Consider the following 64,996-nt stretch of genomic DNA (forward strand, 5'->3'; position numbering starts at 1 on the left):
TACATATTTATATACATACAAATATACATATACATATAAATATATATACATATATATACTTATATACATAGACATATAAATGGACATGCATATATATATATAGACATATATATATAAATATATATATAGACATAAATATAAATATATATATATAGATACATAGATATAAATATATAGATACATAAATATACATATATATATAGATAGATAGATATAAATATAAATATATATATAGAAATAGACATATAAATATAAATATATATATATACATATATAAATATAAATATATAGATATATAAATATATATAGATATATGAATATAAAATATAATATATATATATATATATATATATATATATATATATATATATATATATATATATAGTGTATATATAGATGGATAGATAGATAGATAGATAGATAGATGATAAATATAAATATATACATATAGATATATAAATATAATATATATATAGATATAAATATAAATTATATATATATATATATAAATATATATATAAATATATTATATATATATATATATAGATATAGATATAGATATAGATATATATAGATATATAAATATAATATAATATATAGATAGATAGACATATAAATATAAATATATATATATAAATATAAGTATAAATATATAGATATATAAATATAAATATATATATAGATATATAAATATAAATATATATATATATATATATAATATATGAGAGAGAGAGAGAGAGAGAGAGAGATAAAATATAAATATATATATATATATAGATAGACATATAAATATAAATATATACATATATAAATATAGATATATATATATAGATATATATATATAAATAGATATATATAGATATACAAATATAAATATATAGATATATAGATATATAAATATAATATAGATATATATATATATATAGAAAATAGTAAAAAGTGAAAAACTACTGAAGGCTTGTTTTAAAAAGTTAAAAAATATATTTGAGTCATTATGTCAGAAGAATGTTGTAAAATTCTTTCATACAGTGACATAGTTTTTGAAGAAATTACCGGTTTTGCGTTAACTTTTCAAATTACTCAAAACATCGTGTTATGTCTTCGTTATGAAGTGTAAAGAAGAGTTCCAGGTAAGGGGAGGTAATTAGTGATTTCTTCCGGTGTAAGTGAGATAATCGCTTTATATTTCTTGTCCTATTTATTTAATGGGGTGAGTTTCTCTGTATAAGAATGTTAGAGTGGTTAAGTTTGAGCTTATATTTTTCAATGAAGAATGTTTCCTTGTTTAGTCTATTTTGTGTTGGTATTCCAATAGCACATTGATAAAATGGAAAGATTAAAAATTGTGGTAGTAGTTGCTTTGCGCATTTCTCAATATGCTCACTAAAGGGTATCATTCTGTATTCTAGGAATGCAATCTGTTGTCGATGCAGTATGCATCTACGTCTGAGTGATAGACCCGTGGACCCCACGTAGTTTTGGTGGCAGTCCGAGCATCTTATGACATAAATTATGTTTTCAGAAGCACAAGTAAAATTAGATTTGATCTTGAATTTTTGTCCCACTTTGAAGAGGAATTCTGATCCTTCTAGTAGGTTTGGACACGTTGCGCAGTTTGGTCTACCACATTTTTTTACTTTTGCATCCGTAATTTCAGAAAACAATTTTGCCTTTGTGAGAATCTTTTTTAGTGATTTAGGTTGTTTGTAGCTTTTAATGATTTTATGTATGTTTAGTATTTTCTTTAATTTGGGGTCCTTATGAAGTATTGGTAAATTCTGGGTGATGATGGTGAAGGCTTCTTTGTTTCTGGGGTTGTATGTGGATATGTAAGGCAGTATTTTCGGGGAAGGTGTGTTGTTGTGTTGAATTTTTCTCAAAGTTTCTATGTCGATTTCTGTTGCACGTCTGATCCCATCCTCTATGAGTTGAGCTGGGTAGTGTCTGTCAATTAGGGTGTTTTTGAGTTCTTGTAGTCTAAAGTTCCTGGTATTTTGTTCTGATACTATTGTGCATATCCTTCTTGCAAGGTTGAGAGGGATGTTTGTTTTAGTGTGTCTTCGGTGGCATGAATCAAAAAGTATGTATTGTTTAGCGTCTGTGGCTTTGTAAAAAATGTCTGTTTCTATTTTAAGGTTAATTTTTTAATTTAGTATATCTAAGAATGGAAGCTCCTTTTGGTTGTATTCCATTGTGAACTGTATATTTGGGTTGATGCTGTTCAATAGGTTTTTGAGTTTTAGGAGTTTATCTGTGTTTTCATTCCATAGTATAAAACAATCGTCCAGGAATCGTTTCCAATTCTCTTTTATGTATTGAGAGGGGGGGTTTCCAAAGGTCGATAAAGATTCCTGGTAAACAATTATTTCCAGGTAGCCCATTGTTAGGTTCGCAATGACTGGTGCTGCCCTTGTACCCATAGCAATTCCGGATTTTTGACGGTAAAATGTATTGTCAAACATGAAGTGGTTATTATGTAGGATGAATTCAACCGATTTAGTAATGAATTCTTTACTGATCCTTTTTGGTATTTCTTCCGGAAATTGGTCCAGCCAGAACTGTATTGCCTCTAGTCCATAATTATGAGGTATACTGGTATATAAATTAACTACATCAAATGAAACCATGATTGTTTCTTCCTTGACTTTTTTGGGAAGGTGGTTTAACATATCCAAGTCATCTCTGATATGACTATCGATATGTTTAAGGAAGGGTTTCAAGAGGATGTCCATAAATAGACTTAATCTGTGTGTTTCACAGGTTGGGCCAGCTACAATGGGTCGTAGTTTTAGGTCCCCCGGGTTAGGTGTGTGTATGTATGTCTTTGGTGATTTTTTAATGGTTTCATTTATAATTTGGCTTTTATGTATTTTTGGCAGACCATAGGCTTGCATTTAAAGTTTGTTAGAAAGTCAATCTCTTTGGTTGTTAGTTCCTTTTCATGGGTTTTAATTAGTGCAGATAGTTTTCATTATTTTTTGCGGAGTGTAGTTGGTGATTTTTTCATAATGTTGATTGTCATCAAGCAAGGAAATTACAAGATTTCTATAGTATGATGTATCCATTATTACAACTGCACTTCCTTTGTCTGCTTCCTTAATGGTTATATCTTCATCATTTTGAATTTCTATCAGTTCCTTCCATTGTGCAGTGTTAAAATTTGAGTTAACTGTCTGTTTATCTATAGTATGGTAGGGAAAGTTCTCAATGTGGCTGCAGAACTCGTCAAGATCTTTATTTCTTCCTCTGTGGGGGATGTGTTCACTTTTGTTCTTGACTAGTGATTCATCTTCAGTATTGAAACTGGTTGATGCTTCTGCTAGTCTTAATTTTCTGCAGAATTCTGTTATATTATCCTTGATTTCATTTAGGTTGGCTCTGCGTGGAGTTGGCGTAAATTTGAGCCCTTTTGAGATGATGTCAATTTTTATGTTAGAGAGAGGTTTGTTTGAAAGGTTGATTATCTTTGGTTTTTCCTTATTACTAGGTTCCAGCCTGTGTCCTGGTGTCTCTGGTCCCGGGCTAAACAATGTTGGGTGTAATTTTGTTTGTATGAGTTGTCTGTGAGGTTGTGCGATATTGGTTCGGGGGAAAGGTGGTATTGTTGCCCCCGATTGTTGTGTGTGTGTGGGAATCTATGGTTGTTTTCGTTTGTAGTGTGTGTAAAATTTCTGTATGTGATATAGTTTTGTTTCGAACTGCTTGTATGTGGGATGTTGCTTGACATAGTGTTTTTTTGCGTTTGCCTTGTGTTCAGTGGGGACCAGTAATTTTGGTTCATGGGGTAGTAGCGACTTGTGTGTGGTGTATTTCTTATTCTAGTGTTATTTTGTGCTGCTATGTGGTGGTTGGGTCTGGTATTAGGATGTTGTTGGTGTGTTCTGTTCTTGGTGTAATCTCTTTCATAGACGCGTTGTCTATCAGCTTGTTCCCTGTTAAGTCTTGCGTGGTTCGAAAGTCGCTACTACTCCATGAACCAAAATTACTGGTCCCCACCGAACACAAGACAAACGCAAAAAAACACTAAGTCAAGCAACACCCCACATACAAGCAATTCGAAACAAAACTATATCACATACAGAAATTTTACACACACCACAAACTAAAACAACCATAGATTTCCATAGATTCCCCATAGATTGCCAATTATATCAAATCCAAGAATTGACTGGATCTGAAAGCAACAATTTCGAAATATGGAATGTCATTCCCACATAATATATGAAACTTAATGAAAAATAATATAATCATTTTATCTCAGTATTTAAAAGACATCAAACATCCCCATGCTTACAGAGGACTTTAATTTGGGAAAGTTAATATCTACTCCCTCACTTACTCATAGTTTCACCGCATTCATCGAGATGATGTTTGGAGAATGTGTTCCAGCGTAGTTTCAAACCTATAGGCGGCCGTTGTCGGCATTAAAGTCTATAACTCTCTTTGACCTACCTCTTCATCAGAACAGTTGAGTATCGTGTTGCTGGGACACCGTTCACATATGCCTAGAATCGATTAGCAAGACCCTTTCTTATTCCGTCAATGACCGTATTGTAGCTTTGTTGCCGACGCAGAATTTTAGAGGGGGTAGTATAGCCCATTCTATGCTAAAAGACGAGTATTTCTGCAGATGACTTGTCACTTTCTGAAGACAAATGTAACAATTTAAATTACTGGGCCGAGAACGTTGACAGAATTATCGAGACGACGTACAAGAATCTCATTTTTGCCATAAAAGTCGGGTTCACCATATGACAGATCATCAGCGTAATCAAGAATACACAGGAAGAACTTAACAAAATTAAGAAGAAAACATCAAGGATATCGTTGAGAATCTAGAGTTAGCCGTTCGCAGATTGTATTTCAACGGAAAGAATAGAAGAGTATGTATAAGCGTAGATGACTGGTTAGAAGTAGAAGTAGAGAGTTGACTAAAGAAAGATAAAACGATTAATTTTTGGAGCTGAAAACAAACGATACAATCAAAGAATTTACTTATTAAATTTAGTAATTTTGAAATTACTAAATGGTATGGAGATCAGAAAACATTTCAAAAGTCAAAGAGAATTTCGAAGAGATCGAAAGCCTGATCATAGCTACATCAATAAACCAGGGTTAATACATATTAGAAAACATTAATAAAGAGGACAACAACTCTACATGTAGATTCTGTGATGAAAAGACAGACACTGTTGCAAATGTAATTTCAAAATATAAAATGCTTACTGCGAGGGTTTATAAGAACGGGAGACATGACAAAATAATATCAATCATGCATTAGTGTTTCTATAAAAAGAAAGTGTAAAAAGTTAGTATGACTATAATTCAGAAGACGTCGTAGAAATCAACCACATAAAAGTACGGATAATGAAAATTCAATCAATGTTGAAAAGAGATCATTCAAGCCCATATATTGTATTAAATAAAGAACTTGAGAATGTGTTACTTCACTGGTGTGAGGAAGTAGAAAAATTCCAAGATTGAAAATACAACCATCAAAAGATCTGAGATTGCCATCAAGTTTTCATTGGCGCAACTGTAGTCGGAGCTTTAGGATGAGTTAGTTGTACCTCTTAAGTCATCAATAGTAATGCTTACATAGTAAACCAATTAGATTATGTTTTCGCTTCCGTCTACTAAACAATTGCATTCTCGTTTATTAACGTTGCAACTTTGATTAATTAACATTGTGCACCAAATCTGCTTGAATCAAAATAGAATGAACCTATCTGTATAGAATGGCGTTATGAACATAGATGAATTTTTAAACAAGGTGTACTAAAAGAGAAAACAACTCACTATAATTTAATGCCTTTTACGTAAGTATTAAAGTATATATCCCATCATATATATAATTTTCGTTTTAGTTTCCATCAAGAGAAGAGGTTTAACATGAATAAATTGTGGACAGTGCAATTCCACTTAAAACTATACAAATTAGATTTTAGTTTGTATTTAGCAATTGTAAAATATACTGTTCTAAATTCGCTTTCTCTTGATGCTTTCTTCTAAACATGCGCCAAAAACAAACATCAATTTAAGTAATGCAAATTTGCTTTAATTCATTTCAGCTTGTCAATGCTTGCATTCAATTTAGAAAGGAAAACCAATTTCAGAATATTATAATCCTTCTCCTTCTGTGTAGGTGACAAGTTTGATAAATCGATAACATTGCGTTAAGTACGAATTCCTCAATCCCGTCAATTTATCTTCTAATTACAATATTTACTAATTCTTTTTTTTTTATCTAGCTGCTTTTCATTTCCATTTGTTTAATGTGTATTTTAAGCGACTACATCCATGCTAATCCTAAAAATACGAGAAAATTAATATAAATAAAGCTGTACACTTAAGTTCCATTAAAAAATCCTTATATTTTTATGATTGAAGAGGCAAGTGTAATTAAAATAGAGAAATCATCAGAAGAGATTTATTTCCAACGTTTCCGACAATAAAGTTTTTTTCAAGAAAACTTGTATAGCTGTCTTATTTCTTAGTCATTTATACGTGGTCATAGATATCAAATAGATATTTCGTTTACATCCATTTGCAGCAATATTTTATTGAATACGAAGCTTATATATATATATATATATATATATATACATACATATACATATATACATATATATATATATATATATATATATATATATATATATATTATATATATATATATATATATATATATATATATATAAACAAGAAAAGAAATAAGTTTTTCTACTCGAGTAGGAACAAAAGAAAAGAAAAAATGCAATTTAAGAAAATTTACTTCCTGGAAATTTATATACAATTACTTAACCGGTTTCACAACTGTATTTTTGCTTTTTGTTTTGTTTTTGTTTTTTGTTGTTTATTTTTTGTATTTTCGAAATTAATGAAATATGGGAAGATTTATCACAGATGTTTTGTGTAGCAGTTCTCCTCCTGAAGATTTATTAACAACGTAGTGTTTTTTAAAATTTTAAGCATTTTTATACTCTGTTTAGCTGCTCTGTTTAGCTGTCCAAAACAAGCTGTTTGCAAACCCGTTGATAAAGTCAGTACTTAATTTAGAAATCTGTTTACGCATTTATTTATTTCATTCTTTTTGTCAAAGATTATATTGAAGATTTCCAAACAACACGTTACAGTTTCCAATTTTGGTTAGATTCATGTCACATAGCTGTAAGATATGTTTCTTTAGCTTAAGTTGCGGTTTATATGATTTGAATTGACATATTTTCTTTATTGAATCCTAGTTTTATCAGATCAAAGAGTGAGAAGTCTAGGAATTACGGGCTGTTGTTCCTTGCCCATATATCTAAGTGTTATCTCAAGAGAATATGCCTATTATTAGCATCTCATATTTGTTGCGTATGAATAGTGAGTTCGGTTCTCAAAAACTCTAGCATGGGTTGTGATAGGACGAAATCTTTCGACATATTTGATCATCTAAACTTGGGGCTGTTTTCATGGTGGTTCCTTTCGGTTTTGTCTTCAGAGGTTGAATCGCTGCAATGTACAGGAAAAGCAGCATGGTGATTAGAGTAATTAGAATCTATCGGAACCATTCAGAGTCATGCGCTCAGTTCTTCAAATCTGCCATCTCTTCTCTCGATTTACGTGCTGGTTCTCTAACCACTACTGCAGGAATCTCGAGGCTTCAGGGGGCATCCCGCGTCAACAAGATTGGTGGGAAAATGTGTCACATACATAACGAAACGATGTCACTGAGCCCTCATCAACTTTTCAAGTTCCATTTGAAAATGAAAGTGAGGGTTGATCGGGTAGAGCTGTGGCCCTGTAAATTTGTTTAAAGGTGGGTGAACATGGCGAGAACGACCCGAGTAAGCGGGCCTTCTCAAGGCTAGCACTTGCAGGATGGAGAAAATGTATGGTAGAGGAGCGCCTCCAACTCGTACCCTTGAAGGTTATAGTGACGCAGTATATACAGAGTTTCTTGGTTATACATGGGTGGTATTACCCTTTATTGGAGAATTTTGTTAGAACTTTCTTGCTAATTAATATTACTTTTATTGCTCATACGTGCTTATAACGTTTCTTCAAACATCGATAATAATGGTATGAGTGATGATATATCAAATATCCAAAATCCATATTCTTGTTGCACTTCTAGTTCAAGGGTTGGTCAAAGTAGAAAGCTTATCTTATGCGCTTGAAGAATTCACCTGTTTTTTGTTTTTGTTTTTTTTTTGTTTTTTGTATTATTAGTCTCAGTTATGTCATATTAGGAAGTATGATTATGTTCTTAGTAAAACTGTTTAATAGTTGTTTGTAATCCTAAACATTTATCAGGACGTGCCAAATTTCAGAGACTAATATTTTATATTTTTATTTCGCTGAAATTGAGTCAGTCAAAGTTGACTACTTTCATGTGTAATGTTCAATACAAAATAGGAATCTACAACTTCCTAGTTTGTCAATTAAAACTTCCTGCTATGATCGTTTCGAATACTGGTCGTCTTCAGATATAGTTAAACATTTTATAGCTTGTTTTATCTAGTCTATGTAGAACATCACCGCCAAGTAGCGTTAAGTTAGTTATCTCTATATATATAAAACTGAGAATGTGTGTCTGTCTGTCTGTCTGTCTGTTTCCATAAAACTTGAGAACTACACAACCAATTTCATTCAAATTTTACACATGCCTTACTTAGGGTCCGGGGAGTGTCATCGGCAAAAAAATGCTCAACTTTTTGCCTAGGGCGAGCCCACAGCAATATCATATCTTCTCTACTACGATTCCCTAAAACTTGAGAACCACACAACCAATTTCATTAAAAGTTTACACATGCCTTACTTAGGGTCCATGTAGTTTCATGGGCAAAAAAAATGTTCAACTTCTTGCCTAGAGCGAGCCCATAGCAATATCATATCTTCTCCACTATTTCTGTATTACGTGATAAAAGTGAAACAAAAACATTTCTCTATTTTATGTCAGATACTTTCACTTTAACAATAAAAATAATAATAACAATTGAATTATATGTAGTAAGTAATAATTAAAATCAAACTAAAATACAATATAATCATAACATAACAAAAGTAAAAATAGCAATTGGTATAAAATTGCATCAATGATTTGAACTTGAATAAGTAGTTTCACATGAATGGGAATAAATTAAAAATAAAATTAGCGTGCAGAAATGGAATAGTCCAGATGGAGCTGTGCTTTTACATTAGATTATCTGCTAATTAGCAAGCATTAAGTATCTATATGAAGTTTGGCTGTGTTTAATATCTGTTTTCTCGAACAGCCGCTCCTGTTGGTTTATTTCTTATACATAAAGGACTAAAGCTTCAACTGCTTACTGCTTTCTGGCTCATCGTAAGGTTAGTTGTTATTATTATTACTGTTTAACTATTGTTATCACGTTTGTTGGTTCCTCGTAAAGGAAACAGTGTTGTGTTACATTTGTTAAATAATTGTAAACTGTAAGCCTCCCCCTTTGGGAGAAGGAGCTTTGGTTTTTGTTTAAAAATTGAATTGTGTCCCTGTTTGGGGAAATTGGCAATATTTTCACCGTTTACACGGAAGCATTTTTGTTAGAATGCCTTCGATAGAAGAAAGTCCAAAATGAATTTCGCTGCAGCCGTCGGTGGGTGCGAACTCATTGAAATTAAAATGGAAGAAATACGGATTGATCACCGACAAAGACGGTGGATCTAGGATAACACCAACAAACGAAATAAAAAATTAAATTAAAGAAAAGACTATTGTCTATAAAATATACAATGTAGAGAAAAAAAAGAGATTTGAACACCAGGAGGAAAGCACCATCGAAAAGTGTCTTGGTGCGACTATGAAAGATATCTAACTAGAGGCGGTAAATTCGCCACAATAGAAGCAAGGTTCGAGTCAACGGAGCGTGCAAGTACTCGACTTGAACCTTGCAAAGTGGAAATATTTTATTTTTACCTTTATATCTGGACGTAGGACGTCCCAAATAAAAATTTAAAATGTCCCCCAAGAAGTAGAGGTAGGCTGGATTGTAGCCACACTTCTATACAAGAGGGAGGACAAGATACAATGATCGAAATTGCAAGAGACGGGCCTACAATTCCAGTCTGTTATATATTTTGAGTATTGTTATCACTAGCGATATCAAGATATAACTTTGTATTTTGTATTTTATGTGTAGATGTATATATATAGATGTACATGTAATATGTACACATATATACATGCACTAGCACTATGACCCGGCAACGACGGGTCATTATGCTAGTAAATTATAAAATATGTATGAAGCGATCTTATAGTTATGTTCAGCTATAACTAAAGTGAAATTAAAACATATATTATCAATCATTGCTGTTGTACAAAGCTGATTGTATTGCCATTGCAGTTTATATAATGTATGTATGTATATATGCGTATGTATGTGTGCATGTGTGTGTGTGTTTGTGCGTGTGTGTGTGTGTGTGTGTGTGTGTGTGTGTGTGTGTGTGTGTGTGTGTGTGTGTGTGTGTGTGTGTGTGTGTGTGTGTGTGTGTGTGAGTGATTCCCCGATGAAATTTCAGACAGGATGGAGAAAGGAAACATGACTGAAAGAATAAATTTCACCCCACAGAAAATTCCTTACGAATTTAGCGGCACCATTTATCTACAAATATCCGAGACTGCGATGGGAATGATGGTTGATCATGCGTACACGAATTTAGTCATGGCGAAATTTATAAGTAATTCGGATCAGTGCTAAATTGCCTTCCAAAAACTGAACTCCAATAGTCAAAAGATGTAGTCATCCCAATGCGGAGACTGCACCTACCTTATACAAGACATCCTATAAATTCAAATCAGGACATATATTCACTGTACGAAATTACTTCACCTGTTCATAAATAAATTTTATTTGTGCTATTAAGTGAAATGGCTGTAACACTTATTATATAGGCCCAAGTCATCCCTTATAAAACTAGGTATATGATTCAGAATGGGTTTCAATAGATATACACTATCGTACAATTTGATTCTCTGTCTGAAGAATTTCTTACATGTTTATCCAATATGTACAACTTTAGATTCTTATTAGCTAATGAAACATGAGTAATGGGGAATAAATAATACCAGACTATTTTCTAACTTCCCATTTTGTTATATGAATCACCGGTCTGGGACATATATGCAAATAGTGCGAAGTTTATTGTCTAATGTGCTGGGGCGTAGCATATTTCGTTTCGAGGTGTTTCGCGTACATGATACTGATGAGCCACAATAATTGCGAAATATCGATATCTATCATTCTCGATTATTTCCTGGTGAGTTGTTCCGCCTGCTTTGGGACATTCAGTGTTCTTTAACACTAGGTATCATGTAGGGATCTCTCACAGGACACTATACCGCAGCAAAGGGGCGTGTAAACAAAACACATACACAATGCCGCACGATCGATGTTTACAATATTAGAGCTGCCTTTAATTCGTAAGATAAGAAAAATTCAGTCTCGTAAATGTCTTCATGTTTAAAAACATGGTGTCAGCAATACATATGCCCAGTTGATAGAATGAAGTGGCATGAGGAGAAATGGTTCCAATAACTATGATTCTATGTAGTAGCCAACTCACCTCAACAAAAACGTAACCAATTCTTCTGGCTATTCTAGCAGCGACAGTAACATAACAAACAGTAACTTGACAGTCGAAAGCGTGAGGTACAACAGGAAACCAACAATAACAACAACAATATCAGCAACAATAACAATTACAACTGCAGCAGTAACAACAACTCGAATACCAAAAGTATCAATACTGTTAGCAAAAGTAAGAACAACAGCAACAACGACAGCAGCAGCAAGAGTGATGGCAATAGCAGTATCAGCAGCAGACATAAAAGTAGCCAAAGTAACAATGACAACAACAGCAGCTAGGTGAACCTGCCCAAGGGAGCTACAGAGCCTCTTCCAAGAATACAAGGCCGCTAAGTTGGCGCGGACACTGCTCGATTTAAGAAAACTCAAGGAAAACGTGCAGCATAAACTGTGGAAACAAGAATACTAGCAGTTGCAACCATGGAGATGAACAATTTCAAGCAAATATTTGTCACAGAAGGGATATATTAACCTAGTAACTCACACTGTTCTTTAAATAATCCTTCCTTGCATGCAGTAACAGAGGCATATACACAAGAAAATATAACTCTGCCCTCTAACGATTATTCTTTTAACTGTACTTCTTGTGAAAAAAAGGACCGAGAAAAAGAAAGGTCTGAGAAATGGAACACCAAACAACGCTTAAACCACAGCATCGGAAATGCATCATCCCTACCACCACATCCACTAACAGCAGCAAAAAGAAAGCACATAAAACAACAAACACACAAACCCAACAACAACTTGAATGACATCACCAAGTACACAAAACCCACCCACAGAATCAACTTGCACAACTTCCAGCTTTGGCCAGTCAGAAGATAAAATAAATAATTTTTATCTTACATAGCACAAAATTGTGACAGACAGAGTAAAATGCGTAGTCTTTCAATAAAAGAATGGCAAAAATACTGAAGGACTGAAATTACTGAAGGCACAAATTACAACTCAACCATCAAGTTCCTCTAACCACGGATAGCAATTTTCTCCTTACATAGATACACGTTTCTCTAGAGAATATATGTACTATAGAATCTTTAATGGAAATTGATATCAACATCCTATATAGGGTGATCCCACACCACGAAGGACTTCTTGCCCTCAAACACTTCCTAGACCTTCGACCCAACCCCCAGACTGACATGTCCACACTTCTTCATCTGGCCGAACTTGTTCTCTCCCTCAACTGCTTCTCGTTCTCGGGGAGTTTTAACAACATTCACAGGAGTGGCCATGGGAGCGAGAATGGGCCCCAACAATGCGAACTTGTTCGCTGGCTACGTTAAGGCACAAATATTCTCATGATTCACTGGTCCCACTCCCGAACTATACAGCACTTCCATGGATCGTGCTTCTGCTCGCTCTCCCCTTACTCGACACCCCGTTTCCCGTTTCCCCCTCAGCTACCACCCGTCCACCCTGCCCTCCAACGCACCATTCTCCGAGTTTTCCGTTGACTGCAGTCCGATCCCTCCACCTATCACATCCTCCCCAACCTACCCCTTCCCTCCTTCAAATGATCCTACAATCTGAGTGACCTCCTGGACCTCAGTTTCTTCCCTATCCCCACCTCCCAACCTGGTTCGTTCCCCTGCCTCCGCCCACACTGTCGCTCATGCCTTTATCACTCCAACACCACCATCCTCATAGGCACACATCATCGTCCCTGTCATATCACCGACTCCTTTCCCTGCACTTCTAGCAACGTCTTTACTGCATCTCCCACTCTTTCTGCCCTTCTTTGTACATCGGTCAAACAGGATGGCTTGGCTGACCGGTTTGTGGAAAAACTCCGAGACATCAGACGCCCACTCCCACACACCCAACCCTACCCCCACATCTACATCCCTCACACACCCCACACGACATCCCACCCTACCACAGAACCACACCACATCACACCACCCCACTCCACATTCACAAGCACTGACCACTTTCCAGTACCCACACCATCACCTGCACACCCACACACCATCTTCCACGAGCCCATCATCCACAAACCCAAAACATTATAGACGGAAACACTTACACACGCAAACATCCACACTCGTGAAAGTCACTAGCTCCTATCCACATACACACACTTACACGTTCTCACATACACACACACGCAGGCGCACCTTCGTTTCCGAAGCCCCAACACTTTATTATCTCCCGTTCTTTCTTCCTCTCTTGTCAAACCATTTTTTCCAACCAGTCGCCGTGCTAGACCGTAAATCCATAAGCTTTTTATTCTTCGTGTTTATTTTCTCTTATTCCTTTCGGCTACAGAGTGGAGGATCGTAACGTAAAAGACCCTCACTTTCCCGAGCGTCAAATAAATACATCTGCTTTTTGTTCATACATCTGACTTCGTCATTTCTTTTTCTGTAAATTTCAATTACATATGTATATAGGCATCCATATATGTGTATATATATATACATACATATATAGATATATATGCACATATATATACAAATATACATATGCAAATATACATGTATATATAAACATATATATACATATATATATAGACATACATGTACATATATATATACATATACAAACATATACATACATATATATATATACATATATGAATATACATATATATACATGCATATATATATATATATATATACATTCATATATATACATATATATACATATATACATATATATATATACATACATGTACATATATATACATATATATACATATATATACATTTCCATACATATTTATATAGATACATATATATATGCAAACATATACATATGCATACATATATATGTAAATATATATATATGCATATATATATATATATATATATATACGTATATGTATATATATATGTATATATATATATATGTATATGTATATATATATATGTATATATATATATATATATATATGTATATATATATGTATACATATATATATATATATATATATATATCTATATATATATATATAATTTTAATCCAAACGGGAAAACAGAAAAAACAACACGTGGAACAATTACAGTATTATTATTAATAGGCGCTCAGGAAAGATATGTATATATATATGTATACATATATATATATATCTATCTATCTATCTATCTATATATATATATATATATATATATTATATATATATTATACATATACATATATACATATATATATATATATATATATATATATATATATATATATATATACATATATACATATATATATATATATACATATATACATATATATATATATACATATATACATATATATATATATATATATATATATATATATATATATATTATATATATATATATACATATATACATATATATATATAGATATATATATATATATATAAGTAAATAAATGATACAACGAGGCACCGATATTTACTGGAAAGTAGCAATCGTAATAAATACGACGCTGTTGTATAACTTCACTGCGTATATACTACCAAAGACGCGTGTGTGCAACAAGCATGAAAAAAATTGTCTTACCTCTAGGAAGAACATCCGAAAATGGAAAACCTAGAATCGGATAATGCAGGACCGGTTTCAGACTCTTCAAATACGTTTGACAACGTAGATTTGATTTGTCTTCATCAGCTGCATATACCTAGACAATATTTCAAATGTTGCCACATCTATGCCAGTACACTTGTCTGGACGCCAAAACGTTAACAGAACGATAACAGTGAAGAAGTTTCGATGAAAATAATAATACAATACGAAAGTATTACTTTCCAGTAAAAAATAGCCCGTAAGAGTAAAATTATACATATAAAAGTAAATAAATGGTACAACGAGGCACCGATATTTACTGGAAAATAGCAATCGTAATAAATACGACGCTATTGTATAGCTTCACTGCGTATATACTACCAAAGACGCGTGTGTGCTACAAACATGAAAAAAATTTGTCTTACCTCTAGGAAGAACATCTGAAAATGGAAAACCTAGAATCGGATAATGCAGGACCGGTTTCAGACTCTTCAAATACGTTTGACAACGTAGATTTGATTTGTCTTCATCAGCTGCATATACCTAGATATATATATCAATAATAACAAAGGGTAAAATTAATTAATTAAGAAGTAATCAATAATTTCACCAAGTAGAATTCGGCATGAAAAAGGACCATTTCACGGTAAACTTAAGTAATACTTAATAATTAGGGTTCAGCAAAGATTTGCTCTGCTACCGTTAAGTGGAGAGATATGTTCAATTATTCCAGTACCCCCGAATTTAATATTTCAATATTTAATTATTGAGGAATGCCATGCTGATGAGGAAAATGGTTGGTAAAGTATAATTCTATATTCTTTATACCGATCTAATTCCCAAAAGCGCGTCCATGGATGACCAGATATTGATTGATTTTCGTTACTTTCCTCTGCCTGTGTGGATTGTTTTCAAGTATTTTGATTTCTCTGGGAGTCCCTTTTTAAAGTAGAAGAAATAGCGAAGGTTTTGGATGTTATTTCTAAACTTCGGTATGCGGTAAAGCAAATCTTTGCTGAACCCTAATTATTAAGTATATATATATATATATATATATATATATATATATATATATATATATATATACATATAGACATACATATACATACATATACATACATATACATACATGTAGGGGCACTCCATCGGTTACGATGACGAGGGTCTCAGCAGAAACGATCAACGGAACAGCTTGCTCGCAACATTAACGTGCAAGTGGGTGAGCTCTCCACAGACACGTGTACCCTAAACGTAGCTCTCAGGGAGATTCAACATGACACAGAGTGTGACACGGCTAACCCTTTGAAATACAGGTACTAATCATTTTTGCCAGCTGAGTGAACTGGTGCAACGTGCTCAAGGACACAACGCGTCGCCTGGAATTGAACTCACGACCTTACGATCGCGGTCCGAATGCCCTAACCATTAAGTCACGCGTCTTCACTATATATATATATAGTGAAGACGCGTGGCTTAATGGTTAGGGCATTACATATATATATATATAGGCGAGAAAAAATTATAAAAAGGCAGAATGCTAAATTGAAGGTAAATTTTAATAAAAGTGGGAGTATGAAAAATTTAAAAAAAAATTTCTTTTAATATTAACTCTAACCGGTTTTCATGGCAATGCAAATTTTCAAGAATTGAAAGGTGAAAAGAATTTTTTTTTAATTGAGGAGGGGGAAAAAAGAAATTTACGAAAAAATAATAATAAACATACAAAAATTAAAAAATAGGTTTACCGATACATTGTAAAGTCTTTATGTATCTTGAGGTCAATGATAGTCTTTGGAAAAATTACCTTGGAGGATTAAGATCCATGTGATTAAACGTGGTGTTTAATTTAGGATGTTTGTTAAATGAATGTCAAAACAGGAAATGGGGTAGGAGTTATCCAGTTCCTGTGGGTAAGGGGAGACAACTCCGTGGATTTTATGCTCTTCAATTGAGATTATCAATTTTTTGTCAGATAGGATGTTAGAAAAAAGAAGTATGATCATCGTGGAGTTTGCATATTAAGATGCGTTTTGAATTTTTCAATAAAAAGATTCTCCTTGTTAATTCTTTCTTTTGTAGTGATTCCTAAATTAAACACCACGTTTAATCATAAGGATCTTAATCCTCCAAGGTAATTTTTCCAAGGACTATCATTGAACTCAAGATACATAAAGACTTTACAATGTATCGGTATACCTATTTTTTTAATTTTTATATATGTTTATTATTCTTTTTTTTGCAAAAAACAATGTAAATTTCTTTTTCCCCCTCCTCAATTTAAAAAAAAATTCTTTTCACCTTTCAATTCTTGAAAATTTGCATTGCGATGAAAACCGGTAAGAGTTAATATTAAAAAAAATTTTTTTTTTAATTTTCCATACACCCACTTTTATTAAAATTTACCATCAATTTAGCATCTGCCTTTTTATAATTTTTCCTCGCCTATCATTTCTCCACGTGCGGTCAACACAACTCCACCATTTAATAACTTACATATATATAAAATGTGACCTTGCGTGTACCGTTGGCGATTTTTTTCCTCTGTCTTCCCTTCTCTGGATCTTTCCTTCTCCTATGTTTCCGACGAAGAGCTCCGCTCGAAACGTTAAACCCTCCTTCTTTCCTTCTTTCCTGAGCGTACAATAATACTACATTTGTTCCACGTCCTCGCGTTGTTGTTTTTTTTGTGCTTTCTTGTTTGGATTAACTTTATATATATTATATATATATATATATATATATATATATATATATATATATATATATATATATATATATATAATTATATATACATATATATATATATAATATATATATATAATTATATATATATATATATATATTATATATATATATATACATATATATATATATAATTATATATACATATATATATAATATATATACATATATATACATATTGTATAGAGGGCATTATTACACCTAAATGCCACACGCTAGGAGGGACTCTTAAAGTCATAACTACCAAATATAAACAAATTGTACCGAATGCAATTCACAAAGCGAGTCATTTAAAAACAGAATTTAGCTCCATATCACCTGTGATTTCACAAATAACGCGTTATACGCGTCCCTTGCTCTTCAGTGAAGCGAATCCGGTACAATTTGTTTATATTTGGTAGTTATGACTTTAAGAGTCCCTCCTAGCGTGTGGCATTTATGTGTAATAATGCCCTCTATAAAATATAAATAAATATTTTCAAAGAAAAAAAATTAGTTTTTTCTCTTATGACGTTTTTCACGCTAACTACTTGATAATTTCTTATTAAGATTTTATCCTATTTTTTAAAATTGTTCCGAAAAAGCACGTTGTCTCCCGAAATGTAATTCAAAAGAGCCCGCCATTTACATAAATGTATGATGGGTAAACATTTCCATATACTACGATGACGGCGACGGTTCTCCACCTGGTATGATGTTTTTGTTTATTTATGATATGTTTTGGATTCGCTTCACTGAAGTGCAAGGGATGCGTATAACGCGTTAATTGCGAAATCACAGGTGATATGGAGCTAAATTCTGTTTTTAAATGACTCGCTTTGTGAATTGCATTCGGTACAATTTGTTTATATTTGGTAGTTATGACTTTAAGAGTCCCTCCTAGTGTGTGGCATAATGTGTGTAATAATGCCCTCTATACAATATAAATAAATATTTTCAAAAAAAAAATTTACAGTTTTTTTTCTTATGAGGTTTTTCACGCTAACTACTTGATAATTTCTTGTTAGGATTTCTTATTAAGATTTTATCCTATTTTTTAAAATTATACATACATACATACATATCAGTGGCGTGTAATCGAGACACGCTGGTCATGCACTGCTTGCCCGTTGATTTTTATATAACTCAAAAATGAATTTAAGAATGTAATGTAAATATAACCACATTGAAAAGTTGTCCAAATAATTGGAAACTGAGTTAAAATAGTTACATTGTTTCAAAGGAAACCCGGCCATTGATATTTGGCTGTTTCCATTTTGCTTACACTAAGCATGCTTAAAGAAAAATACATATAAAATCTTTTGTCACCCACCTCTCTTTCAATAGCTATCATTTCAATGCCTGTAAGATACTTTTTTATCTCGATAAAATAACTACGAGGGCATGCTTTCAGTAAAACGCATGGCTTCCCATAACTTTGTAATTGATGTCGCTAACACGACAAACTAAATGACTGAATGGGCTTGACTTTTTGACACGTAAAATTTCTGACCAAAGCATAACAATCCTTTAATTCTTAATTAGTCAGCTCAAAAGTTGCCGTGACTTTGGAATATCTATTTCACGCGGTCGTAAGTTTTGAAATTATTATCAGTAAACATCCTCTCAGTATTGAACAAAAAAAAATGCTGAAATCAGAAATATACCTGATTAATCCTTCGTTCATTTACTAAAATTATCTTTCCGTTTTGTTGAAACTGATTTACAATTCACGATCTCAGTAAAATGTGGTATACTGTGACAAAGTGAAATTAAAGTGCTCATTGGTTTTTTTGGGGTTTTTTACACAAATGAAAGTGTTTTCTTCTACAAGATGGAACTTGAAAATTACAAAAATATGAGAGCAGAAATAACAGCCAGATCTCCAACAAACTCTTTTTAACTTTATCACAGTATACTTCATTTTATTGTGGGACATTTCTCTGAGCGAAATCTTTGAAGAAATGTTCGTAGATTGATTACATATTTCTTTTATCATTTTATCGCAATTTTTTTTACGCCCAACAAATTTCTGTGAGATTTGGCTGTTATTTATAGCACGTGGATAGCCTGCATGAAGGCCGTAGGATCGGGAGGGTAGGGATATTTTCTTTTCTGTTTTTGAAAAATTGAAATTTTACAAACAATTTTTTTTTAGAATCGAATTCTCCGTAGCCGAAAAAAATTAAGTGGGGTGGGGGATGGGTTACGTCTCCGTCATGTGCGCCAACTATTTATTACGTGACCAGCCTCAGAAGTCATCGGACGCCACTGATACATATACATATATATATATATATGTGTGTGTGTGTGTGTAATTGAACATACCTAATTGAACATACCTATCTGAATCCAAGTGACATCAGACAAACTATATCCAATGCCAGTACCAACGATTTCAAAACATACGAATCAGATCTCGTATTCTTCCTCACCTACCCACGTGTGTTATTGAGCAAATAATAGTTTATTATCAGGGAGAGAATTATATTATCAATAATAATAAAGGGTAAAATTAATTAATTAATTAATTAATAATTAATAATTTTACGAAGTAGTTTCGGCATGTTAAAAGAACCATTATCGGTAAACTTAAACAATAATTTTTATATTTATGAGTATAATTATAATTAGGGTTCAGCAAAAAAATTTGCTTCACCACATACCGAAAATTTAGAAATAGCAGCCAAACAACTAGTTATTTCTCTACCGTAAGAAAATCTCCCAAATAACATATACGAGGGGCGTTCAATAAATAATGCTTCTGACCCACTTCCCATAGTAGTAGAGCAACGAAACTTGGCACAGTTATTAGTCTTTTTCTACGTAGGAATCACCCAGAGTTTCATCATATGTAATTAGTCTTTTGAAAAATTTTGACTCATCTTCTTGGCACATCTCCAAATTCACCCTCGAGCACTCGACGCGTTCTTGCTTCTGGAAAGGTGTGAGCAACCTGGGAATCCATCTGGCAGACACCTTTTGCATATGCAAATGGTCATGAATGATAGTTTCCACAGACCCGGTACTAATCTTGACCTCATGGGCTATTTGGCGAATAGTTATGCGTCGATCTTCCAAAATGGCAGCCTCAACTTGACGGACAGATGCCTCATCAATGGCAGAAGGTGGGCGACCAGATCTGGGAGCTGTTTCCACAGAGTTCCGACCATGTTTGAATTCAAGATGCCAGCATTTTACAAGGTCATATGATGGGGCATCATCACCATAAGTTACTTTCATTTCATCAAAAGTCTCCCGTGGTGTGCGTCCTTTCAAATATAAAAACCGGGTCGACACTCAACAGGCTCCATTTCACACTTGACTCAGTTCAAACACCTGTAAATCAGAAACCACAATTAGTTCAGAGATGTAATTTGCCACTTAATCTATAAAGATATAAATAATTGCACATGCAAAATTTCAGTTAGATCAAACAACTGCAAGTGGGTCAGGGCCATTACTTATTGAACGTCCCTCGTACTCAAAAACAATCCACGTAGGCAAAGAGAAAAACAACGAAATTTACCCGGCAATTTGATTAACTGTGGACGCGTTTCGGAGTTATATTGATATGAAAAATGCAGAGACCGCATTTCCATCCTATCATTCTCGCTCTTCAGTACAGTATTTCAAGATTTTAAACTTGAGAGCACTGAAAAAATTGAACATACCTATCTGAATCCAAACGACATCAGACAAACTATATCCAATGACCAGTACTAACGAGTTCAAAACATACGAATGATTATACGTATTGATAACACAATGTAAAACATTTTTTGTTTATTTGTATTTTGTAATGTTCATATATGCATTTTTACCACTAAATTCAAAGATCACATTCGTTTTGATGTAACATCGATAGTTATTTATTTATTCCTAATTTCATATTTGCTCATTATATTTGTAACTTTTCTCTACAGCACTTTGTTGGTTCTATCTATTCTAGTATTGTAAGGATAATTACACAACATTTAGTACTTTTTCATATATTGAAAGGTATTTAGGAAGTATAATATTAGAACAAAAAGAAACAATAAAACTCTGCACTGTAAATGCCTTCATAACTATTTTCTTAAGATGAGAAGTGCTTTGACGATCGAGATTTTCTGGAGTGTATACCTACCTTCATCTCTTCTGAATAGAGACCAATCTCCCATCATAGCAGTATCTCATCGTCCTTAGTATCTTCTTTCCATAGTTGCAATGTCCTGATGAAATTTCTCACCATGCTCCTCACTGACATCATCCAAGTTTTCGGGGGAAAATCTAGGTGAGAGTGCAAAAAATGAACCTTTAAGGACATACGAAAACACATTTTCTTAAAGTTTTCAATAAGCTTTGCTACCAGCTCTTTGTAATTAGGATCTTTGTGATTTCCTAGGAATCCACGAACTACATCACGAAATGCACACCAAGCTACTTTTTCAAATTTTGTCATCGCTCTTTCCAGTTTCTTCGACTTTAATATTGTATTTACTTGGTGCCCAACAAATATGCCACCCTTGATCTTAAACTCAGATAGCTTTGGAAACATAAGACAAATTTCTTGAAAAGCTTCTCCTCTAAAATCTAAGGCCATCACAATTTTTTTTACCAATCCAAGTTTGATATGAAGTGGGGGTAATAAGATTTTGTTGGAATCTACTAGAGGCTGTTTGAGAACATTTAACATTCCTGGCTGCAGCTCCACTCGTGGGGGGCCAATGTACTCTTTGTAATGATCATCATCAGCTCTGCTGTCCCGTAAGCAAAGGAAACAGAGGAAGACGAAGCGTCAGATTTAGGGTTTCGAGAGTGCCACCAGAAATAAAAACGGAATGGTTGATTGCAGCGGTACTGGTGTCTACAGAGGACAAACTCGAACTGGGACCAGTTGGTGAAACAAATACGTTGAACTGGCGGGGATTTGGGGTCGAAATGTGGCTTGTTACAACAAATTTATGGAGGGCTTCGCAAAGAACATAAAACTGGTGAAATGGTGTCGGCTACATGAAAGCCCACCTACCATAATGGACTATGAGAAACTAAAAAGAAAAATTCAATTGTAATTTTTGTGAAATTCATTTATGAAAAAGGAAAAACAAATTGTCGAAATGTAACTACTTCGACTTCGGAGGTCGAGTGGGCATTGCGCCTCATTTACATATTTTCACATTTTCATTCGTTTTCTTTAATTTTTTCGTCTTAATTCATCTTCTCTTTGATTTTAAGTTCCCCGAGTTTATGTTTGTCTTGTTTGTATTGTCCCATTCTGAGTATAGCCTCTTGTGGGTGATAAAAAATCAACTTTTAGAAATTGGTTTTCCTGTTGTCGGTACGTGTGATAGTTTCCTCTGTGTCTTCTTTTGTTGGTGAATTGCTGCAGTGAGTTGTTATTGTTATTTGTTTAAAAAGAACTGTTATTGCTTTTTTGGTAGCGGATTATTTAAATTCCCCCCTCTGGGGGAATTATTGTTGGGCTGTATTGTTGAATTATTGTTGAATTGTTGAACTATATATATATATCTATATATTATAGGAAAAAAAGCTACATCATAGAGTCGCCATTGAGTTCAATGATAATTCAATATTGGATATGCCTGTTTTTGTAACAGGTGAAGAAGAGAAAATATCAGCAGCGTCATCAAAAGAAAAGTTAAACTTTACAGAGGCAGCAGGAGAGAAGGAAAGAAAATCAATAGTGAAATGGAAAATTTGAAAAAGTTTATGTCAATGTTAAAAGGAAGAGGGGACGGAAATACAAGTGGCCCCTACAAAAGAAGCAGTAGAAGTAAACAAGAAAAGAATTATTTATAAAACCTACAACATGGAAAAAAAGAAAATCGATAAAATGAAAGAAAAATTAATGGAAAAATACCTAAAACCTATATGGGCAGATATTACCAATATGACAAGAGGAAACGGTTTGGAACAGTCGAAGTGAGATTCACCTCAGAGGAGGTGGTCAGGCGACATTCCTCTGAAACTCTGAGAACCGAGGAGGTGGTTATTCTTCCCATATATATGGGAAGAAGAATATCGAAAGTAAAAATCACTAATATTCCTCCTGAACTAGATGCTGCCTGCCTTGTGGCAGCCATAATAATGAACCCGGAGGAAGGAATCTCCATTCTCCAGGGATCAGTGGTGGAAGAAGGGAACTGGAAGGTACAATGCCTAAATATGATGATTCAGGCAGAGGTTCCCACGCTGGAAGAAATTCCAGAAATAATAAATTTCGGAGAAGAGAGACTGATTGTCTTGGTGGAAGGCAAAAGGCTAAGATGTTTCAACTGCGGGCGAAAGGGCCATATAAGATCCGAGTGCCAACCTAAAAACCAAAAGTGCAAGTAGAAAAGGAAGGAGAAAAAGCATCGACGGTGGAAGCGTCACGTACATCAGTAGAGACGACACCACTACCGCAAAACCAGTAAAAGAATGTAAAGAGGAAGAAAAAGAAGAGGGGTGGGCGACTGTGTCCAAAAAAGAGGAAAAAACACAGACCACCCCTACCAAACTGATTTTTTTTTAAATAAATAAGAACCCGAGAATACATATATGGCCATCAAGTCATCGAATAACAGACTTACCAAACGTTTAGCAGCTATTTCATCTGGCAAAAGGGTTGAACAAACAACGTCGAAAAACATTTTCATTTACAGGATCGACCAGAGGGATTACGTACGAATTAAGTTCGAATTCTACCACGACGTAGGCCCTCTCATGATGGATTTTCTCCATCCATTTATGACGGCCTACGTCAAAATACCCCCACAAACCCGAGAAAAGGAGAGAAAAAAGAACACCAGAACGAAGAAACCTCGAACCACTGATGCAGAGGTAAGTAATGTCGAGCATTCCTGTAGGTTGTTTAAATGTGCGTGGCCTGGTATCAAGCCAGTAGCAAGGTCGCTTCTTATTGACATCAGGTCACGTTATTTGGATGTTATGGTTGCTACAGAAACCCGATTAAGGGGGTCAAGAGATCTGCTCCCGCTGTTTGATGGCTACGAGAGATTTTTCTCTCCAGGCTGTCATTCTGGGGGAAGCGGAGTGTTGGTCCCGTTAAAAGAAACCGGCTTTCTGAGAAAAAGTTAATTTTTTCAGATCCAGAAGGTAGGCTGGTCGTCATGGACTTGACGTTCAGTCATGGTAAAGTTATCAGACTGGTTGCAATTTATGCACCCAAGTCAACCGGTCAAAGCGAATATTTTCGGAATCTGGAGACGCTTGTTGGTACTTCACATTCTTTAGTTGTGCTTGGAGACTATAACACAATCTGCGAGGCACGTGTAGATTGTGTTGGCTCGTGTACAGATAGAAAAGGTAATCCTTGCTTCCTGGAACTGCTAAGCCGCTTTGAGCTAGCAGATCCTTATAGGTTGGAATTTCAGAACGCTCCATTGTGGACATTGTCAAATAGCGACGGATCTTCCAGGTTATACCTAGATAGAGTGTTAATTAGAAAAGCAGATAGAATTATAGCTAGGTGTCCACAGTTTCACCGGTCAGCTACAGGGATCATGAAATGGTCACCTGTTAGCTCGACATAGATAAGCTATATAATAGAGGCTCCGGCTACTGGAAACTTAATACGTCTCTTTTGGCGATTAAAGAGTACAGAGACCGGATTAAGTTGTTGATTCAGAGGGCATTAACTGTTCCATTATTAATAATAAATGGTGGTATGCCCTCAAGCGAGCCATTAAATTTGAGTCTATTAGCTATAGCATAGGTTTTGTGGCTAGAGAGGCTAGGAGGGATTCAGCTTTAGTTAAGGATTTAGAGGAAGCCATGAAAACTGACACTGCGGCTCAGGTGAAGGCCAAGAGACTGATGTTAAACCGGTACCTCGAAGCCGAATACATGGGTTGCATTGTCAGGGCTAGCCTTCGTGCAGTGGGTTGTGAGAGAATCAAGGCGGAGGATGGGACAGAGTGGTGGAAGCCCAACGTGGTAATGATACCACAATCCGATCTTTGACGAACCAACAAGGTAAGTTGATAAACGAACTCGAGGAGATGTGTGAGGCTTTTCAGGAGTACTTCGGCCAGCTTTTCGGTGGAGGCGGTGGACCGGTTAGTAGGGGGGACCTAACGGACTTCCTCGCTGAGCTGCCGCGCCTATCGGGCGGGACGCGGAGTACTGGGAAGGGCTGATCACACCTGAGGAAGTAATTGAGGCTATGGCAGACTACGGCACGGGTAAGGCGCCAGGACTAGATGGTCTACCCTATGAGTTGTATAAGAGTATGCCAGATTTGTTCGGACAGATGCTGGGGAATGTCTACTCGAACTGGCAGCAGAACGAGTTTATTCCTAGATCTGTGCGCTGGGGAGTTATGACGCTTGTCAGAAAGGACCCGGACAAGGGGGATTCCGTAGATAATTTTTGGCCCATCACTCTGCTAAACCTAGATTTGAAGATTTTGGCCAAAGTGTTAGCGAAAAGATTGGCGTGTGTCGCGGATGGTCTGATCGGGAAGGCACAGACATGTGCCATTCCCGACAGAACCATCCGGGATAATCTCCATCTTATACGGTACACTTTAGAGGGGTTTAATAGTGATTCTGGCAAGTGTGGAGCACTGGTCCATTTAGACCAATCTAAGTCATTTGATAGGGTTGACCATAGCTACCTGGTGTCCCTTCTGGCGCAGTTCGGCCTGGGTCTTGGCTTCTTCCGGTGGATCATTCAGATTAATCACAACATCGACTCGGTAGTTCGTGTGAACGGCTTCTTATCGAGACCGTTCGACATCAAACGCTCGGTTCGTCAAGGGTGTCCGCTCTCCCCGCTTTTGTACGTGATGGAGCTTGAGCCATTACTGCGAAAATTGAGCGGCATCCCGAGACAGCCAGGTTGTGGAATATCGGTTTCAGCTTACGCGGGTGATATCACCATTATCGTAACCGAAATGGATCACCTACAGAGGGTAGGCAAGGCCATCAAGGTTTACGAGACGGTGGCAGTAGCAAAAGTTAATCGAGAAAAGTCAGTCGGCTTGCAGCTCGGCACCTGGAGAGACAAGTCGATGCATCCAGACGGCGTCGTGGGATGTTGGACGGAGGGTCCGATTAAATTGCTAGGAGTTTGGTTTGGACCAAACCTCCAAATACAGAACTGGGCCGAGGTATCGAGCAGGGTGACCCACATAGTCAAGACCTAGTCTTGGCGGTGGCTATCCCTGAAAGGGAGGACGGAGGTAGCCAATGTGTTTATCGCATCGGTCATCATCTACCGCCTAACCGTCGTTCCTTGCCCTGATTCGTGGTTGATGAAGCTGGAAAGACAGCTGTTCCAATTGTGGAAGGGCTCGAAACCGCTTGTGCGATGCTCTATTTGCTGCCAACAACTATTAAAGGGTGGGCTAGGGATGCCTTGGCTATTGATGCGCAGACATGCGTTGAGGTTGAGGCATCTATGGCTTTACCTGGATGGTGAATGTGTGTGGTCTCTGCTGGCGAAACGGATGTTTCCCCGGGTCACTAGTTTTGATGGACGAGAAACCTGGTTCTATCGAAGATCGAAATTGGGTACATGGTTTACGGAGTGTCGCAAGACTCTCCTGCTATTCTGTTGCTCGGGAAATGCCTGCGGTGGAGGTTCCACCGCATTCTTTTATAGAGGGCTTGTAGAGGCTGAATGTGACAATACCTTGGGGGAAACCCTAGGTCTCGACGATAATCAGCTAGCCAGTCTGTTCCGACGTACATTCGGGCCGAAGACCCTGGTCAACTTTCAGAAGTCTCTGGCATGGCAGTGTTACTGAGGAGCCTTACCTGTTCGGGTCAAGCTCACAAGGCATGGAGGTAGCGGCCCTTCGACCTGTCCAAGATGTGAGCGGGATAGGGAAACCGTCCCGCACGCTATTGTTCAGTGTTCGGAGGTGTCAGACGTGTGGGTTTATGCGGAACAACTGTTGTCAAGTGCTCGATGAGTACAGCTATCGACTGTAAAAATTGACTGGCCTGATTTCCTTTCGAAAGAAGGTAAGAATTGTTTTCTCATTGTAGTAGCAATTGCGAGAGAGGCGATTTGGAAGACGAGGCTGAAAGGATGAAAGTCAGGCACTTTCACCTTAAAAGGAAGATAGAGCTAGAGAGAAAATGCCTGACTGCGAAAATGTTTGAGAATCGATGGAAGAATGTAGCACGGATGTTGCGAGTGAATGTAACCACATGAATGCGATGCAGGACGTATCTCAAGTATCAGTGGCGAGGCGGGGCTCGTGGGATCCAAATTGAACCCGCCTCCCACTCCATCTATGTCTTCCGGTCTGTCCTATCACTCGATTTATTTATATTTTTGTGAAATTTTAATGTCATCTTTATGTAATATCCATTTGTCCATCTGACCTCCATCAGATTGTGTTGTCCCTCATCGACTTTTTGAAATTGGCCAGAATGTAATGAAGTAAGTTGTTTTTTTATATGTTGCTATCATTGTGTCTTGTGGTGAAGCATCCTGATGAGGGGAGTGTCTGTTTCATTAAAATATAAAATTTATATCATATTATTGGACACGTCTCCGAAATGGCCCGTCGATGGAACATTATCTTCGTGTATTAGTATGTCCTGTTAATGTTGTATAATTTCAAATTTTCCACTGGACTCCGTGTTGTAACTTGTGAATCTTTATTACCTTGTATCTTATCGTGTGAATTAATAATTATCATGTGAATTCAATAAGACTTATATTATGTTGATGTTTTATATTTTGCCTGTGTATTTATATATATGAGCATTTTTGAATAGTTTCAAATACCTACGACTTTTATCGACGTTTTTATATCTATTTTTATATCTATTTGTATATCTATTTATGTATTTATATATTTATAATGCCAACGTATTTTTAAATATTTTAAAATACTTTTAAATATTTGCGTATTTTTAAATATTAAATATTTATATGTTTATATACATGTATGTTTTAATACTGTATTATCTGGAACTTTATATTGATTTATTAATGTTCAATGAAAGTACACATGTATTGAATATTCTATTGGATGATAGGTCATGTTCTTCTAGTTTTCCGCTGGTATTGCCTCCATTGAAATTATATATATATATATATATATATATATATAATTTCAATGGAGGCAATACCAGCGGAAAACTAGAAGAACATGACCTATCATCCAATAGAATATTCAATACATGTGTACTTTCATTGAACATTAATAAATCAATATAAAGTTCCAGATAATACAGTATTAAAACATACATGTATATAAACATATAAATATTTAATATTTAAAAATACGCAAATATTTAAAAGTATTTTAAAATATTTAAAAATACGTTGGCATTATAAATATATAAATACATAAATAGATATACAAATAGATATAAAATTAGATATAAAAACGTCGATAAAAGTCGTAGGTATTTGAAACTATTCAAAATGCTCATATATATAAATACACAGGCAAAATATAAAACATCAACATAATATAAGTCTTATTGAATTCACATGATAATTATTAATTCACACGATAAGATACAAGGTAATAAAGATTCACAAGTTACAACACGGAGTCCAGTGGAAAATTTGAAATTATACAACATTAACAGGACATACTAATACACGAAGATAATGTTCCATCGACGGGCCATTTCGGAGACGTGTCCAATAATATGATATAAATTTTATATTTTAATGAAACAGACACTCCCCTCATCAGGATGCTTCACCACAAGACACAATGATAGTAACATAAAAAAACAACTTACTTCATTACATTCTGGCCAATTTCAAAAAGTCGATTTTTTTTATTTCGCACAAGGGGACAACATAGATGAGGGACAACACAATCTGATGGAGGTCAGATGGACGAATGGATATTACATAAAGATGACATTAAAATTTCACAAAAATATAAATAAATCGAGTGATAGGACAGACCGGAAGACATTATAGATGGAGTGGGAGGCGGGTTCAATTTGGATCCCACGAGCCCCGCCTCGCCACTGATACTTGAGATACGTCCTGCATCGCATTCATGTGGTTACATTCACTCGCAACATCCGTGCTACATTCTTCCATCGATTCTCAAACATTATATATATATATATATATATAATAGAGAGAGAGACAAACAGACAGACAAATTGGAAATGTGGGCGTACAATCATAGAATATTCTTAAGTATTGAACCTGGGAACGTAGAGAACAAGTAGTAGTCAAGCCTAGAAAAGTACAGGATAAAAACAAAAAGAAACTTAAAATATTGTGGCTGAAGTTAGTATTTTGAAACTAAAATAGTAATAAATGCCCTATTGTATTATTACTTTTACTTAAAAGTTTAAAGTAAAATACTCCAGAAGCTATTTATTTTCAATTTTAGAGAAAAGATTAATTGCCTTCAAGTCTACACATTAAAAATTTGATCTTACAAATTTATATATTTAAAAAATTACATAATAGCAATTTAAACAAAATTGACAATTATAACTCTTAAGTATATTTTTAAAAAGAAGAGCTGTTTCTACAATTTGCGCTCATTTTGTTCATCACCTTTCATTTTGTAAATATTTTTCTAACTGTAAGTAGAAAATATTTTTGTCATCTCAGAATACAAGACTTAAATTAAATCTTTTGTTTCTTAAAATATTTTACTGTTTTGAATTACATGTATTCTACATGAGTTTAATTTTATAACACAATATCTGTGGTTTAGAATTTTTGTATAATGTGTTTCGATACGAAAAAAAAATAATATAAGAAAGAAATATAATGCAATAAAAGAGAAACTTTTAAATAAAAGAATATTAACTAAAACGTTTTTGGAAATTGCAATAAAAAACAACAGACGCTGTTTCCTAAATAATTTAAGAAATTTATTTAGCAAATTATAACTTCAACGGCAATATGTTAAGTTTTTTTTTCTTTCTTCTCGTCTTGTACTTTTCTCGGCTTAATTACTGTTTGTTCTGTACTTTTCTAGGTTCAATACCTAAGAATATTCTCGGATTATACGCCTGCATTTTTCATTCTTGTCCACTTTTTTCTAGGCAACGCTTCTATTATTTCTGATTTTGGTGATCAGTGAATAAACTTCACTGAAAATAGATATATATATTTACGAAGTCTAGACAGATATCTTCAGCTAGCAGGGGAGTTGTGACGCTGTTCCAGAAAGACCCGAGCAAGGGGAATAGTATTAGTAATTATAGGCCCATAACTCTACTTAATTTAGAGTTTAAGATTTTGGCCAAGGTGTTAGCAAAACGGTTGACGGCTGTCGTGGAGAAACTTGTCGGAAAGGCACAGACATGTGCAATCCCAGGCAGGTCGATCCAGGATAATCTTCACCTTCTCCGCTACACTATAGACAGGGCCGGGAAATTAGCCGGCAAAGGAGGGGCATTGGTCCATTTAGACCAAAGTAAAGCGTTCCATAGGGTAGACCATCGGTACTTGGCGGCGGTCCTCGAGGCGGCTGGGCTGGGCCCTGGCTTTTGCGGGTGGATCTCAGCTATGTACAGCGGCATCAAATCCACAGTCCAGATAAACGATTACCTAACGGAGCCGTTTTCGATCAAGCGTTCAGTTCGTCAAGAGTGTTCCTTGTCCCCGCTCCTGTTTGTTATGGCTCTTGAGCCATTGCTGCGGAAGTTGGAGAAGTTGGGAGGCAACCCTAATGAAATTGGATACGGTAAGTCTGTCTCTGCCTATGCGGATGACGTCACCCTCATCGTGTCCAACGAAGCACAGCTACCTCATGTAGAAGGTGTTCTCCGAAGATACGACGCGGTGGCAGGGGAAAAAGTTAACAAGGACAAGTCCACCGGTTTGCGCCTCGGCACCTGGAGGAACAAGCCGATATCATCCAGTGTTGTTGGACACTGGACAGATGGTCCTGTTAAATTGCTCGGAGTTTGGTTTGGTTCAGACTCCCAGACGGAGAAGAATTGGAGCGAGGTAGCGAACAAGGTAGAAGCTATAGTACGGAAGTGGTCCAGAAGGCATCTTTCCTTGAAAGGGAGGGCGGAGGTGGTACAGATGTTTATAGCCTCTGTCATCACCTACCGCCTGACCGTCGTGCCTTGCCCCGATTCGTGGTTAAGCATGTTGGAACGACTCCTTTTCCGCTTTTTGTGGAACCGCCAGGAACCACTAAAGGGTGGGCTGGGGATGCCTTGGCTAATGATGCGCCGGCATGCGTTGAGGCAGAGACATCTCTGGTGTCACCTGGAGGGTAATAAGGTGGGGAATCCGCAAGCAGAGGAATTCTTCCCGCGACCGGCCTCTAGGGAGAGATTTAAACCCCGTTTCATTAAAAGACGTAACCTGACTTTATGGCAGAAGGAGTGCCGACAGGCACTCTGGTTGATCCACAAGGTGGGCAAGGCCGGCAGCGGGAATACCACCTCGGTGTTCTATAGATGGCTGGTAGAGGCAAAAAGTGACGACGTCCTAGGAGAGGCTCTGGGGTTCGATGAGAATCAACTCTCCAACTTGTTTAAGAAGACTTTCAGGCGGGGGTATTTGGACAATTACCAAAAATCCCTGACCTGGCAGTGCTATAGGAATGCATTACCTGTTCGCGATAATTATCCAGGCACGGAATGTCAATGTCACCGACGTGTCCAAGATGTGGGTTGGACGATGAAACCGTTCAACACGCTTTTGTACAATGTCGGGAGCTGTCAAGCTTGATAAGTTGAACACGTGTTGAACACGTGTTGTCGCATCTGGGACGAGTACAGCTGTCGGCTGGATCTATGATAAAGATGATACCGCTAACTGGACTCTGAAAGGAAGGTAAGGCTTGTTTTTACTGTACGGTGGCAGTACTGAAAGAGTGTGTGTGGAGAACCAGAATGGAAGGTTTAGTGACAGGGTCCTTTGTCTCTGGCCCCGGTTTGTTAAAATACTTCATATATCATCTGAAGAGCATGATGGGGTTGGAGAAGAGGAGCCTGCCACAGAAAGAGTACGTGAAACGTTGGAAGGATGTGATCAGAAAGGTGGGTGTTAGTAATCCAGCTTAATCATCGAAGAAAGGAAAAATTAGTTGCTGGGCCTTATAGGCTGCCGGGTTCAAAATTCGGAACCGGCACTTCCCCGCCTTTTCATTTTAACAGATGTTATAATTTCTAATGTTTTAAAAAAAAACGCACCAAAGTTCTCGTTATAAAAGCAAAAGTAAGCCAATGATTCGTTTAAAGGCAAAAGTAAGCCAAGTTTTCGTTTATGTTACATTATATCTAAATTTTTAAGTTTCATTCGAACTCTCATAACATTCTTTGTAATTGTTTGTCTTGTTATGTCCAATTCTATGTAAAATCGCATGATTGTAATAAAGATTTCATCTTCAGCTAGCAGGCCTCTGCTACTCTAGACTGATGATGGGCAAGACCCAGAAACATGCATGTCTCTAGATGCAGGCCTAGCTGTTGGGGGTGTTTGTCTCCCCTTCGTAAATATATAAGGACACAGGAAACGTGTCAAGGCCGACAGGAAGCGTTGGTGCTTCCTAGGGCTAAACAGCGGTGGTGTAATTCCCTTACAGCACTGTCACGTTAAGTTGACAGTATACAACCGCTTCTGTTATTATAATTATCATATTTACTTTTATAATTGAAAATATGATACTATCGTAAATATTTTTTAAATACAGCTTTTTGTTCAAACTTTGAAATTTTGTTTGCTCATAAAAATTAATAAAAAGGATTAATAGCAGGATATCTGTTGCAAATCTTTTAGCTTTGGGGTTTACTTGTTTCAGTCATCTGACTGTCACCATGCTGGAGCACCGCCTTGAAGGATTTAGTTCCAAAAAAATGACTACATTCAATTTGGTTGAGAACTGAATTAGTAATGAATCCTAGAATTGCCTGTGAGTAACTAAAAGTTGGCCATGAGTTGGTAGAATCGTTAGCACGCCGTGAACGACTTTGCCTTTTCATCATTTCGGGGTCGATAAATTAAGTATCAGTTGACTATTGGGGTCGATGTAATCGACAATCCCCTCCACCAAATTCCATGCCTTGTGCCTATAATAGAAAGGGCTATTATTATTATTATTATTATTATATTATTATTATTATTATTATTATTGAGTGAGAGAGCAGTGTATGCCATCAAAGTGACACTGGGGTAAAATATACGAAGCCCAGTATACCCATCATCACTACCCTTCTGATAAGTGTACACCAGGCACATGCATCACAACCATATGTGTGCGACATGATGATCTCATATCAAGATAAACAGCGCAAGAACTTGCAGGTGGGCCCCAGTTAGAATTTTCTTCTGATCGAGTAGCCCATCTCGCTCAAAAGGTCCCTGAATAAGGATTGTTTAAGGATGTTGAACGAACCACCCATGTTTCCAGAGGTGAATTATCCCAACCTCTAAGAATTCCTTTCAACACATGGCTATGATGCTCCCCACTACTTCTGCTCATGAGCAGGGATGCAGATATCGGCAGCCACTAAGGGACATGCTCAACTGGTTAAGGTCAAACAACTGACAAGCAAATCTGTGGTATTGAGCAGAATATTTGCTGTAGCCCATCTTTTATACCAAGACAAAACAATGTACATGATAACACTTCCAATCAGTTAAGATCAGAATTCATGAAAGCCACTGTCTGGTATTGCATCAGGGCATGGTATATCATCAGGGCATAGTATTGCATCAGGGCATAGGTATTGCATCAGGGTATTTATTATTATTATTATTATTATTATTATTATTATTATTATTATTATTATTATTATTCAGAAAAATAAGAAAATAGAGATAAATCAATTAATAATTATATTTATTAATTACAAAAATAGACATGATCTCTAACAGCTGTTTCGATTCATACTTTTTAATTAAGTTCTAAAGCTTGAATCAAAACAGCTGTCAGAGATTATGTTTATTTTTGTAATTAATAAATATAATTATTAATTGATTCATCTCTATTTTCTTATTTTTCTTAAATAAATATAAACTCCGTTTTATCTAATTACCTTATTTTTGAATATTAAATCATATACTCAAAATAAACTATAGGTAATAAACTAGTAAATTCATTGGATATCATTATTCCTTAATGAGAATGAGGTTTATTATTATTCATAATCACACAACAGATTAGACAGTTGGAAAAAAAAATTCCTAACCTCAGACTACACAAGTAACCTTAAATGCCAACAAGTATTCTAGCTATCTCTAATAACACTGACTTATAGAGCTGTACTAAACTGGGTTTCATGCCTATTTCCTAGGTCCATCTGTTCAAATCTTTAGTGATAGTTTCTACTGGGATACATTTTGTCCGCACTTTCCATAGTCTCTGTAATTTAATGGCTAGGTCCTTGTACTTTGCTATTTTTTATATACCCTTCATATTGATTTTTCCATCATTTGGGACTATAAAGTCAGTAATTTGAGACTTTCTAATCTCTTTATCTACTACAGCTAAATCAGGCCTTCTAGATTCTATTACTCTGTCAATTTGAATGTTAAAGTCCCACAACATCTTATACTTCTCACTTTCTAGCACTTTACTAGGTTAATGTTCATACCATTTATCAGTGTGGTCAAATCCTAGCTTTTACATAGCTCCCAGTGGATTACTGTACCTAGTTTGTCATGTTTTTCCTTGTATTCTTTCTCAGTTGTATGACCTACATTGGGAATCTACTTGGTTTTTGTCTATCTTGACTTTTATCTGATTAGTCCTTAATACTAGATCTTGAGCTGTTACTAACAAACGAACAAACGTTATGTCTCCCTTTTCAGCCTTCCTTTCTGCAATCATAACCATTATCTCACTATTACTATTTGCTGCAACATCTTTGGGAACCTACCATGCAGAGCCTTCTCTCGCCAGTTAGATAATTTTTGTTCTTTTTTCCTGATTTTTACCTTCGTTTCCTTTTGAGGTGGGTTTTCTTATGTCTTGCTGTGACTCAAGTAGCTCTTAATAATCTTTCTTCATTATTACCTTCATAGGAGTCTAGATCTACACTAGGTACCTCCATTAATATCAGTCTTCTACTGATATTAGCCCTCTTCCACCTTCCTTTCTGGTTAAGTATAATCTTGCTGCTCCTGCCCTTGAGTGGAGTCCTCCATTCATATTGAATTCGTTCCTAGTTCTTCTGGTTAGGTTTGCTAATTCAGTTTTTGTCCAATCTACAAAAGCTGCTGTGTATCTAAGTAATGATATTGCCCAAGTATTAACAGCCTTCACTAGATTCGGACCACTTAGCTTTGAATTCATTAGCTTTCTTACACTTCTGATGTACTCCTTCTCAATTTTCTTTTTCATTTCTGTAGTTAGTACTCTTTCGGATTCTAATACATCTAGATACTTATAACTCTCTCCTTCTTTCAGTGATTATAATGTTTGGCCATCTGGTAATTGGATATCTTCACTGTTGACTATCTGTCCCCTTTTCGTGACTAATATTGCACACTTATCTATGCCAAATTCCATGCCTATATCTTTGCTGAAGAGTCTTACTATCTGTATTAAGGAATCTGTCTCTTTCATTCTTACTAAAAAGTTTCAAATCATCCATGTAGAGTAAATGGTTATTTTTCCCTTACAATTTCTGAACTGATACCCTGCTTTTGCCTTCCTTAATATTAAACTGTGGAGGATCAAACATATGACAAATATTAAAGGGGATAACGAGTCTCCTTGGAAAATTCCTCTCTTAGATATTAACCTTCCCTAAGACTGTAACACCTAAGTAGGGAATTTGTGTGAATTTGTGCATTATTATCCTGAAAGATTGCGTTTCCCTCCGGAGATAGTTCCGCAACTATAGGATGAATTTGATCAGATAAAACGCTTAAATAGTCTTGACTATTCATTCTGCCATGAAGGGAAACCATTGGGCCGGCGGATTTCCAAGATATAGCCCCACCACCACCACCACCACCAGATCATCACAGGTCCCCCTGTATGTTTAACAGTTGGAAGAAGGCAGTATGGGTCAAATGCTTCTTTTGGCTGTCTTCACACGTATACTCAGCCGGTGATCAAAAATAAGGGAAAAGAGGACTCGTCCGTGAAAATAACATTCTTCCACTGCTCTAGGGACCAATTCTGTAGGTTTTTACTCCCCTCAAAACGCTTTGCAACGTTTGTTTTTGAAAGTAGTGGTTTTCTGATTGCAGCCCTCCCATGAAATCCGGCTTTGTACAGCTATCGGCGAATGGTTTTTGTGGAAACTGGGTTCTCGAGGTGGTCATTAAGCTCTGCTTAATGGGAGCTGTACTTTTGTGATTTTTCTAACAATTCGTGTAAGAGTCCGACGGCCCCTATCTGAAAGTTTTGATTTTTCTCCGGAGTTTTGTTTCGACGAGGAGGTTTTTCCCTCTTTTCCAAAGGCTGTCATTAATTTCGAGACATTACTTCTTGATACACCAAACATTTCGGCTGTTTTCGTTATGCTAGCGCCTGCCATAAAAGGACCAACAATTTGCGCTCTTTGAAAGCCCGATATATCTGTCATTTTAATGAATTTTAATTGTTTTTTTTATGATATCTGAAAGGAAACAGCAATTTTAGCAAAACATATAAAGCAACACGAATAATAAATCAAAAAACATAAAAATTAACAAGCTTTTGACGGTTTTATAGATATTTCAAAATTATGATGCTATGCTGCTAAGTTTTTTTGCAACCCCTGTATACATATATATATATACACACACAAAGGGGTTTGTATGATTGTGTATAGAAGAATATATTACAGTCAAATCGTTCCTGTCAAAATCTGAACCTGATAAATGCTTAAATGCAAGAAAGTATACTAGTTCAATGTGAATAGACATTTAATATTTAATTTTCAATATTTCATTTGTTCAATAAGACAATCAATGCTTGATTTCACTTGTTTCTTTACTACATACTCTATATCCTATATTAATATTATAAGAATATAAAGAGAACATAAAAAACAGAGTAGGAATTCCTTTGAGTAATATATAACATATATATATATATATTATATATATATATATATATATATAAGAGATTATCCTTAATTGTTAAACTTATTCCGAAATACTTTTCATTACCCGACATGCAGTTCGTAAAAAGCCCGCCATTTACCGGATATATGATTTATAAACATTCCATGTGCTTGGCCGGAGTGGGCAGTTGTCTGTTCGTCTTCGCTACGTAAGGTTGGTTGTTTATTTATGATGTGTTCAGAATCAGTTCTGCTGATGATCATAAGACGTAAGTTGAATGTGAAATCACGGTGATACAGAACTAAATTCATTTTTTAAATGTCTTGCTTTGAAAAACTGCATTTAGGTATGATTAGTATAATTTTGGTAGTAATGACTTTGTCCCTCTTAGTGTGAGGCATTTATGTGTAATAATGCCCTCTATACAATATAGATATAATTAATTTGTTCAAAAGAAAAAAATTATTTTCGAATTCTTTTCTTTTATGAGGTTTTCACGCTAACTACCCGATAATTTCTTATTAAGAGATTATCCTTAATTGTTAAATATATATATATATATATATATATATATATATAATATATATATATATATATACGTGTGTGTATGTGTGTGTGTGTGAGAGAGAGAGAGAGAGAGAGTTTGTGTACGTGTTTGTTTGCCCTCCCAACATCGCTTGACAACAGATGCTGTTGTACATTATTTACATTATTTACATTCGACGGATATTTGTCCTCTTCTTGTTTGTTGTTAACACAACGTTTCGGCTGATATACCCTCCATCCTTCATCAGGTGTCATGGGGAAGTTTTGGAACCTGGGTTCTCATTCATAAGGTATTTTCGATGTTGTTGTTGTTATTATTAATATTGTTGTTGTTGTTGTTTTCTGAATGTTAGTAGCCCGCGCTCTTAACCACTAAGCCACATGCCCGTGGAAAGACGCTGGTGTGTTTACGTCCCCGTAAACTAGCGGTTCGGAAAGAGACCGATTGACTAAGTACTAGGTTTACAAAGAATAAGTCCTGGGGTCGATTTGCTCTAAAGGCGGTGCTCCAGCATGGCCGCAGTCAAATGACTGAAACAAATAATGGAATAATCAATAATGAATAGTTATTTATTTAACGTTGCATATAATAATTATGACGATTAGTCCTACAATTACTGTTAAATAAGAAAATATGCATTATAGGAATTCATTAATACATTGTTCGTCTATTTTAAGAGTGATTTCATAATGACGTCCATATACGTGATTAATAGGATTGTAATCGCAGAATAGCAATTATCAATACGCTTAATTGACTAAATATTTATTCCAATAAATAAATTATTCTTTTTTAACTTTGCAGTTCACAATGCTTTTGAGATTATGCAGCGTTTTTACTGCCATACTTGTCACCAGTAAGTAGGAGGAGGTACTTAAGAGAAACCGGAATTGTGCAATATTTTCTAATTCATTTAGTTTTAAATGCTTACACTTTTATCACCTTCAAAGTATTCTCTGTTTGAAGCAATGCATCGGCCCAGACGCGTTTTCCACTGTTCAAAGCAGTCCTGGAAATCTTGCGAAGTGATACTTTTTAACACCTCCGTCGTTTTTTTACTTCATCTCTCCTACAACTGCAAAACGTTTTCCTTTAAGAACTTTTTTCATTCGAGAGAACAAAATAAATAGTTGCAGGGAGCAAGATCGAGTGAACTGGGAGGGTGGGTAAGCTGAGTCATGTCATTTTTGGTCAAAAACTGTCTCACACTCAAGGTAGTGTGCGAAGGCGCATTGCTGTGATGAAACCACCACTCTCCATTTTACCACTGGCCTGGGCGTTTTCGTCTCAACGCGTCTCAAAAACGCTTCAGAATTGCCAAATAAAATGTTTGGTTAACAGTTTAACTAGGAGGAAAAAACTCTGTATGAACAATTCCTTACACATCGAGGAAACAAATCAGCATCGTCTTGACAGTTGACGAATTTTTGGTAGGTGTGGTGACATTGAATGCTGCCATTGACTTGATTGCTGCTTCGTTTCCGAGTGGTAACCGTAACACCAGGTTTTGTCACCAGTGATGACCTTCGAAAAAATATTCGGATCAACTTCCAACTGTTCTTTCAGTTCACGACACGAATTCAGTCGTGACTGCTTTTGATCTTCAGTGAGCAAGTGGGACCCAAATTGTGCTGCAATTCTTGGCTCAAAATTTGTTGGCAGGAGCTCCAGGACACACCAGTCATACCAACAAGTTCGTCAATTGTTCGGATCAGTTCAAGAATTTTCGTGATGTTTTCATTCGTTCTGGAGGTCGACGGTCGTCCTGATGAAGTTGATCTTCAAGCGAGAAGTGACAATTCCCACAGCGTGAAAAACATTGGTATACTTGTGTTTTGCTCGTGACAACATCTTTGTAAGCTGTTTGAAGCATGACAAGTGTTTCGGCCGCCGATTTCTCCAGCAGAAAACAGCATTTCACGAAAGCACGCTGTCCTTTCGTTTCAGTAATCGCGAAAATCGACGAATAGGGAGAAGCACTGCAAAATAAAATCGCACAATGTGACAATACAACTCCACCCGATTATGCTGGTCGTTAGACTGATGTCTGAGGTTCGAATCAACTGGCTTCTAGCAACGGAAGCCTGAACTAAAATGGGATTGTCCCGCAGAGAACGCTTCCGATTACTTTTGGGTACCTCCTAGTAACTTTATCGAATCCATTGAAATGATGCACTACAGACAACTGCAAAGAAAAATACAATTTTTACTGTCTACCATCGAAGAACTAGAATTTAACACAGTTTGCACTGCTGGACATTTATATTATTCTTTTAACCTTCAAGAACTTCATTCAGAATCTAAACTGCTTGTTCATCTGATAAATACCTACTGAATGGTTGAGATGACGGAAACACATTGAGAAGTAATTTAGGTAAAATTTAGTCATTTTATAAGTTAAAAGGAAAGTCCATTGATGCTTTGCTCTTGCTTGGAAAAGGGAGGCAAAAATAACTTGCTTTATAGTTACCAAATTTCTAAAATGCCAGATTATTGCAGAAAATTAATTTACACGATGAGGGAAACTCTGGCCTTTGTCCACTGATAAGTGACAATGAGGAATATGTTTCAGTCTTATTTTTGATCAGTATAATTGGCATTAATTAAGAATATAATGAGCGTAAGAATTTTTATCGCGTAAAAGAAAGGCAGGACTTATATAAAAATGTTAAGGGTGATGTCTTGAATAACGAATGCCACAGGCCTATTGTAAGGTTTGAATGAACTGAAACGCCAAGTCTCAGCAAACGAGTTATTCAACCAGTGAGAAAAGCTTTGTTTTCTAGTATTTGTTTAGGAAATCAAGAGGAAATCACCATAGAGACAGAATGTGCGTAGGTAGTGTTTTGTGGCTGATATAAAAATTTTAATAGAAAGGAATGTTTATAATCGTGGTAAGAATCTAATGGAGTTCTTTGAAAACAAAATCAGATTCTGCGTATAGAAAACATTTTGTCAGGTATGAAGGAATATTTTGGAATAGTTTGGGCAACTGGACTGAAGATAATAATTTTGCCTCATAACATTCAACATTTATTAAAATGTCAATCCGAATTTGTATTAGCATTTTGGAAAGAAAACCTGAATGATAAGTCATTTATGTGTGTGTTTGTGCATTAAGTTAGAAAATATGTGGATTATATTTATGATATTCGTCATAAGGATCGCCTTTATGCTAACTATAAGATCAAGATTTACAATCTAAAGTACATATCGTGTAAGGGGGAAATGTGAGTAATAGTATAAAGATTACATGATTGTATTTGCATAAAAATAAATATGAAGTATAAAAGAGTCACTGAGATTTGAGTTAAACAAGGGATGATGAAAGAAAATATATTTAACTAAATATGCAGAAAATTAATTAAATGAACAATAAGAACTTATACTAAATTTCAGAAAAAAGCACATAATAAAAATAACGTAAACACCACACAAATAAACAATATAAATCTATATAAAAATTTATATAAGTATATATAATATATATAATTATCTCACAGGCTAAATATACAATGATAAATAAATAGGTTCTGTATTTTTATTAGATTTTATCGGGCTGAGTGATATATATAAAGTTCTATCAAGCGTAAAGATAAGAGAAGGATGCATCTGTATAATTGTATAAAAATATTCTTGATAAGTACATTCCTTCGTTAACGAAAAAACTTAAACTTGTAGACTGGTTCAGCTCTATTGATAATAATCTAAACACTAAATTTATTTAGTTTGACATCTGTAGTTATAATCCCTCTATTAATCCCATCATCCTTGATAAAGCCCTATGGTTCGCGCATAATAAATCAGGCCTCACTCGGGATGAAATTGTGTTGTTTTAACAGACAGAAAATCTATTGTCAAATTTGATAATAAATTTTGGGTTTGTAAAGATCGACCTGACTGCTTTGATATACCTATGGGGTCTGGAGATTCAGCTCAAATTTCCGATTCGGTCGATATTTATATTCTATCAGAAATGGCCGACTAATTCCCATATATCCTCAGAGGTTTATATCGCGACGACTGCCTGATTTACCTCTAAAACTTCTCTAATGAGAAATTATAAAATGTTAAATATAATCTTGTTAAATTTTTTAGTAATATGGGCCTAAATATTACCTTCGATGATGATAGAACAAATTTTAATTTCCTTGACCTTACGCTTAATTTAAATACAGCTTTATATTTCCCATGCATAAACCTTCAACCAATCTAAAATACATCAGCATTTTTAGCAATCACCTACTAATATAATTAAAAAAATTGGTTTAAAACGCTTAGAATCTCTAAATTGACCGCCAATATAAACGTTTTCAATAAGAAAGATGATTTCTATAATCCGGCCTTATATAAGTCAGGGCATAAGAGTAAATTAAGTATTATAACCATCTTGACCCTGGTTCAAACTCTATATAATCTGGTAGATAGTAATTATGCTACTACTACCACAACAACTACTACTTCTAATAATAATAATAATAATAATAATAATAATAATAATAATAATAATAGAGTTTCTCCCGTAGATAATAATCCGGATAATAACCCCTTATATCGAAATAGCCAAAGTTCTTATAAATTTCTCTCTATAAATCGCATAACCCTAAATATTTGGCTTATCAATCCATACGGAAAAATGTTAATACTGACCTTCCTTACCTATTTCGTCAACCCATCGAAAGGAATTTTCCCAAAAATTCCAGGTACCACTCTATTTTCAACACCCACCGTATCGGAACTGCCTTTTCCAACACCATAACCTCCTACAAACTGTATCCTCGCATAACAATTATATTCTTAATGGTAAAAGGCTTTCACTTAATAACTGTAATAACATTATTAATAATAACGATAATCTCTCCTTAAATAGTAGTATCAATAGTAATAGTCCTTGTAATTATGGTTTGAATAAAACTTGCGTTCTCAACGGAAATAGCAGAATTATAAACGTTGTTTACCAATTGTAAAATTACTGCAGGATCTAAAGAATTCTTTCATTTCGGACTTTCATTTACGGAATTAAAAATATGTCTTACCAACCACCTTTCTACATTTTAATACATTCATAAACGTAATTCTACAGATCTTAGTAAACAATTTGGTATCTCAAAGACTGTAATAAACAATTTTCTTTGGATTGGAAAATGTTATCAATATTATTTCTCTACGGTAAAGGGAAATCCTTTTGCCCTTTTTGTACTGAACACACACTGGTCAACACTTATAAAGAACGTGTTCATAGGTGTCTACATTGGAAAAAACACTCTTTCACCTATTTCAAATAATATCTATCTCGCTTACCTAATAATATCTGCAACTTAATCTTTATTCTTTCATCCCATACCTCTTATTCTTTTCTCTCGTTCTTTGTTCCTTCTCTTTTTCTCTCGTCCTATGATGTAAATTTCCTACGGCATTTTAAAAATTACTTGCGTTCTCTATCCAACTTTGTTTTCCATATATGTATATGTATCTATATATATGTGTGTGTGTGTGTGTTTGTATGTTTGTGTGTGTGTGTGTGTGTGTGTGTGTGTGCGCGCGCAAATGTGTGTATATCAAATCAAATCAAATTTATTGGTAGGAGAAGAGCATACTGTGCTTAAGCCATGTAAAAAACAGCAGTTATTGTTATATACAGTTTTAAACATAGTCGCTACAGTTGTCCAGAGTCTCTTTGAACAGGGGAGTGGTGGGCAGTTGAATGACATCTTGTGGGAAGTTGTTCCAAGGGGCTGCGATAAGGACGCAGACTGCGATCTTCTGCCTATTGAGTCTAAAGTGCCGGGGATAGAGTTTGCGATCATACCCACAAAGGCCTCTATCCGGCGCAGGGGTGAAACACTCAGCAAATGGTAGGTTTACATTCCCGTTGAAGATGTTGAAAGCCAGAATGAAATCTCCCCGCATCCTCCGTAGTTCGAGTGAAGGTAATGCTAGCCCGCGACCATTCAAGTGGCTAAGTGCTGAATCCGTTCCAGGTGTTGAATGTCTTTCTGGAGATATGGGTTTGAGGCCTGGGTGCAATATTCGAACTAGAGTGATGTATAAAGGCCGAAAGATGTTCATTGAATGGTTGACAAAGAGCCTGTGGATGAGGAAGAGATTCCTTCTGGCTTTGTTCACCGCCTCGATACACTGCCGTGTTGGTTTGAAAGGAGTATCGATCATTATGCTGAGATCCTTTTCTTCAGAGACCATCTTAAGATGTTGGTGTTTGAGGCCAATAGTCGAGGGAGAGTTTGGCGGTGAACCTATTGGCAAATACATGTATATGTGTATATGTGTGTGTGCGTGTGCATATATATATATATATATATATATATATATATATATGTGTGTGTATGTGGGTGGGTGTGTATGTGTGTGTGTGAATACCACATACGTATACGTTCGTATATGTAAGTATATCGAATGTTGTGTATATATATATATATATATATATATATATATATATATTATAAATAATAAATATTAGGGAATAAATCCAAATTTACAGGGAAAAAATCAGATTTAGGATTAAATCGATTTTATAGTAAAATATTATAAAATATTATTAGAGACAAAACCACTATTTTGCAAAACAAACAAGGAAAGACTTAATCAATACATAAAATTTTAATAAATAGTCAAAAAAACCGCCACTACAATCGTTTCTTGTCTTGATCGACAATCTTCAGGTGGACTTCCAATGTGTGTGATTTAGTGTATGTAGTTAGATATGGTTATATATAATTAGGTATATGTGTATGGGTGTATATATAGTTTATTATTATATTATTATTATTTTTTTTGTTTTGTTTTATATTTTATATTTTATATTTTATATTTTATATTTTATATTTAATTGTTGATAGGTTTTTTTAGTTTATATATTGTTTATATATTATAGATAGGTTATATATGGATTATATACTTATATTTTTTCATTCATACTTTAATTATTTTAAAATTATTATTTTTATATTTTAAAATTGATTTTTTAGATTGGAAGTCCACTGAAGATTGTCGATCAAGACAAGAAACGATTGTAGTGGCGGTTTTTTTGACTATTTATTAAAATTTTATGTATTGATTAAGTCTTTCCTTGTTTGTTTTGCAAAATAGTGGTTTTGTCTCTAATAATATTTTATAATATTTTACTATAAAATCGATTTAATCCTAAATCTGATTTTTTCCCTGTAAATTTGGATTTATTCCCTAATATTTATTATTTATATAATATTGATAATTTTGTATATTGAGTGTATACCCCTCAATTTCGTAAATTATGGATTTTACAGGTAAGATAGAACCGCTGTTTTGGGATTCATCTTTGAAAGATATTCCTATTCCTTCTAGAAAGGAATTTATTTTGAAACTTGTTAATAATGTTAAAGATTTTATTTCTAGAATTAAATGGAAAGCTTTTTACTATAATTTTTATTTATTTAATGATATTGATAGTAGGAATGATAATTTTACCTCTAAATTTAAATCTAGAAAGGAACCTCCATTTAATAAAGAATTACAATTACTTGAAGATAGTATATGGAAGGTGGTAAAAAATATTGAATTCCATAAATACCCAAATAGAAATAATGAATATTAAGGAATTTAGCAATTAAAATTAAAGATATGAGAAATATGGATGGTATTATAGTACAATCTGATAAAACAAGGAACTTATATAAATTAGATGTTAAATTATATGATAAACTATTAGGGAAAGAAATAATTAAAAAATATAAAATTGTTCCAGATGATATTCTTTATAATATTAATAAGGCCTCTATAGTAGTAATGTTAAAATATGAGTTGGATAATAAAACTGAACCTTATGTACCTTTGCACCCCAGAATTACTCTTAAAGACCATAAAGATAATTTTTATTCAGACCCTAAAGTTAGATTAATTTGCCCATGTAAATCGGATCTAGGTAAATTAAGTAAATTTATTTTAGATAAATATATTGATAAGTTAAATAAACTTAATTATTTTAAAATTATGGTTTAGTAATAATAATACATTGAAATGGTTTAATAATATTAAAGATAAAAATCGTTATAAATTTATTCAAATAGATATAGATAATTATTATTCTTCTATTAATGAAATTGTGTTTAATAAAGCGCTTATTTTCGCAATGAATAAAGCGGGTATGTCACGGGAAGAAGTTAATGTAATTAAAATGGCTAGGAAATCGCTAATTAAATATAAAAATAAATTATGGGCTAGGAATGATACTAGAGATTGTTTTGATATACCTATGGGAGCACCAGATTCTGCACAGGCTACTGATTTAGTAGGTATTTTCTTTTATCTGAACTCCAATTAGAAAATCTTAAGATAGAGGGTGGTTTATATAGAGACGATCTTCTACTAGTTACAAAGAATTGTACTAATAGGAATCTAGAAGTATATAAAAAAAACTATATAGTTTCTTAAAAGATATGGTTTAAGTATTACTATATAAGGAGAATTATAATGTTAATTATTTAGATGTTAATTTTAATCTTATTACAGGTAAAACACAACCATATCATAAACTTAATGAGAACCTTAGATATATAAATGTTAATAGTAATCACCCATTTTCTATTATAAAAAAAATCGTTGATTAATAATATAAGTAAACGTATTTCATTACTCTCTTATGATATAGAGATTTTTAATAAACATGCTAATTATTATAATGAGGCCCTTAGAGGGGCAGGTTATAATAGGAATATTAAATTTTATAATATTAGTGATAAAGATTTAATTGTTAATTTTCGAGATACTTCTAATAATAATTATAATTTTGTTAGGTTTAGTGGTAAAAATAATAGATATTATAAAAAAAATAATAAAAATGATAAAAATATAAATAAGAATAATAATAATAATAATAAATATAATAATAATAAATAAAATAAGAATAATATAATAAAAATAAATTTAATGATTATTATAATAATTATATTGATAAATTTAATAATATTAATATTCCTTAAATGCTGTACATAGATATAATTCTGATAATAATTTTAATAAAATAAAGCATTATAAATATATTTATAATAATGATAATAATAATAAGGTTAATAAGAATAAAATTTGGTTAATAGTTCCTTATGGAGATCAAGTAAAAACGAATATTATTAAAGAGATTTTAGATGTTATAGAACTATTTATTAGAGATAATCGTAAATATAGAAACATTTTCTCTTTTAATAATTTTGGAGTTGGTTACTCTACCACTAATAATGTTGGTAACATTATTTCTTCATTTAATAATATAAACTGAATAATTTTTATAAAAAGAAATTATTTGATAATATATTAATAATGATAAGACTTATATTAATTGTACATGTAGAGATAAATCTAATTGTATATTAATAATAATTGTGATATTAACGATGTAGTGTATAAATGTATAGTTACATTACATGATAATAACTTTAAGAATAATAATTACAAAAAAGCGGTTTATATAGGTTCTACTTCCTCAAAAATAAAACTAAGAATCGCACAACATATGAATTCTTTTAAAAAATAAAACTTAATCAACTCAACCGACTTAGTAAGTACATTTGGAGTCTTAATCACTAAATATTAATTATAGTTTAATTTGGGAAATAATTTGTAAAACTAAATCATATACTATAGGAGCTAATTGTTGTTATTTATGCTCTAATGAGTTTAAAGAAATTTATTTTATAAGTATGATAATTTACTTAATACTGGTGAGGAGCGCAAAATAAAATGCAGACATAAGTTACTTTACCTATATAATAAGTTTCATGATAAATAGCAATAATAGTTCCCTTTTAGGTTACTTTAGTTTAGTTTAAATTAGTTTAGATAATATATTTTGGTTATGTTGTCTAGGCTTTAATTATAGTTAGTCTTTATTTATATTTCTTTGTTTTAATTAGTTCATTTTTAATGTATATATTTTGGAGGATATATTTATATGTTTATGGGTGTTATTTAGTGGTGTTTTTATTGAGTTTTGTATGTATGTGTGAATGTTTAAGATCCCTTTGTTTTTTGTTTTTTATTGGTATGTTGAATTGACAGATTTTATTGGGTATTGTCTGTTATAATAAAGTACACACACCCATAACAAATATAAGTGCCCACTTCATTCGATGTACCTGGAATTGCATGTGAGCCTCGGCATATACACCTAAAGGCCACTCCCGCCCCACATGGATAAATAAACACATACATCCCCAAAATGGGCGTAATCCCATTCACACCAATTATATGTATACAATTATACACACTAGAATAATACATAACTAACCCAAATATACAGAACATACTAAAAATCACCAACTAACCACTATCACAAATGAAACCCACCCCATACAATGACAAAATCCCCCCCTCCATACCCAATTTACACCCACATAGTAATCCCAATATATTCATCCATATATGGACGCAAGTGCGTGAAGCACATGCACACAATTAATACGTACAACCCCCTAATACACACTTATATACATACGTATTAAGCTCGACATCCACAGTGATAAGATTACACCCACTCACACCCAGATGGGTGAATTGCACAACCAGGGAACGCACACACACACGTGTGCGTTTTTTGATTGTGCAATTCGCCCACATGCATGTATGCGGGTGCGATTACATTGTTGCATATATCGAGCCCAAATAGCATGCATATGTACATGTGAGGGGTACACGCAAATGACGTGCGCGTGTACCCCCTGCATTTATACCCGTGCGTGAATATACACATGGAGACTACCACACAGGTACAAATGTGTATAGTAATGGGAGCCCCATCACTACATAATGTATACTCTCACCCATCCGCACGGATGTGTAAGTGTATCTCCGGTGTATATGTTGAGGCTTATATGTAGCGTTGTGGAGGCGAATGTCGTTGAAATTGTGAATGAATGGGTGGAGTTGGGAATTGTAACCGGGTGGTGGACTAGCGTTGCTTGGAATTGGGAATTGATTAGTGTGGTAGTGAGGTAGGCATCGGGAATAGGTTTGGGTTGCTGTAGGTTGTTTGTTAGAGCTGCTAGGGTGAGCTAAAGCTCATAAATGTATATAATGATTTTTTATGGTAGTTTTTTAAAGAATCCATTCATTATAATTTTTTTTTTTTTTTTTTTTAAGTAGTGTTGGTTTGCTACGTGGATATAGCTTTTAGTTCCATTTATTCTATTTCTCCATTCATAATTTAAATGACGTTTAATTTCTATGGCGCGTATTCTCTCTTTTTTTTACATAAGTTATTTCTATGGTAACGTAATTTTGGTTTGGTTTTTTTTAACGGCTAAGAATTTAATTTCACTTCATTATTTGAAATTGATGTAGTATGTATTTTATTTATCCTATGTCATATTGTTATTTTGATATTCTGTTAATTACGATGTATTTAATGTTGTTTTCATAGGAGTGTTTATGTATATGAGATTGTGTGTGAGTTTTTAGTTGTATATTTTATTTATCTGTATGAGTGTGGGTGTGTAAATATTGTTGTATATATCGAGTTTAGTGAGTATGTATATGAGTATATGTGAGGGAGTATATGTATCTGTGTGTGTGTGTGTTTTTTTGTTGTGTGTGTGTTTTTTGTGTGTGAATGTGTATATGGGTTTGTTATTTAGGTTTTGGGATGTATGTGTTAATTTGTCTGTGTGGGGAGGGAGTGGGTTTTGGTGTATATTGAGGTTTATAAATTAGGATAGGTATGTGTATAAGTCGTGGGTCTGTGGTTTACGAGTGTGTATTGTGTGTGAATGTTTAGGTTAGGGGGATTACTATATAGGTTTGTTATAGAGTTTAGCAAAGGGAGATTTTATCGTTATATGTTTTTATGAGTTTTGGTTTATCATGGTTATTTTAGGGAATTTGTGGTAATTTGTCTATTTTCGATGTTGGTGTTTTATTACATTGTTTCATTCATAATTTTTGAGTGGTGTTCGTTTTGCCACGTGAATAACGGGGGTGGTGGACTAGCGTTGCTTGGAATTGTGAATGGAATAGTGTAGTAGTGAGGTAGGCATAGAGAATGGGTTTGGGTTACTGCAAGTTGTTTGTTAGAGCTGCTAAGGTGAGCTAAAGCTCATAGATGTATATAATGATTTTTCATGGTAGTTTTTTAAAGAATCCATTCATAATAAATTTTTTAAGTAGTGTTGGTTTGCCACGTGGATATAGTTTTTAGTTCCATTTTTCTATTTCTCCATTCATAATTTAAATGACGTTTAATTTCTATGGCGCGTATTCTTTTTTTACATAAGTTATTTCTATGGTAACGTAATTTTGGTTTGATTTTTTTAACGGCTAAGAATTTAATTTCACTTCATAATTTGACACTGAATTGTAAGTATGTATTTTATTTATCCTTATGTCATATTGTTATTTTTGATATTCTGGTTAATTACGATGTATTTAATGTTGTTTTCATAGGTGTGTTTATGTATATGAGATTGTGTGCGAGTTTTTAGTTGTATAATTTATTTATCTGTATGAGTGTGGGTGTGTAAATATTGTTGTATATATCGAGTTTAGTGAGTATGTATATGCGTATATGTGAGGGAGTATATGTATCTGTTGTGTGTGTGTGTTTTGCGTGTGTGTGTGTGTTTGTGTGTGAATGTGTATATGGGTTTGTTATTTAGGTTTTGGGATGTATGTGTTAATTTGTCTGTGTGGGAGGGAGTGGGTTTTGGTGTGTATATTGAGGTTTATAAGTTAGTATAGGTATGTGTATAAGTCGTGGGTCTGTGGTTTACGAGTGTGTATTTGTGTGTGAATGTTTAGGTTAGGGAGATTGCTATATAGGTTTGTTATAGAGTTTAGCAAAGGGAGATTATCGTTATATGTTTTTAGGAGTTTTGGTTTATCATGGTTTTTTTAGGGAATTTGTGGTAATTTGTCTATTTTCGATGTTGGTTGTTTTTATTACATTTTTTTCATTCATAATTTTTGAGTGGTGTTCGTTTTGCCACGTGAATAACCGGGAGGTGGACTAGCGTTGTTTGGAATTGTGAATGGAATAGTGTAGTAGTGAGGTAGGCATAGAGAATGGGTTTGGGTTACTGCAAGTTGTTTGTTAGTCTTTTTACATAAGTTATTTCTATGGTAACGTAATTTTGGTTTGATTTTTTTAACGGCTAAGAATTTAATTTCACTTCATTATTTGACACTGAATTGTAAGTATGTATTTTATTACCTTTATGTCATATTGTTATTTTGATATTCTGGTTAATTACGATGTATTTAATGTTGTTTTCATAGGAGTGTTTATGTATATGAGATTGTGTGCGAGTTTTTAGTTGTATAATTTATTTATCTGTATGAGTGTGGGTGTGTAAATATTGTTGTATATATCGTGTTTAGTGAGTATGTATATGCGTATATGTGAGGGAGTATATGTATCTGTTGTGTGTGTGTGTTTTGCGTGTGTGTGTGTTTGTGTGTGAATGTGTATATGGGTTTGTTATTTAGGTTTTGGGATGTATGAGTTAATTTGTCTGTGTGGGAGGGAGTGGGTTTTGGTGTATATGGAGGTTTATAAGTTAGTTTAGGTATGTGTATAAGTCGTGGGTCTGTGGTTTACGTGTGTGTTGTGTGTGAATGTTAGGTTAGGGGGATTACTATAGGTTTGTTATAGAGTTTAGCAAGGGCGATTTTATCGTTATATGTTTTTAAGAGTTTTGGTTTATCATGGTTTTTTTTTAGGGAATTCGTAGTAATTTGTCTATTTTCGATGTTGGTTGTTTTATTATATTGTTTCATTCATAATTTTTGAGTGGTGTTCGTTTTGCCACGTGAATTTTATTTTTATTCCATTTATTCCATTTCTCCATTCATTAATTTAGAGATGTTCGTTTCCAGAGCGGTTATACTTTTTATACATATGTTAAGTTCCTTGGTAAAGTAATTTTGTTGGTGTATATGTTGAGGCTTATATGTACTTGTGGGTGTGTGTGTGAGTGGGGTGGGAGTTTGTATTTGTTATGGGTGGGTGGTTTACGTGTGGTTTTTGTGTGTGAATGTATAGGTTAAAGGAATTGCTATATAAGTATGTTTTAGTGTTTAGTAAAGGAGGTTTTATCATTTCTGTTTTGTGAGTTTTAGCTTATCATGGTAGTTTTATAAAAGAATCCATTCATAATTTTGGTTTATTTGTCTGTGTGGGGTTGAGTGGGTTTTGGAGTATATGTGTGAGGTTTATATGTATGTATTGGTATGTGTAAGTGGTGTGGGTATTTGTATATGTCGTGGGTGTGTGTGGTTTACGTGTGTGTATTTGTGTGTGATGTTTAGGTTAGGGGGATTGCTATATAGGTTTGTTATATAGAGTTTAGTAAAGGGAGATTTTATCATTATATGTTTTTATGAGTTTTGGTTTATCATGGTAGGTTTGATAAGGAATTCGTAGTAATTTGTGTCTATTTGCGATGTCTGTTGTTTTATTGCATTGTTTCATTCATAATTTTTAAGTAGTGTTCGTTTTACCAAGTGAATATAATTTTTAATTCCATTTATTCCATTTCTCCGTTCATAGTTTTGAGTGATGTCCGTTTTCTAGAGCGTGAATGTGGGTTGTATGTGTGTGTGTGTGGGAGTATGAATAAGTATTGTGTTGAAGTATTTAGCTATTTTATTTATTTATAGTTGCCTAGACATTTTTATGTGTATGTATAGGGATATATATATAGGTGTGTGATTTAGTGTATGTAGTTAGATATGGTTATATATAATAGGTATATGTGTATGGGTGTTTGTATATTATTATATTATATTATTATTTTTTTTTGTTTTGTTTTTATATTTTATATTTTATATTTTATATTTTATATTTATTATTAATTGTTGATAGGTTTTTTTAGTTTATATATTGTTTATATATTGATTATATATGGATTATAGATAGGTTATATATGGATTATATACTTATATTTTTTCATTCACTTTAATTATTTTAAAATTATTATTTTTATATTTTAAAATATTGATTTTTAGATTGGAAGTCCACCTGAAGATTGTCGATCAAGACAAGAAACGATTGTAGTGGCGGTTTTTTTTTACTATTTATTAAAATTTTATGTATTGATTAAGTCTTTCCTTGTTTGTTTTGCAAAATAGTGGTTTTGTCTCTAATAATATTTTATATATATATATATATATATATTTGTACTTGTGTGCAACCTGAGTATATTCCACTGACGAAGGCAAACCATTTCTTATGAAGATCCAGAAATCCAGGATCTGGAATTATCGAGTCATTTTTTTGCTAGTTTATTTCGTCTCTTTGTTTTCTCTCCTAGTGCTATATGAACATTTAATGTGGTATTAGAGTCAAGTTTTGGCTGCTATTTCCAGCGTGGTGGTATCTCTTCGATACCCTAAATTATAATTTTAAAAATATATATATATGTATGTATGTATATATATAGCGGAGGCGCAATGGCCCAGTGGTTAGGGCAGCGGACTCGCGGTCGTAGGATCACGGTTTCTATTCCCATACCGGGCGTTGTGAGTGTTTATTGAGAAAACACCTAAAGCTCCACGAGGCTCCGGCAGTGGGTGGTGGGGAATCCTGCTGTACTCTTTCACCACAAATTTCTCTCACTCTTTCTTCCTGTTTCTGCAGTACATGCATTTCGAAGGGCCAGGCTTGTCATACTCTGTGTCATGCTGAATCTCGCTGTGTTTGTGGAGTGCTCAACCACTTGCACGTTAATTTCACGAGTAGGCTATTCCATTGATCGGATGAACAGGAACCCTCGCCGTCGTAACCGACGTAGTGCTCTGGTGTATATACATATATCATATATTGTAGTTTCTTACATCTGTTAAAATGATTTATTGATCAACACTGTTGTCTATATACTCCCTGATGCATTTTTCCACATTATTCTTCCTCTCGGATTTATTTTAAAACCTCTATCGAAACATATGTCGGTGATATGGTGATACAAATGAGTTGAATAACATCTTGATCGTTTGTCTCCATGTCCCATTATTCTTACACACACATACACACACACATTTATATATATATATATATATATATATATATATATATATATATATATATATATATATATATATATAGTGAGAATTTACAAAAGAACAAAAGACGAAGGCGGGTGTATAAACGTCAAACAGATGTATTAGTTTAACGCTCGGCAAGTGAGAAAGCCTTTTACGTGTCGCGCCTACGCTCATCGACAGAAAAGAACACAGGAATAAACAGGGAGAGAAAATAGGAAAAGGTAAAGTGGCTAGCGATCTATCACGGCAAATACCGGATAGAGGAGTCACGCATGAGAGCTAGGAAGAATAGGAGGTAATAAAGTAGTGGTGATCCCAAAAGTAAGGTGCGCGTGCGTGGGTATGTGAGAGCGTGTTGGTGCGAGTGCGTGCGTGTGGAAGGGGGCTAGTGACATTGACGTGTGTGTGTGCGCATGTGTAGGTGTGTGGATGATGGTGTAGGTGCTGAGAAGTGGTCACTGCTAGTGTGTGCACTGGTGTGAGTGGTGGGAAGTGGTCAGTGCTAGTGTGTGCGAGGTGGTGTGATGTGGTGCGGTATGGCGGTGTGGTGGCGTGTGGTGGTGTGGTGGTGTGGTGGTGTGTGGCGTGGTGGTGTGTGGTGGTGTGGAGTGGGGATGTTAGGATGTGGGGGAGGCGAAAGTGAGGGATGCTAGGGTGGGGTGGGCTGGGTTGAGATGTATAGGGATGGGAGTGTTGAAATGTGTAGAGTATATATATATATATACCTTATACCTCCTCGGCTTACGATTAAGTTCCGTTTGGACTGACAGGTCGTAAGTCGATCTGGTCGTACGTCGGATTTATATTTTTCAACACTATATTCCTTCAAACGAAACTGATGTTCGACAGCAACTGTGTTAGAGAGAGTAAAGGCAGTGGATGCGTTTCTGAGGGATATCTGTGTTGCCATATGCTGCCATAACTATCCTACGCGCAGCTGCCCAACGCTAGAAATCGATTTATTTATTTATTTATTCATTTTCTTATTTTTTGTGGTCGTAATTGCGGATGGTCGTAAGTCGCATAGGTCGTTAGGCGAGGAGACGGTGTGTATATATATCTGATATATGCATTCAAATAATAATCGCATCACTGGCCTCAACTACCGTTTTTTATATACTTCATCGATATATGTATTAACATAAAAAGTAATGTTTATATTACTAAAAATTTAATATGTGTGAAATATGAAATATTATTTTCACAAATTCTGTGCTTTTGTCTTTCTCATTTTATGTAGGAATAAATTAGTTATTCCTTTGTGCTTCTTGTAGATACATGATTTAAGTATTTCTTCTAAATTCATAGCTCTTAATTTTTTTCCTTATTTAAATATACGTATCAAAAGAAAAGCACGGACATATATATCAATTCTTAAAGCCATCTATATATAATACATTACACTTAAAAATCTGGTTTTACTAGAACATATCTATTACGTGTTTGTACATATGTGTGCATGTCTTCGTGCATATATTCATATACATGTACACACACACACACACACACACACAAAGCACATACACAAACACACACACAAACACGTATGTTTGTTATTTAATATATTTGTATACATAAGGCGGTGAGCAGGCAGAAACGCTAACACGCCGGGCGAAATGCTTAGCGGTATTTCGTCTGCCGCTACATTCTGAGTTCAAATTCCACCGAGGTCGACTTTGCCTTTCATCCTTTCGGAGTCGATTAAATAAGTACCAGTTACGCACTGGAGTCGATGTAATCGACTTAATTCCTTTGTCTGTCCGTGTTTGTCCCTTCCGTGTTTAGCCCATTGTGGGTAGGAAAGAAATAGGTATTTCGTCTGCCGTTACGTTTTGAGTTCAAATTCCGTCGAGGTCGACTTCGCCTTTCATCCTTTCGGGGTCGATAAATTAAGTACCAGTTACGCACTGGGGTCGATGTAATCCCTTTGTCTGTCCTTGTTTGTCCCCTCTATGTTTAGCCCCTTGTGGGCAATAAAGAAATAAGAAACGTTAGCACAACGAGCGAAATGTTTAGCGGTATTTCGATTGTCTTTACATTCTGAGTTCAAATTTTTTTGAGGTCGACTTTGCCTTTCATCCTTCCGGGGTCGATAAATTAAGTACCAGTTGCTACTGAGGTTGATCTAATCGACTAGCGCTCTCCCACAAAATTGTGGGCCTTGTGCCTAGAATAGAAAAGAATATATTTATATACATAATTATATATATTAGGTTATCTAATTGTAGTCAGTCCGAACGTTTTTAAACTAAATTTTTAACGCTTCACTGAACACCCCTGAAACGTAACACTATTAAAACCTTTCGCATTACTTGAAGCGGTAGTGCATGTCTTTTTTGTTCCTGACAATAAATAGATTTATCCTTCATTCCAGTTAGCCTTTACTGACATTTGAAATGGATAACCAAAATTTTCATATTTGCGTTGTAATGATAATAATAATAATAATAATAATAATAATAATAATAATAATAATAATAATATGATCCAGATAGCAGCAAAACACGAGCAAAACAAAAAACTGTTCTCAGTATTTAAGGAAGCTGACAAATACAAACAAGAAATCATACCACCTAATAAACACAAAGAAGAAGAAGAAGAAGATGATGAAGAAACAACAAAAGCTATAAAACAAATGAAATCCAAACTAAAAATAGAACAGCAACGAGCCATGATAAAACGATGGCAAGAAAAGCCCCTTCATGGTAAATACTGCACTAAACTAAACGCAAAAGAAATAGACAAAGAAAAATCCCAGCAATGGTTGAGAAGCTCAGGACTCAAAGCAGAAACAGAGGGATTTTTAATTGCAGCACAAGACCAAAGCCTCCCCACCAGAAATTACCAAAAACATGTAATGAAAAGAAATATTACAAGTAACTGCAGAATATGTGGAGATGGACAAGAAACAATAAATCATATTATCTCTAGCTGCCCAGTCCTGGCTAAGAAGGAGTATATTCACAAACATGACAGAGTTGGAACCTACATACATTGGAAGCTATGCCAACATTATGGAATAACAACAGAAAAAAGATGGTATAGGCACACACCAGAAAAGGTCACAGAAAACGAGAAAGCAACCATACTCTGGGATATGCCGATACACACAGATAGAGAAATTAAGGCCAACAGACCAGATATAGTTGTCAGAGATCATCATGAAGAAAAAAATGCTTTTTAATTGATGTATCAATACCGGCAGATGACAACGTGTCTCTAAAAGAAATGGAGAAACTCTCAAAATACAAAGACCTGGAAATAGAGGTAACTAGAATGTGGAACCTGAAAACAGAAACAATTCCTATCATAGTAGGTGCATTAGGCATGATAAAAAAATATTCAGACAAATACATAACAAAAACACCAGGACTTACAAATACATATAACATACAGAAAATTGCACTACTAGGCACTGCACACATCCTACGCAGAACACTTTCCATACAATAACCATCAGAGCATCACAACAAATCACAGCACATACCCAAGGCACACAGAGCTGCGCTCGGTAGTGAAGTGAAAGCACGCTATAAAAATAAAACTACCGAATAATAATAATAGTAATAATAATAATAATGATAATAATAATAATACAAATAATAATAATAATAATAATAATATAATAATAATAATAATAATAATAATAATAATGTTATAATAATAATAATTGGGGGTATAAACCTAAAATCAGTGAAATACATCTGAATAATGTACGCCATACAGTAAAATGTAAACAAATCAGCTACAGTTAATAGCAATATAAATAAGCATTTTAAAACTACGATTCAGCATGCTATACCTTATAATCCCTCGGTATGTGTAATACTAGGTGATTATAAGGCAAGAATTCAATTCGATTTAAAAAGTAACGCTGTTACCTTCGATACCAACGCAGGAACTTGTTTCAATAGTTCACTTACAAAACGACATAAGTGATGAACCTTGATGAAATTGCAGCAACTAGGATGCATAATTGCATACAGAGCAATGTGCAGTCAAAGCAATAGAACATATGGTGGTCATTGTTTTATACATGCTGTACAAAGTATTTTTATAAAGTTTTGGATGTGAATAAATTTCCATCTCCTCTTGATTTTCAGTTAGGTGTGTGTGTGTGTGTGTGTGTGTGTGTGTGTGTGTGTGTGTGTGTGTGCGTGCGTGCGTGTGTGTGTGTGTGTGGTGTGTGTGTGTGTGTGTGTGTGTGTGTATACGTTGATAAATTTGTGTTGCAAGATTCCACATGTGAAACCGAGTGTTGAAACACTTATTGGTGCATTTCGGGATGGTAATTTCTTTTTTTGCCTAATAAACACACGCACTGTATATTCGTTCTTCCCTCGTTTATTATTGCTCTAATCCGAACTCATGTCCATTATCCGGAACTCTTTCGTCACACATCTGTGAACTCTTCAGCGACACTTTCCGTTTAGTCCACTATCTGTTCTCCAGAATGGACTAAACGGAGCAAGAGTAAACACGAAGACGGAAGGTGTTGTTGAAGAGGTCACAGATGTGTGACGAAAGATTTCCGGCTAATGGACATGAGTTAGAAGTAATAAATGAGTGAAGAATGAATGTATAGTGCGTGTGTTTATTTGGCAAACAAAAAGAACGACTATCCCGAGATACAATGATATATATATATATGTGTGTGTGTGTATGTGTGTGTGTGTGTGTGTGTGTGTGGTGTGTGTGTGTGTGTGTGTAAAGAGAGAGAGAGAGATAAAGAGAGTAATATATACATACATAATATTTATATAAATACTAGCAGAGGCACCCGGTGTTGACCGGGAATGAAATTGTTCCTTATATATTGAAAGAAAAAGCAAAATATGTTGTATAGAAATTTGTAATCTGGGAATGCGTACAATGAGCTTCTTTGCCCTAGCTTCTTTGCTCGGCGAGAAACGGAAGAAAATTTGAAGAAAGAAGAAAAGAAGTAAAAGAAAAAGAAAAATAATATTAAGAAGAAGAGAAGAAGAAGATACCGGAGACGCTTAACAGAAGACATCGGGGGCGTTTAACAGAAGACACCGGGGACGTTTAACATGTGAGAGCGATAAAACAATGCTCCGAAATCTATCCACAATCATCGGAACTAAAGACATCGCATGGAGTCAAAAAATAGCTGACAAAGGATTGGACTATATCCGAGTAAGTAATACTCATTGAAATTTATAACTATTTTCCAAATGAAATTATGTATTTTAACTGGATATCATTCCCACCCCTCGCACAGCACATGTAAACATGCTTGATATATTACGATCCATCAACACCAGACCATCTCCGGCCCCAAATACCATGTACAAAAATAATTACAAATAAATTAAATAACACCGGTATTATTCAACCCAAGAATAACAACCGGGAAGTGCACGAAAAACTACACGTGCGAACCAATGTGACAACAGAAATGAACGGACTGGTACCCTACGAAAATGATGACCGTCAACATAAAGAGCCGGACGTTGTTCCTCATGTCCCGCAAATAAAACCAAAAAGGCATAAATGGACACGTGAGGAATATATTTCAATCCTACATGCTCTACCCAAAGAACGAAAGCACAACATATACATATAAAATAAGGAAGAAAAATAACCTAAATAAAAACTTGGATGCAGCAATGAACCCTAACAAACTAGCTAATATCCGAAGATATATTCTCAACGCAAAAAAATCTCAGAAATAGAAATAGAACATTTAAAAGAAAAATACATCAGGAAAATGTAGATAGAAGCCATACAATAATGCTAAATAATATAAACACTGAGGTAGTAAAACACGAAGACAAACGTAACATTTCCAACAAAAAACAACAAATCCAGACCGTAGGAATGCATAATAATGTACAAAATGCACCAAACCAAAACACCACAGACAAACACACAAATGAGAAAGAAAACGAAACAAATCTAAAATCTGGAAACAACGAAGGGGAACCTAATGATTATGATACTACAAAAACTAAAATAATCAAAGAACTGAAAACCACAGATCTCAAGATATCACTAAGCTAAATGACTTAGTATACGCAGCAGCCACTGCAGCCACAAAAGAAGCTGGATACTCACTCAAACCCATCCAAACAGAAGTACTACCACCCAAACAAACCTGTGGATAAATAACATAAATAAAAAATGCAAAAATGAGAAAAGATCTGTCGATTCTTAACGAAATTAGTAGACAATCAACGCTACTGAGTAACAAGAAGAAAACAAAAATACTGTGCAAATACATCACAGAAAACGATTTACCTGAGATAAAAGAAAAGCTAAAGCAAGATATCCTTGCCAAAGCGCAAAGGATCCGCCGCTATGAGAAACGCTAACGTTTCTTTGAACAAAACAAATAGTTCAACTCCAACCCCAAAATGTTCTACCAAGAACTTGGCAAAAATGAAATAGACATCACTGCAGCACCAACGGCAGAAGTGGAGGAATTTTGGAAAGAAATATGGTCGGCGAATGAACAACTTCAGAAAAGGACTATTAAAAAAAAAAACTTAGCACCTGAGCAACTCTGGACCCCATAACAACTGAAGAGGTCACCCAGGCACTGCAAAGACTAAGCAACTGGAAGGCACCTGGGCACAAGATCCCCAACTTCCAGTTGAAATATCTGACAGGAATGGACAAAAATCTGGCTGAAAACTTTAACGACGTACTATCAGAGCCAGAGACAATGCTTGAATGTCTCACGAAAGGGAAAACCATCCTAATTCCCAAATCCAATGAAACGGCAAAACCAGAAAACTACAGACCTGTTTCCCTACAATGTACAAAGCCTTTATTGCTGTAATATCGCAAAGATTAAACAAGCATCTGAAAGAAAACAACCTGTTTCCATAAGAGCAGAAAGGATGCTGCAAGGGCTCATATGGCTGTAAAGATCAACTAATGATCAATAAAGCCATAACTGAAGACAGCCGCAGAAAGAAGAAAGGCATCAGTATGGCCTGGATCGACTACCGAAAGGCGTTTGATAGCATTCCCCACACATGGATCCTCGAAACACTAGCCATTAACAAGATAGCAGAAACAATTATAAAATACATAAGACACTATGAATAAATGGCAGACAGTGCTACAGCTCCAAACAAAAGAGGGACTCGTGAAAACCAAAGACATCCCCATTAGAAGAGGAATATTCCAGGGAGACACGCTCTCTCCACTCCTTTTCTGCTTGGCACTGTCACCTCTATCTGATATGCTAAATAAAACTGGATGCGGATACAAATGTTACGGCAAAACGATCAGCCATATTTTATATATGGATGACCTAAAACTATGCGCTACAAATGACAAACAGCTGGAAACACTACTACAGACAGTTTATGGATTTACCAAAGAAATAGATATGAAATTTGGATTAGAAAAGTGCGCCAAGTAACCCTGAAAAGAGGGAAACATCACACTAGATAAAGCCAATGAAATAAGAGAATTATACCAAAGCCAAACTTACATATATTTAGGAATCCATGGACCACACACAAATAAAAGAGAAAATAAAGAAAGAATACTATAAACGAGTTAGATCAATACTAAAAACAGAGCTCAATCCTAAAAACAAGATAATAGGTATTAACACTTTAGCCGTCCCAGTTATAAGCTACAGCTAAAAATATCCTTAACTGGACACTAAATGAACTAACCAAAATAGACAGGAAAACAAGAAAAATAATGACAGGATCTAGGATGCATCACCCAAAATCTGACATAGAAAGGCTATATATACAACGTATAGAAGATGTTAGAGACCTTATACAGCTGGAAAACTATATAATAACCACAATAGGACTGCAAAAGTATCAACTTCAGTAGTAAGAAAAACTGATACAAATAGCGGTAAAACACGAGCAAAACAAAAACTGTGTACAGCGAGAAATGGAAGAATATTTGAAGAAAGAAAAAAATAATAATAATAAACGAAAATACAAAATTTACCACTTTTAGGAAAGGAGATAAATTCTATCACATATGTTGAAGGAAATTATGTAAGAGTTTCTGAGTAAACAACGTTGTTTGTTTTCTGGTTTGGAGCAGAGACAAATAAGTCTTGTAAGCTACCATCCCTGGAGCAACCAACATGAAGTTGACCATGTGAAAAGCAAGGCTCAATTAAGTGCAAGGTAGTAGATTTCAAAGTCTGACCTTGACCTTTATTCATAGACAATTCCGAAGCAAAATCACACGGGGAATTGTGTTCGTTTGAACTCAAACGGCATGTTTGTTGGTTTGATTGAAATTCTTGGAATGAAGACCTCTTCTCCACAGGTACATCCAGTGATAATGGTAGCTTCTATCACATTAGGTGATAACATATTCACAATCAACCGTGTCCCACTGCATAATTTAGAAGAATCTAAATTTCTTAGAAGCATTATTAGGACTCGTACCTTCAGAAAAAGTTTGTCTGGGGGAGTTCTAGGTGGCTTAAGAGAATTAAGGACTGAATCAACCGATTTATACTCCCTAGTGACTGCTGGAATCTTATTCATTAATTCATGGTTAATCCTTACCCTTTCACACAGCAGTTTATGTGAATTACAATTATTACGTAAATCTGGAAATACCCTGTTCTTCAATTCAGCTGGGGAATGATAATAATATGAGCCAAATTGATATCACCCCCACCCCATCAAATGGTACTTTCCCATTTCCTAGTTAGAGGAGCCAAGATTAAAACTGTTCTGCACATTGGTAGTCATGTAATAAAGCTCGTGCGTTAGCATTGAAGGAGATATTCTGTACTTTATTCCATAGGTGTGAAGGCTTAATGCATGATTTTATTTCATCAGATCTTGTTCGTCTCGGAATGAGTGGATATGTCTGTCTGAAATCTCGTGATAAAACTAATGTAACTCCTCTTATAAGTTTACTGTTGCCTCTTTTGTCCTGCAAGGTATTATCAAGGGCTTCCATTTCACCTCTATGTGACATGGTGCATTCATCCCAAATAATCAGTGGCATCGTCGCAACACTTCTGCTGAATCTGAACCATTGCTTATTTTACAAATTGGACTGTCATTTGTGACTAGGTTCAGCTGTAATTTAAAAGCAGAATAAGCAGTTCGTCCTCCTGGGATAATAGTGGCAACAAAGCCAGACGATGCTACAGCAATTGCAATTCTTTTTTATTGGAGACTAGTAATATTGTTACAAATGTTTTACCTGTACCACCAGGAGCATCAAGGAAGAAAATTCCTCCTTTTTCTCTGACTGATGAAATAATTTTATCATACGCATAGCGTTGTTCTGGATGACGTTTAGGATCATGCTCATTCACAAATGCAACCAAGTCTGTGATGTCATAATTTGTCTCTCTTGTTATGTCTCTTGATGTTAAATCACTAATTTGAAAGTTTGGCATTCCAGAGCTAGACTCTTGCAAATTTTTGCTACCTATCGCCAAAACTTGATCCTCAGTTTCAGTCAGTGCTTGGTTAAGAATTGTTTCAGTGAACTGAATATCGATATCTGGTTTTGCCTGTTGAACTGCATATTGTAAGGCCTCCGCCACGTCTTCTCGCTGTATCATCCAAAGCTGTAGGGGACTGCCAAGTTGACACATGTTCAATATAATTGCAAAAAGGTTACGGAGTTTCCTTGGAGAATCTGATATTAATGCTTCAGTCAATGCAATGTCCCAATGCTCATAATTTTCTAAAAACCCTTGTTGATAGCTTGCTTACGTATAAGTTTCACACACATGACTATTTACCCTCCTCGAATCTTAGAATGATTTGGGACCACGTACTTCATGCAAAAGGAGCCGTAAGTAGTAACATTCTGCTTGACTTGGGTGGACACTGTAAACTCTTGCAAGTAAACTCAGCCCACGTTTCCTCTTGTGGAATTTATTGTTTCTCCAGTATAATACTTGGGTAATTGTGAGTAAAGGAGTTTTTTTGCATCTTCATCTACTTGCCATCTACTTCATCAACTTAAAAAAAGGCTGCAAGAGGGGCTGTCATGAATGAGAAAAATTGAAGATACACCAAAAAGCTTGTTGGTACTGATGCATCTTCCTCTATCATACTGTTCAACTTCGTTATTTTTATTTATCTGCTGACTGCCATTCTGCATAAGAGTATATGTTGCAGCATCTATTACTTTGTTTATATATTTGCAAACATACTTAATAGAGTTAACAGAGTTGCAGAACTCATCATTGAATCTGGCTACCTGTTCTCGTCTTTGCTTCACTGTAGGATACTGATCGTCTACATCTACCCCTTCGCTTGTAGAGAGTCAGCACATTGTTCTCGGAAACTATTTTGAAAATTAAAATGAGGATTAAATGAAAAAATGAGTGACGTGATTGAATATCTTCACAAAAGTGATTGAAATAAATGTTGATGGTAGAACGCCGTACGCACGCACGAATATTTGTACACACACGCACGCATGCATACTTACACACACACACATACAGTATCAAACAGCAGATGAAACGAACTGAGAGAGTGAAGGGTGTGTTGTCATGTATACGTAGATACATAAATAAGCATAAATCCTTTTTATATGTATGTGTGCGTGTGTGAGAGAGAGAGGGTGAGTGCCACATAGACATCGCTCTTTCTCTCTCACACACACATGCACACATACATACCAAAAATATGTATGCATATGTATTTATGTATTTACGTATACATGACAGCACACACTTCACTCACTCTCTC

The 64,996-nt window shown here is 34.8% G+C and overlaps 2 long non-coding RNA genes across 2 annotated transcripts; one reads left to right on the forward strand and one right to left on the reverse strand.

The window, feature by feature from the left end:
* The first annotated feature begins 28,856 nt into the window (after positions 1 to 28,856).
* LOC118763507 lies at positions 28,857 to 38,796 on the forward strand. Its single transcript, XR_004999267.1, has 3 exons — positions 28,857 to 28,961; positions 31,659 to 31,661; positions 38,761 to 38,796. It is a non-coding gene; the product is annotated as an uncharacterized LOC118763507 (long non-coding RNA).
* Positions 38,797 to 40,332: 1,536 nt separating this feature from the next.
* On the reverse strand, positions 40,333 to 54,720 carry LOC118763508. The gene is made up of 3 exons (XR_004999268.1): positions 54,708 to 54,720; positions 42,936 to 42,939; positions 40,333 to 40,426 (listed from the first exon to the last, which is right to left on the reverse strand). It is a non-coding gene; the product is annotated as an uncharacterized LOC118763508 (long non-coding RNA).
* Positions 54,721 to 64,996: the final 10,276 nt, after the last annotated feature.

This window comes from Octopus sinensis, linkage group LG5 (assembly GCF_006345805.1).
Source record: "Octopus sinensis linkage group LG5, ASM634580v1, whole genome shotgun sequence".
NCBI classification, from domain to species: Eukaryota; Metazoa; Mollusca; class Cephalopoda; order Octopoda; family Octopodidae; genus Octopus; species Octopus sinensis.